The sequence below is a fragment of the Pelophylax lessonae genome (genome assembly GCF_965119305.1).
Source record: "Pelophylax lessonae genome assembly, chromosome: 3".
NCBI classification, from domain to species: domain Eukaryota; kingdom Metazoa; phylum Chordata; class Amphibia; order Anura; family Ranidae; genus Pelophylax; species Pelophylax lessonae.
Window position 1 is genome coordinate 625988442 of NC_138770.1, and position 66865 is coordinate 626055306.

Sequence of the window (66865 nt, forward strand, 5' to 3'; positions counted from 1 at the left end):
GCCAGAATATTTTTGTAGTTTTGGATATAGCAGGGATGGGTTAAAACCCCAGCCAAATTATTATTTTTTTTGCCGTCTGCATATCATTGGAGACATTTTCTTTTCTAAAGCCCCGTACACACGCACAGATTGTTGGCCAACTGATCGGCCAACATTTGTCCAGTGTTGTTTGTTGGTTGAAATGTGCTCTAGGACTTGCACTGGACTTTTGTTGGCCAACAAAAACCAACTTCAGAAGTGAAGTCATGTTCTGGTTGACTTTCAGTGTGTTTTTTCTTCTCTGAGCATGCCCAGTCTTGCTCATCTGATTTTTGTCTGCCGAAATCTGTACTGAGGAACAAATCGGCCGTTCTTTGTTGGCCAACAAAAATTTTATAGCATGCACACCAGATTTTTTCGGCTGAAAATTCGCAGTTGGTTGTCGGAAGCATCATACTAACAAGCCTACAATCGGCAGATCGGACGTTGGCCAACAATTTACCTCCAACAATCTGTGTGTGTGTACGGGGCTTCACTTCTTGTCCTAGAGATGCAAGAGGTTAGAGAGAATCTCCCAAGGTGAGAGGAACCCAACTCCCCCTCCTCCCCCTTAGAGTGTTGTCCCATTCTTTTGTTCAGGGAACAACTCTAACATTCTGGATTTTCCCTTTATTTCTCAGTGACAATGGTCACCAGTACAAATAGAGGGGTGAATCTCCCCGTTGAGAATACAATAAAAAAATCAACACTTCCTTACTGTGAAATTGCATTATATCCAGCCATCAAAAAATTGGATATGATTGGTTCATTGATGAATGCATCCCTCTGTTCATTCAATTTATTCCCACCCCCCAAAAAAGAATTAGTCTCAAAGTCTTCCTACTGGGACTGAGTTGTGAAAACAACAGGAGATAAGAGGTGTGCCTAAAGCGAACGACCACTGCCATGTTCGCCTTTAGGGGAAACATACATGGGCATGGCCATATTAGGAGCAAATGTAGGTTAATTTCTGTGGAACTGGCCAAAATTTAAATTGTGGGTGGCCCTGATGGAATCTTCGAACCCGACATTAAAGATCAAAGGCGCTGGGCGGACTATTGTCAGCCAAATAGCAGCTGCATCCAATCAGCTGGAGTCTGCAGCTACCGCGACACTGATCTGCTCTCCCCAGAGCCTATGAATGCTGGGTGGAAATTTAAGTTTGCTCTGTACTGTCGGTAGAGTTTCAACTTTTTTTCAGCCCCTGGATACGCAAATAGTTGGCCTTTGGAATTTTCATGGGTTCTCCAGTTCCCAGGGGTTCTATTTAGGGCATTTTTTCAGGGTCCCTCAACAACTGGAATCTAATAGCTGGGGGTCCCATAAAATGTTACATGTACAATTGGAGTTGTTCAATTTTAGATTTTCCCTTGGATTGCACAATTTCCAACCCTGCAGGTCTTCAGCTCTGCTAGGGCTGGACAAACCAGATATACGGCTTGCAGCATGGAAGCTTCTTCTAGAGCTAAGCAGGAATAACAGTAGGCTTCTTTATCAGACAAACCCCTTGCTGCCAGAATATACTGATGGGCATTTGTCGGAGGAACGAAGATGCAAAGTCTTAATGAACCATAAATTCCATTGCCAAGTGTTTTCAGCATTGTGCACTCTGTTGAATGAAAGGCAATATGAGATTCTGCATGTTGTTAGAAGATTGCACCATGAAGTTCACCATCCCAGATACACCTTTGGGTCATTCAGTCACATGGAAGAATTGAGAAAATCCAACAATTCTGCTCGATTTCGGTCTCTCTGAGGAAATAGAAAAAAAAAAGGCCCAGTGTTACCATCGTTCTTCTAGATGTCAAACACATGCCAGAAGACCTTGTTCTAGTATAGTACAAATTTATGGGGAGCCGTCCCATAACATACAGAACTCTTTATTTGTAGGAAAGTAACCTGCCCTGGGGGGGTCACAGGAAGTCATCGACCTCCTAGTGCCAAACCGTACCAGCATAATGCCATAATTCACCACTGCCATGTAAATATTGACTTTCATGGAAGCTGCTATTTGCATAACGATCGCTGTTTCTGGCTTCCATCTAAGGCTCCGTTTCCACTATTGCAACTGTAGTGCGACTTGACATGTGTCAAAACCCATTATTAACAAGTCAAAACCCATTATTTTCAATTAGGCCCATTCTAACTATTCTAACTAGTCACAGCGATTTGTAAAAAGGTTTTTGCACTACTTTTGGGCCGACTTCAGTGCGACTTGTCCCTCATAGAAGGAAGTCGCACTGAAGTCCCCAGAAGTAGCCGCAAACAAGTCACACTACAAAGTTGCGCTCGAAGTAGCGCGACTTTGTAGCCGCAATAGTGGAAACGTAGCCTAAAGGTGCAAATTTCTTGACTATGGACAGAAAAAAAACCCCAATGCATTCTACATCAACAAACATGATTCACAAACTGGAGTCCAAAGAAAAACACAAATGTATACCAGACCTTACTATAGCCTGAGACTGGGTAAAATGGGAATCACAATTTTGTTGCCTAGAATAATGATCACGATTCTCGGCGTAACATCTTTCACATTATACAAAAAAAATTGGGCTAACTTTACGGTTTCGTTTTTTTAAATTCATTGAAGTGTATTTTTTCCCAAAAAATTGCGTCACAGTGTGACATAAAACATTGCCCTGACCGCCATTTTATTCTCTAGGGCAGGGATCCTCAAACTACGGCCCTCCAGCTGTTGTGGAACTACAGGTCCCATGAGGCAATGTAAAACTCTGACATTCACAGACATGACAAGGCATGATGGGAATTGTAGTTCCTGAACAACTGGAGGTCCATAGTTTGAAGACCCCTGCTCTAGGGTCTCTGCAAAAAAAAAAATTATATATATTGTTTGGAGGTTCTAAGTAATTTTCTAGCAAAAAATACAGATTGTAACTTGTAAGCAACAAATGTCAGAAAAGGCTTAGTCTTTAAGTGGTTAAACTGACCTAATTTGCAGACCGAAGTTCATCCCTTTGATCCCTAAAATAATCACATGATACAATGTTTCTTTTTATCTCTCAGCGCTTAGCAATGTTGTGATAAACTGTGCTGGTGTTCTGTTGAATAGTGCATCCCATCGGATTATGCCTCTGACGATCTGCGCATGATGTCAACACTGAATGCGCAGTCACTTAAGTGACGTCATAAACAGAGTCACAGGTGGAATACTATTGTTGTTGGGCAGATTTGGGTGTTGCAGGGCGGATCTTGCAGTGCGGATTTGGGTGTGTTGCAGGGCAGATTCCGTCACTCAAGTTTCGTGCATGTGCAGAGAGTGAGGCAGAATCTGACAATTAGATACTCCCTCCGCGCTTTGCGTATCGTCGGATAATGAATCCAATGATCTGCGCATGCGCAGTGTTGACGATACGCCAGCTGATCAGCTAGAGTGACGTTACCTACTGCGCAGATCATTAGAGGCATTATCCGATGGGATGCACTATTCAACAGAACACCGGCTGCTTTCTTTTTCTGACAGCTGTGAGCAGGGAGTGGCTCTGCACTTGGTACATGAATCGTGGAAATGCCAGATTAAGATCGTGGGGGGGTTGAATCGAGATCGTGGTTTTTTTAATGATTACTTGTGCCGCTCTACCTGAGACAACAATCATTCTTTCAAATACATCTGCTTACCTTGACTTTTCGTTCCCTATGTTTTGAGACCTGGTCAGTGTGAACTTTGCTTTGATGACATGGAGTTTGTCGACAGTCAGCAATGTACAGAGCAACACATTTGCAGACCAGGGTTAAAAACCAGAAAGGAACCAATTTCTTCCCACGCTCGCTTTGATTTATTGTCTTTAGTGCTATAAGCCATAAATGAGGATTTCCAGACCATAATGCTCATATAGGCTAAGCAATGGGTTTCCAGCTCAAGTCCTCAAAGGCCACATACAAGCTGGGATTGTAATATAATCCGTGTCATTTTTGGACTTATGGTAAACCATAGCTTGCTACATTTACTTCTGTCTGCTAGAGAAATACTAAAAGTGTGTGCAGATTCTGGTCATTGAGTAGTGAAGTTGGACACCCCTGAGTTAAGCCAATATCTGACAATCAATCATTACCATGTGATTCTAGAAAACCAACTGTGGACAGCAAAGTGCATGTCTTAGAGGGCTCACGGGTGCCTTGCTTGTTCTCTGTCCTGGTCTGCACACATACTTCTCTCTACATTGTACAGTACAGACAACAGAATAGAAACAAACCATTTTTTTAAGGCATTTTCTACTGAATTTTGTGAACACAAACATTACCATAAAGTTCATTTTCTGTCTGAACTATGAACATTCTGCAGACACTTCATTAGCGAGTTATTCCGGGTGCTTTGAAAGTGATACATTGCAATAAATTAAAGGCTGCAAAGTGTCTTTACGCTGTGTGTCATGAAACACCAGGGGTGCAAAAAGTAAGCTTTGATAAGACAGGGAAAGGGAAGGAAGAAGTAGAAAAATCAGTGAGCCAATCACACAAGCAGAAAATTACATTTCTGGGGGCGTTCTGTACACCATCTGTGTAGAGAACATTGCAATGAATTTATAAGTAAATTACACAGCTGCAGATTGAAACGGAAAGATCATTTTTAATAACGTTCAATTACAATATGGCTTGTGTAGCAATTGTATATGGGCTATAGTATTTATTTATTTTTCCACGAAAGTGGAGTTGCCCTTTAAATGGAACCCTGGGCCGAATCAAAAATGACATGTATGATGCGTTTTGTTGCTAGCATTAACACAGCAGTCTTTGTTTATCTGTTGCCCAGTGATAGTTTTATTACCCATGGATCCATTTATTTTTCCACCTCCTTTAACCACCTCCCACCCGGCCATAGTACATATACGGCCGGGCGGGAGTCTCGTCCTTCTGAATGGACGTTCCGTAACGTCCTTCAGAAGGAGAGAGATCGCGCCGCCGCGGGCACGCTCAGCGGCGCGATCTCAATGTGCCTGTGTCCCTCGGACACAGAGCAACATCATTCGGCAGGAGGGCCCGGTGATTGGCCCTCCTGATCACATGACGGCTGTGTCCAATCACAGCCGTCATGTAATGTAAATAGAGCCGTTGTAACGGCTTCGATCTCTTCTCCTCCTGACAGATCCTGTCAGTGAGGAGTAGAGGAAAGGATCGGTGCTGCAGCCGGGGGGGATCAGTGAGTATTTCTGAATACTCACTGATCACAGGGGGGGGCTGTGCTGGTAATCAGAACATTGATTACCAGTGCAGTCCTGGGGGGGGGGGAGGGGTGCCACTAAGCCACCAGGGATGCCCACCCATGACCATAATGGATGCCCACTATGGCCACCAGGGATGGCAAGCAGGGCCCAGAGAGCCTGCCAGTGCCCTCCCTATCAGTGTTGCCCACCAATGCCATCTATCAGTGCTGCCCACCAGTGCCGTTATTGCCATCTATCAGTGCCGCCCACCAGTGCCCATTATTGCCCACAAGTGCTGCCTATCAGTGCCCCCATCAGTGCCCATTATTGCCCACCAGTGCTGCCTATCAGTGCCCATCAGTGCCCATTATTGCCCACCAGTGCTGCCTATCAGTGCCCCCATCAGTGCCAATCAGTGCCACCCATCAGTGCCAATCAGTGCCGATCATTGCCGCCCAACAGTGCCACCTATCAGTGCCGCCAATCAGTGCCCACCAATGCTGCATATCAGTGCTATCAAGTGCCACATATCAGTGCCCATCAGTGCTGAATATCAGTGCTACCTATCAGTGCCCATCAGTGCTGCATATCAGTGCCACCCCATCAGTGCCACCCCATCAGTGTCTCATCAGTGCCTGTCAGTGCGGCATCATCAGTGCTTATCAGTGCAGGAAAAAACATATCTATTTACAAAATTTTATAACCTAAACAAAAAAAACTTTTTTTTTTTTTTCAAACTTTTCAGTCTTTTATTTGTGCACCAAAAAAGAAAAAACCTGACGGTGATCAAATACCACCAAAAGAAAGCTCTATTTGTGGGGAAAAAATGACACAAATTTGGTTTAGGTACAGCGTTGCATGACCGCGCAATTGTCATTCAAATTGCAACAGCGCTAAAAGCTGAAAATTGGTCTGGGAAGGAAGGGGGTTTAAGTGCCCTGTATTGAGGTGGTTAAAGGACGACTTCAGGATTTTTTTTTTTTTTTAATCTGCTTGGTTAAATCCCAAGAGGTGTAGATAAGACCACCTCCTGGATTGCTACCTGTTTATTTTTACAATTTACACGTTCATTGATGGGGATAATTAGCCACTATCCTTGCGCCGTTTCAAAATGGCGGCCCAGGACCAAATTAAAGCGGTTCTAAAGTGGAACTTCATTCTCCCAATCAACATTGGTTATTTTTAATCCTCATCCTGCTAGCATTAGTAAATAGATAGGAAAGTATATAATTTACTTGTTTTATACTTTTTTTTTTCTACATTTCTTCAGTTGCTTCCTGGTTTCATGCCTAGGCAAATTATGTCATACATCCCAGGAGTCTTCAGGAGAGGAGGAGGGGTTTTCACAGCTCAGCACACTCTCCTACAGTCCCCAGGAAGACGTCCGCTGTGACAAAACGCGTCGGTATTGGCGTGCTGACGTCACCACGTGGAACCTGGAAGTCGGGCGACTGTGCATCTTGCTGGCTTTTCTTCTTATAGCGCTGTTTTTTATTCATCTACATGCGAGTTTTCTACTTTATTTTAATAAACATTGTTCTATACTTACTTCACTATGGAGGCTTTTATTTTTTATGTATGTTGATACCGCGGTGGAGACGGCTGTATTGCCTGAGTTACCCTTTGAAGGATACGATATCCAATACCGGTTTGGTATATTGCGGCGATCCGTGGTCTGTCTATATTCAGTTGGCCTGTCATCTGGATCCAATGAGGATATTATTGAAAGGCGTATTCTCTACCATTTTCTGGTAAGCGCATGAGCTTGTCTGTCTAACAGAGGCACTGCGGAGGAAGACTGAATATAGCTGTGGTGGAGGATTTCACATTTCTTTCTTCACATTTGAATATTCACTCAGCACATTTTGGACTCTTATTCTTTTGCTTTATGCACCTTTACAATTTTTTCAGCTAACACGATCAATTGTTGTGAGCACAAGAATTTGTTGCCTCTTTTGTTGCACCTTTTTTAATTTTCTCATTTTGTATTGATCACGTTTGATTCATTATTGCACTATTTAATCTGTATTATGCTTTGACATATACATCATAGTTAGCACAGCTATATTATTATTATGTATTCAGGTGTTTCCCCACTTCTAGCTGCAGCTGTATATCTATTTCTAGTGTGGTCTAGTGTGGTTATTTTTTTATATTATTTGACACTTTCCTACATGCATACTTGAGCTAAGGGCAGAAAGTAAATGCTACATGAATCATTTGCCCTGACTCAAGATGGCCACGGCCAGAAATGCTAGGGGGTGTTTTTCAAAGTGATTTCTCGCCAAAATAAAGCATGGAGACATGGATGGATGGGGGAGTTTGCTTTGAATATTAAAAATGAATTACATTTTGTTTTTGGTTTGTGGTGCTCCGATGCAGTAAAGATTCGCTTTAAGGTTTTTATTTACCTTCTCACTTTAATGCATTCTCTGCATTAAGAACCTTCTGTGTCCAGGACCTTGGGCCCCCTATATTTATCTGAGCCCAGATCTTGATCTAGCACTGTGCTTGAGCAAAGTTGCACTCTTCCCTCTCACAGGGCAGATAGATAGTAGTGGGAGCCATTGACTCCTCCTGCTGTCCATGAAATCCAATGACCAAGAATAGGGGGAAGAGGCCCAGCCCCGCTGTCTCCGTCTATAGACACAGGCAGCAGGGCTCAGGATCGTGCCTGAGCCCTACTGCCTGCGTCTATAGGAGCAGCTTCCTTTGATGGGCACTCACTGAAGGAGAGGAGCCAGGAGCACCGGAGGGGGACTCCAGAAGAAGAGTAGGCAAGTAGAACATATTTATAATTTTTTTTAAAAATTAAGATTTAGAATCACTTAAAGTCCATCTCCATTTAACACTTCAGTTACAGCAAAATTCTATTTTTTCTCTTTAGCTAAGAAGGTTAAAGCCATATCAAACAAAAGAGGACCATTGTAAGCATCCTTGTTATTGTTATATGAAGCCCAAAACCTTCCGTCAAATCAATTATCCCACATTCACATCAGTTTATTATAAAGCTGTGACGAATATACCTTAAATGGCTCCTTTCTTTTTTAAAGCTTGTTTTTTATTGTCGGAGGTCGTTGACTCAACTGGTGTGAAACCTTTGGCACAACTGACCCAGGTCCTACCCTGTTATTCAGTGGTTATTGCACTTTTAACTTTGTGATCTTTACAACCTATTAAAAGCAAGAGGCAACCTTCACCGCACTCTTCCCACCTTTGAGTCTGAATGTATGCGGTCTTATCCCCCTGCACATATTGTGTCCTTCCTTTTCAACCTTCTCCTGAGATTTTTTTCTAATAAATCTTCTTACTTTGTTCAATGGGAAAGGTAGCTAATGCCTCGTTTCCACTGAGCGGAATGGTTCGGGTCAGTTCAGTACGGTACGCTAATTTGAGTGTTTCCATTATGAAAGTGGCCCATACAACCGAACCAAACCGCACCATTCCTGGTCCTCCTTCAGATGTAGGGCCACCATAGGAAATGGTACGGTACGGTTAGGGCGGAGCTACTGGCGTCAAATGATAGATTCCACTGATTGGCGGACAGGAAAACTTCAATGCTCACGTCAAATGAAAGAGCAAAACAAACCCTTCATTTGGGTTAAACCCCGCATGGTCCCTGGTGGCCCGACTTGCAGTGGAAACGCTCACCTGAATAGACCCGGACCATTCTAACCCTTCCAAACTGTACCGACCCGAACCGTTCCGCTCAGTGGAAACGAGGCATTAGTGTTACCTTCAGGGAGGAAGAAGTCAACAAATCTTGCATTTTGACTCAAACTCTCTTTTGTGAGTAAAGCACAGGAGCGAAAAATTCTAAAGTCGTTAGGAAATGGTATCCTTTCCCCTGGATTTTACATAAAATGTTTTTTTAAATATATCTGACCGATGCTGGCAATGTCCATCTCATATAGGCACTATGCAACATATATGGTGGAACTGTCTTATCTGGCACCCATTCTGGGACAATAATGTCTTTTATATAACACTTTTGTCTCAGACACAGTGCCCCAAACCCCCCCAAGTAGCACTATTATCCATGCTGCCAGAATCTATTTCTGGGGTCAAGAAAAGGACTTTACGTTTCCTTTTAGTGGCTGCCAGGGCAGTAATTACCAGATAATGGTAGTCCCAGAGGGTATGTTCTATAACGGAAGGGATAACTGAATAACCTTACGAGAATGGAAGAAGAACTATGAGCACAGTTGAACATTCTCATTTTCAGTAAATATGGCTCCCTTGGATATCGTATGAACAATCCCAACTTTGTAACCCTACTATTTTAGAACTTTTCTACCCGGCCTTTGAACCTCCCTAAATCCCATTTCTTAAACAGTACTGGATACCTCGCAGGCAGGCCCATCCCCCCCCCCCTTATTTTTTTGTTCCCTTCTTTTTCTTGAGCCCTCGTTTTTTTATATTTAACTTTGGTTTTTGGTTTTTAATACTTTAAATACATACGTTTTAGTATTTTCCTTTCTGGTCTAGTTTTGTCTCAATTTGATCACTTGTTTCAAATATGCAATGCCATTTTCATTTTCTTAAAGCAATGTATACAAGAGCCATATTTATGTTTAGTGTATTTTTTTGTACTTATGGGCTCTACTATATACCCAAGTTCTGTCCCTTTTCATTCCTGTAAATTCTTATGATGAAAATTTTAGAAACATATACTGGAAGAAGAAAAAAACACTGGAAGAAAGAAGAACTACAAGATAACTAGGTATGATGCACATTGATGAATGTGGGGTAATTTACCTCTTTGTCCTTTTTGCTTTTCTTCACTTTCATTTTGATTTTCTTCCCTGTTATCATACTGTAGTTTTCATTCTTCTTTTTCTCTTTAAGATACTGCAAGACACACCAACAACATACACATCACCTAAAAGAACAGCAGAGTGTTTCTTGTTTTCCAGGACATGAGACTGCGGTATTGGAAGAGAAAGTAAAACATGATGAGGTGCTTAATGTTAAGCTGCTCACAATGGGATTGCCTTGAGTATTTATTAGCCTACATGGAATTGTCCTGGTAACATAACTTCTAACCCGTTGTGACCTATTTAATAGGAGTTACATAATCAGATCAGATCGCATATCGTATCACTGGAAATCTTGACAAACTGCTAGCAGCTACAATTCAGTTACCTGATTATTCTGTTATATGTCAATCTACAGCTAAAGAGTTGTCGAGGGAGTCAACAGAGCAGTTTTTAGAAAGGTTTGTACCCATGGCAAACCTGAATGAAGACATATACAGAAAGAAAGACTCCTATAAAACTCTGCCCCCACTGCTATTTGATTATTTAGGTTAAACTGAATGCTATGCAGGAATAAATTTATATATATATATATACACATACATATACATATATACATACATACATACACTAGAGCTGCACGATTAATCGTTCTGGGATCGCGATCTCGATCCACCCCCCTATGCGATCTCCATCACGAATATCGGCGATTCTGGGGGTGGGGTTATTTTACGGCCGCACCTCCGTCACGCCTCCTCTATTCAGCGCTCTGCAGATGACGCGGCAGGCTGCACCTCCATCACGCCTCCTCCATTGAGCACTCTGCAGATGACGCGGCAGGCCGCACCTCCGTCACGCCTCCTCAATTCAAGTCTGCAGATGACGCGACTGTGTCTTCCGTCCCACCTCAGCCCCGCCTGCTCTGTCCCCGGAAGTGACGAGGTCCTATTTGTTCACGGGTCCGAGAAAATTATGGCATGATGATGAGCTTTCCATGAGGTAATCAAGGACAGAGGAGGGGGGGAGAGAGGGGAAAACCCTAAAAAATAAATAATTAAATGTATATTGTAATGAATGAATTATATATATATATATATATATATATATATATATATATATATATATATATATTTCATTTCATTATAATATACATTTATTTATTTATTTTTTTTAGGGATTACATTTTCTGCACATAACACTACCTTTTCAGCATTTTTACTTGTGAATTATCAATATAATAATAATTAATGAAATTATTATTTTCATTATATTATTTATTGTATTTATATATATATATATATATATATATATATATATATATATATATATATATATATATATATATATATATAATGAAAATAATAATTTCATTAATTATTATTATATTGATAATTCACAAGTAAAAATGCTGAAAAGGTAGTGTTATGTGCAGAAAATGTAATCCCTAAAAAAAAAAAAAATAAAATAAATAAATGTATAAATATACGTGGTGCTGAGAATCATGAGTGAATCGTGATCTTTATTCCAAGCAAAAAAATCGTGATTCTCATTTTTGCCAGAATCGTGCAGCTCTAATATATACACACACACGTATTATATATATATATATATATATATATATATATATATATATATATATATATATATTATATTATATACACACACACACACACACACACACCGCTCAAAAAAGTTACAGGAACACTTTGAAAACACATCAGATCTCAATGGGAAAAATCTCATGCTGGATATTTAGTGCCTTGCAAAAGTATTCAAAGTAAATTAAAGTGTGTTTAGGGTCATTGTCCTGCTGGAAGGTGAACCTCCATCCTAGCCTCAAATCACGCACAGAGTGGTACAGGTTTTGCTCAAGAACATCCCTGCATTTACCGGTAGCACCATCCATCTTTCCCTCAACTCTGACCAGTTTCCCAGTCCTGGCTGCTGAAAAACATCCCAACAGCATGATGCTGCCACCACCATGTTTCACTGTGGGGATGCTGTTCTTTGGGTGATGTGATGTGTTGGGTTTGCTCCAGACATAGCGTTTTCTTTGATGGCCGAAAAGTTAAATTTTAGTCTCATCAGACCGGAGCGCCTTCCTCCATACAGTTTCCCACATGCATTTTCGCAAACTCAAAACGTGCCATTTTGTTTTTTGCTGAAAGTAATGGCTTTCTTCTGGCCACTCTGCCATAAAGCCCAACGCTATGGAGCGTACGGCTTATTGTCTTCCTATGTACAGATACTCCAGTCTCTGCTGTGGAACTCTGCAGCTCCTCCAGGGTTACCTTTGGTCTCTGTGCTGCCTCTCTGATTAATGCCCTCCTTGCCTGGTCCGTGAGTTTTGGTGGGTGGCCGTCTCTTGGCAGGCTTGCTGTTGTGCCACGTTCTTTCCACTTGGTTACGATAGATTTGATGGTGCGCCTGGGGCTCATCAAAGATTTGGATATTTTTTTATAACCTAACCCTGACTTGTACTTCCCAACACCATTGTCCCTTACTTGTTTGGAGAGTTCCTTGGTCTTCATGGCAGGGTTTGGTTAGTGGTGCCTCTTGCTCAGGGGTTGTAGCCTCTGGAGCCTTTCAGAAAAGATGTGTAAATGTAATGACAGATCATGTGACACTTAGATTGCACACAGGTGGACATCATTTCACCAATTATGTGACTTCTGAAGGTAATTGGTTGCACCAGAGCTTTTTATGAGCTTCATAGCAAATGGGGTGAATACATACGCACATGCCAATTTTCTGTTTTCTATTTCTAAAAAATAGTTTTATGTATGTATTTTTCTAATTGCACTTCACCAACTTAAACTATTATGTTCTGATCCATCACATACAATTCAGATAACCAAACATTGAACTTAAGGCTGTAATGTAACAAAATAGGTAAAAAGTCAAGAGGGGTGAATACTTTTTCAAGGCACTGTATACTGATATGGACTGGGTAATGTGTTAGGAATGAAAGGATGCCGCATTGTTAGATGAAAATTATCAACCTACAGAGGGCTGAATTCAAAGACACCCCAAAAATCAAAGTGAAAAAATGATGCAGCAGGCTAGTCCATTTTGCTGAAATTTCATTGCAGCAACTCAAAATGGTACTTGGTAGTTTGTATGGCCCCCCACATGCTTGTATGCATGCCTGACAATGTCGGGGCATGCTCCTAATGAGACGACGGATGGTGTCCTGGGGTATTTCCGCCTAGATCAGGACCAGAGCATCACTGAACTCCTGAACAGACTGAGGTGCAACCTAATGGCATCAGATGGACAAAAACATAATGTCCCAGAGGTGTTCTATTGGATTTAGGTCAGGCGAGCATGGGGGCCATTTAATGTTATCAATTCCTTCATTCTCTAGGAACTTGCTGCATACTTTCGCTGCATGGGGTCAGGCATTATCGTGCACCAGGAGGAACCTAGGACCCACTGCACCAGTGTAGGGTCTGACAATGGGTACAAGGATTTCATCCCGATACCTAATGGCAGTCAGGGTGCCATTGTCTAGTCTGTAGAGGTCTGTGCATCCCTCCATGGATATGCCTCCCCAGACCATCCCTGAGCCACCACCAAACCGATCATGCTGAACAATGTTACAGGCAGCATTATGGAATGCTTGTGTGTTACAGGGACCCTTAATACAATGTAATCCCATTCCCAGACACTGGTCTAAACGGATATCACTACAGGGTGGATGGATGGAGGCTGCACCTTCGATATCTGCACAGGTCTGGATTCCTCTGGTCTCTTTTTCTTCTTCTTTTTCTTCACTTTGTTGTCTTTTTCTTTTTTCTGCAGACAAAACACAATGTTAGTATCGATTGCTGAGAGTTATGCGTGGCCACAAAAATATTGAGACTGCTACACCAGGGTGTTCCTTGAATACTAGGTTTTTGCAATAGTTGTAAAGTAATAAAAGTGGGCTTCCTCAAATGGTGCACAATGAAAATTAATTGTGCAGTATAATCAAACAAATATAATAGATCCAGTGATATATGCCTAAAAAACACATCACTGCCCTTTGATCCTCCCAGTAACGCCTATAAATCTTTTATTTAATTCTGACACTTCTCCCCTACATGTAAATGTAATCATTGTTTTTGCTAGAAAATTACTCTAAACCCCCAAACATTATATGTTTTTTTTTTTTTTTTTTTTGTAGCAGAGACGCTAGGAAATAAAATGGTGGTTATTGCAACTTTATATGTCACACAATATTTGTGCAGCAATTTTTCAAATTAAATTTTTTAGTAAAAAAACTTGTTAAAATGATTATATATATATATATATATATATATATATATATATATATATATATATATATATATATATATATATATTATATTATATTATATTATATATATAAAAAAAAAAAAAAAAATAATCACAAAAAACAAACCACTGCAGTTAGCAGCCTATCCGGCTAAAAACACGGCAGTGTTTACATCTGCCAGTGCCAGAAGTAACGTCATAACGTCACGCTCGGTCTCCGAAGGTCATAGAGATGGCCAGGGACCATCTGGTCCTTGAGCAGCTATATAGTAAACTTCTGCCATGGGGCGATTTATTCTCCAGCTCGCCAATCGCACGGGCAAGCCAGCAGAAGCATCGGAGGGCGGCAGGAGTAAAATCAATCAAGCAGCTAAACAGCCACCATGATTGCTTTTACTTTGCAGGGTATTGCCGGCAGAAAAGAATATCTGAATGATGCATCATTCAGATACCTCCACTCAAAACCCAGGAGATCATATGACGTCCTGCAGGCAGGAAGTGGTTAAGCAAACAACATATCAGCATAGCCCATGTGTCCTGACATCACACCGCTGGCTCTGCCAGACACATTTCGCCTCAGAAGGTGTCAACTGGGATTGGAGATCCCAATTAAATTTTGGTTTTAAATGATAATGCACTATGAGTCCTCTCTATCACCTTTAACTCATCATTTCATCATAATCATTCAGTGAGTTGGGAGCCCTGGGGCAGTCCCAGGTGGTATACTCCCACTTCCTGCTCTAGGACTTCAGTTAGTAACAAGCAGTGTCAGAAGAATACATAACCCAACTCAACAGAGGGGCGGGTGCTGTGTCTGTCAGTGAACCTCAGAGAAAAGGATTTTACGGTAACACAAAAATCCAGTTTTCTCTTTCGTTCATTGATGGACACAGCTCCATATCTTCTTAGACCCTTGGGACGTCCCAAAGCAGTGTCAATATGAGGGGTGGGAAAAACACAGCAATACAGATAATTCTCAAAAATGGCTAAACACAGCCAACCAGGTAAACCAGGAGCTCAACCAGGAACTGGAGCTCACTACCAGAAATACACCCTGAAGAGACCGAAGAATCTGCAACCGCAACCTGCGGAAAAACCTTGCGGCCGAACGTAGCATTCAAAGATGCAAGTACACGACCACGTAGCCGCCTTGCACACCTGGACCATTGATGCCCGATGACGGAAAGCCCAGGAGGCACTAAGCGCCCTTGTAGAATGCACCTTGACTGGGAAAGGAGGAATCTGACCCTTAATAGAATAGGCCTGCACCACCATCTATCTGATCCATCTGGAAATGTGGATGTTTCAGCTTAGGACACAGACGGCAAGACAATATCCTCAGTTAAGTGAAACCCTGAGATGACCTTAGGAAGGAACTCCTGACAGGGTCACAACACCACTTTATCCCTGTGAACCACCAAGTAAGGTGACTGATAGGACAACGCAGCCAACTCCGACACCCTACAAACAGAAGTAATAGCCACCAAAAAGGCCCCCTTCTGCGACAGAGTGAGCAGAGGAAGTTCACAAATATTTTCAAAAGGTGGTTTTTGAAGCACAGACAGTACCAAATTGAGGTCCCACGGAGGTACCAGGGACCTCACCAGGGGAGCCAGGTGGAGAACTCCCTGCATGAAGGTGTGAACCAAGGAATTTGCAGCCAACGGTCGTTGGAAAAATATTGCAAAGGCGAAAATCTGGCCCTTGATGGTGCCCAGAGCCAAACTCTGATCTACACCTTGTTGTAGAAACAACAGCAGGCGGAACAAGGAAAAGGAATGGGGAGAAACCCCCCCAAGACTGACACCAAGTAATGTACACCCTCCAAACTCGATGACCAGTCTTCCTTGAAGTAGAATTTCTAGCTTTTAACAGAGTAGGAATCACCGAATCCAACAGCCCTCTGTCCTTCAGCACCTGGCTTTTAATAATTTCTCTTTCTGCAGAGGCCAGGTGTGAAACAGAGCAAACGGAACCGCCTCGATGGTGAAGACCATCAAACCCAGCACTTGCATGCAAGTTCTGAGAGATGACCAACGGTTGGTCAACAGGAGCCGAATCCCATCCTGCAACTTCAGCAGTTCGCCTCCAGAAGAAACACCCAGGCTGAGGCTGAATCTAGAGTCAGGTCCAGGTAGTCCAGTTTGGTGTGGCCTTATTCAATCTGCAGACCTGGAGTTCACCACTGGTGGAACCGTCAGCTTCTTTAAAAGAGACTGCTCAAAAGGATACCTCCAAGCAAAACGCTTAGGTATTCCAACCATGTGTTTCAGGGGTTCCCCACTGACTAGTGACAATCTTGTCGAAATTGGCAGGAAAGGGGAACACCTTAATCACCTTGGAAGGCCTACGGGTGCCAAATTGCACAGACGCAGCAGTAGTTGTGTCCTCCAATTTTAAAGTTTCCCGCACTGATACAATCAGTACCTCCACAAGTGCTTTTTCATGCGCGGCCATAGTGGAAGAGGGGGAGGGTGGGGTACAGACCTGTTTTTCTTTTTTGCAAAAAATGACCTTCTATTCTTTCTAATATGGTCTTGTGCAAATCCACTGAACAAAAAACATAAGAACAAAATAAAAGATAAAACACAAACCGTATATTCACAGAAAAGACGCAGACTGATCTTACCTTCTTCTTGTGTTTTTCTTTAATGGCATTCTTAGACTTGTGTTTTTTAACACCTAACAAAATGCAAATAGAAAATGAAACATTAGTGCAAAATCTGCACATCTAACTGATGCATGCAGGTAATCAGACATAAGGCGTGAGGAAATAACATTAAATCTAGGGTTACATATTTTTAAAAATAAATGCATTTATTTTTACAACACAAGTATGTCAATCTGTTTTAATAGCAGACACTTTTCATATACTGTGTGATAGCCCTGCGTTACCCTAATCATTTTTGATCTATATATTAATTGCAGGTGCTTGCACCGATGTGTATTCCCTCACCACCATCAAATGTTTTTTTGTGCAAATTATAATCATTGCATATATTTTATACCCCATAGAAAAACTCCAAGTAAATAACAGAAATTATAATAGCCTGCTTACTGGAAAATATATACCAAAAACTCCAGAACTACAAGAGCCCATTCACACTAGCACGACTTGTGAGGTGACTTGTGTAGCCCCAGGTCGCTTGACATAACAAAAGCCATGTTAATCAATCAGTGCCATCTTAATTGGCACTACTGAAGTCGCTCCGACTTCAGAAAAGGGTCCTGTACTACTTTGAGGCGACCTGTGATCCGACTGTCCCATAGACTTCAATGGGAGTTGCCTCCTTATCTTAATTGACACGACTTGTTATCAGACTTTCCAGGAAGAAGAAAGTGATTAGCCAGGCATTCCCCACAGACAAAGTCGCCTGTCTATTCAAAGTAGTGCACAAGTCTCTTCCCAAGTCTCTTCCCAAGTCTCTTCCCAAGTCTCTTCCCAAGTCTCTTCCCAAGTCTCTTCCCAAGTCTCTTCCCAAGTCTCTTCCCAAGTCTCTTCCCAAGTCTCTTCCCAAGTCTCTTCCCAAGTCTCTTCCCAAGTCTCTTCCCAAGTCTCTTCCCAAGTCTCTTCCCAAGTCTCTATAAAAGTAAATGATCAGCGCAATCCCCAATTGATAAAGTAAAAAACACACAAAGCTGCAAGCAATCAGTGCCAAACACAAAACACCCACAGTAATCAATAAATAATATTGCTGCGCTGAGTGAATAAACAATCGCTTGAAAGTGTCACTAAAAATTAAATAATGTGACAAAAATTAAATGTGATGCTCATAAATCAATATGACTCATACAAACGTGATATTGAAAGTCCCAATAACACAATATAAATGTGAATAAAAATGTATATAGTGACTTGATGTCAAATGACAAAGAAACAAAAAAAAGGATGTGATACAAAAGACCCAATACACAGTGCAACTTCAGTGACTAATGAATAAATCAATCTTCATCTGTGCATAAAGTGCTGCATGCTTCACTCAAAGTGCTCCAGTGAGGAATAGTGAGATTAGCAGCTCACCTCAAGTAAGTCAAAACAGGCATATAGATAAACATCAACGGTCGCCTGGTAATCTCCTCTGCCTCCACTTCCAACCAGTCTCTCAGATATGGGATTGTAAATGATGGAAGATATAAAGAAAGAGATCTAATGCGCTCTGTATTTATTAGGGGGTTATTTCTTGGTAATCGTAAAGTATTGCACTTACATTACTAGGCACTAAAGCCGTGCCAGCTCACAGCAGCATTCAGGACACTTCCTGGTACCTCCGGATCGGCGTAATGACGTGCAGGCTCCTCCCCCGTACGCGTTGCATCATCGACTTCGTCAGGGGGGTGGAGCCTAGCGTCATTAGCGGTCCTATATAGTTCTATTGTGGCCGTCATCCCGCCCCACTCCTGGCGTGGAGACCGAGCCGTCCTGCGCCATGACAGAGCGTTGCCAATACTTCTTTCCAAGAAGCCTGACCGGTCTGAGGCTAATCTTTCAGGGGAAAGCCGATCGGTGTGTGTATATATATTATATATATATATAAATAACCCCCTAATAAATACAGAGAGCATTAGATCTCTTTCTTTATATCTTCCATCATTTACAATCCCATATCTGAGAGACTGGTTGGAAGTGGAGGCAGAGGAGATTACCAGGCGACCGTTGATGTTTATCTATATGCCTGTTTTGACTTACTTGAGGTGAGCTGCTAATCTCACTATTCCTCACTGGAGCACTTTGAGTGAAGCATGCAGCACTTTATGCACAGATGAAGATTGATTTATTCATTAGTCACTGAAGTTGCACTGTGTATTGGGTCTTTTGTACCACATCCTTTTTTTGTTTCTTTGTCATTTGACATCAAGTCACTATATACATTTTTATTCACATTTATATTGTGTTATTGGGACTTTCAATATCACGTTTGTATGAGTCATATTGATTTATGAGCATCACATTTAATTCTTCCCAAGTCTCTTCCCAAGTCTCTTCCCAAGTCTCTTCCCAAGTCTCTTCCCAAGTCTCTTCCCAAGTCTCTTCCCAAGTCTCTTCCCAAGTCTCTAAACAAGTCTCTAAACAAGTCACGGGGCGACTTTCTGGTCGTGGTAGTGTGAACCGGCTCTTAACACTATTTATACATAGATTCAAACACTATTTATACATAGATTCAAAAATAAATAAAACACTTTCCCCAAAAAAACACCATGTGAAGCAGTGGCGGCTGGTGCTCAAAATTTTTTTGGGGGGGGCGCAAAAACAAAAATGTAATAGGTATTGTTTCGCACCAAAAAACGCAGTAAAAAAATTGAGTGACTTTGAAGCTGTGCCCCCTTCAATGCAATGAACACTGTGCTGTGCCCAATTCAATGCAATGAACACTGTGCTGTGCCCCCTTCAATGCAATGAACACTGTGCTGTGCCCCCGCAATGCAGAGTTCAGCGTGCATGCCCCTTTCAATTCAGAGCGCCACAGCATTGTCCCCAATCACTGCAGAGCCCCACAGCATTGTCCCCAATGATTGCAGAGCGCCACAGCATTGTCCCCAATGATTGCAGAGCGCCACAGCATTGTCCCCAATGATTGCAGAGTGCCCACAGCATTGTACCCCAATGATTGCAGAGTGCCCACAGCATTGTACCCCAATGATTGCAGAGTGCCCACAGCATTGTACCCCAATAAATGCAGAGTGCCCACAGCATTGTACCCCAATAAATGCAGAGTGCCCACAGCATTGTACCCCAATGATTGCAGAGTGCCCACAGCATTGTACCCCAATAAATGCAGAGTGCCCACAGCATTGTACCCCAATGATTGCAGAGTGCCCACAGCATTGTACCCCAATGATTGCAGAGTGCCCACAGCATTGTACCCCAATGATTGCAGAGTGCCCACAGCATTGTACCCCAATGATTGCAGAGTGCCCTCAGCATTGTACCCCAATGATTGCAGAGTGCCACAGAATTGTACCCCAATGATTGCAGAGTGCCACAGCATTGTACCCCAATGATTGCAGAGTGCCACAGCATTGTACCCAAATGATTGCAGAATGCCACAGCATTGTACCCCAATGATTGCAGAGTGCCACAGAATTGTACCCCAATGATTGCAGAGTGCCACAGCATTGTACCCCAATGATTGCAGAGTGCCCACAGCATTGTACCCCAATAAATGCAGAGTGCCCACAGCATTGTACCCCAATGATTGCAGAGTGCTCACAGCATTGTAGCCCAATAAATGCAGAGCGCTACAGCATTGTAACCCAATAAATACAGAGCGCCTCAGCATTGTACCCCAATAAATGCAGAGCGCCACAGAATTGTACCCCAATGATTGCAGAGTGCCACAGCATTGTACCCCAATGATTGCAGAGCGCCACAGCATTGTACCCCAATAAATGCAGAATGCCCACAGCATTGTACCCCAATGATTGCAGAGTGCCACAGCATTGTATCCCAATAAATGCAGAGCGCCACAGCATTGTACCCCTATAAATGCAGAGTGCCCACAGCATTGTCCCCCAATAAATGCAGAGTGCCCACAGCATTGTCCCCCAATAAATGCAGAGTGCCCACAGCATTGTCCCCCAATAAATGCAGAGTGCCCACAGCATTGCCCCCCAATAAATGCAGAGTGCCCACAGCATTGTCCCCCAATAAATGCAGAGTGCCCACAGCATTGTCCCCCAATAAATGCAGAGTGCCCACAGCATTGTACCCCAATAAATGCAGAGTGCCGACAGCATTGTCCCCCATTCAATGCAGAGTGCCCACAGCATTGTACCCCAATAAATGCAGAGTGCCATAGCAATGTACCCCAATAAATGCAGAGTGCCACAGCAATGTACCCCAATAAATGCAGAGTGCCCACAGCATTGTCCCCCAATCAATGCAGAGTGCAGCGTGCGTGCTCCCTTCAATTTAATGCACTTACCTGGCGGCGGCGGGTTCTTCTCTCCTCGATCCAGTCCGTCCTCTCGGCGGCGGCGGGAAGGAGAGCGGCTTCTCCCTCGTCCTCCGAGCGGCGGTGACGGTGAGTGACTGACTCACGCACCGGCACCGCCCCCATTGTGACGTCAGGGATCGGATGTCCTAGATGATGATTGGTCCAGGCTGGAGACTGGACCAATCACAGCCAGGATATCCGAAAGTGGGGGTGTCCAATCGCAAGGACTTGCGATCGGGTTACGCCCCCAGAAGGCTGCCAATCGGCGCCTCTTCTGGGACGTAACCCCACCCCCCCCCCCCCCCCTAGCCACCACTTCCCTTACAAAGGCCGGCGAACCCAATTTTTTTTTTTTTAAACTTTATTTGTTCGCTGTCTTTTTTTTTTCTTTTTTTTTAGGGGTAGGGGGGCGGCGCCCTGGCGCCCGCTATGCACGGGCCGCCACTGATGTGAAGTAGTGAAACACAATGCATTTATATTATAGTCCAAGTGATAGCTCTTCCAAATCTGTGCTTTACCTGTAATAAACTGAATATTTGAAAGAGTGAATCACACGTGATCTCCCATCATCCATAATATATTCTCACCTCCAACTTTCACCTATGTATCAAGATAGGTCAACATCAACTATTAACCACTTCCCGCCCAACGACATCATATGGCGTCGCAGACTTTGAGTGGGGATATCTGAATGATGGGGTGCAGCTGCAGGCATCATTCAGATATCTTGTTTTTCAGCAGGCGATTACCTTCACCCTAAAAACATTCATAGCGACTGTTTCGGTGCTTCTGCCGGCTCGCCTGTGCGATCAGCAAACCAGAGAAGAAATTCACCGCCGGCAGAAGTTTATCCTAGAGAATACTGCGGACCAGATGGTCCTCGGCAGTCTCTATGACCTTCGGAGGCTGGGCGCGACATTATGGCGTCACGTTGTTTTTGAATTTTTTTTATTCTAGGCTTTCCAGCCTAGAGGCGAGATCTGGGGACTTCTAGACCCCAGATCTCGCAGTTAAGAGGACCTGTCATGCCCCATTACTATTACAAGGATTTTTACATTCCTTTTACATTCCTTGTAATAGGAATAAAAGTGATAAAAAAAATGTAAAAGGAAAGTGTCAAAATATAAAACTTAAAAAATAAACAAAAAGAAATTAAAATAAAAAAAAAAATTAAAGTGCCCCGGTCCCCACATGCTCGCTCCATAAGCAATTCCATATGTAGGTCACCCTACATACCATATGAAAAACGGCATTGAAACCACACGTGAGGTATTGCCACGAACGTTCGAGCGAGAGCAATAATTCTAACTCAAAAAAAATTTATAAATCAAATTTTTTTTAACATTTTAGGCCAATTTGTTTTCTGCTACATATCACAAAAAAAAAAAAAAAATCACAATTAGCGTATTTTGATTGGTTTGAGCAAAAGTTATTGCATTTACTAACTACGGGAAAGATTTCTCATTTTTGTTGTTTATTTTTTTTTTTACTAGTAATGGCGGCGATCTGTGATTTTTATTTTTGCGGGACTGCGACATTGCGGCGGACAGATCGGACCCCTGACTGACATTTTAGACACTTTTGGGGGTACCAGTGACATTACTACAGTAATCAGTGCTATAAATATGCACTGTTACTGTAATAATGACACTGGCAGGGAAGGGGTTAACTGTTGGTGATCAAGGGGTTAAATGTATGCCTCATGCTTACTGACGTGTGTGGGGAGAGGGGGTTGTGTGATAGAGACGCAGGTAGCAGGTTCAGCTATGCTGAATCCTGTAATCTGTCACTGTCACATATGTGTAAACAAAGCGGGCGGATCTCCACACTCGATCCCCGACGATCGGAGAAGAGAGGCGGTGATCACCGCCTCTCCTCCCCTGGCCCGACTCCCGCTGTGTCTTAATACAGCGGGAGCGCGCCGCAGAGAGAGGGGAGAGTCTGGTGACTTAGGTCTACGTTGCCAGATCTTAACGAGCCACTTTGCCGCAGTACTGTCTATGTAGGCAATCGGCAAGTGGTTAAGTACCGAAGTTTGGCGCCATTCCACAATTGTGTATTTATTTACTCAGCGTAACATCATTTTCACATTGTGCAAAAACATTGTGCTAATTTTAGGGTTTTGTCTTTTTTTAATTCAATAAACCTTTTTTTCCCCCACAAAAAACGCACTTGAAAAATTGCTGTGCAAATACCGTGCAACATAAAACGCTACAACGACCACCATTTTATTCCATAGGGTCTCTGCTTAAAAAACATATCATGTTTGGGGGGTTCTGAGTATTTTTCTAGCAAAATAATTATAATTATGATTTTTACATGTAGGAGAGAAGTGTCAGAACTGGCCTGGGAGGGAAGTGGTTAATACGCCTCAAGATCTTTCAAAGTGAAGCTATAGAATCAAATCACCTCCCACATATTGCAGACCTTTCATGGTCTATATCCCTCTCAGGGCATTTTCCTCATGGGAAAAATATCTATGTACTATACTTTAGCCCACTAAAAGCCATGCAGTTCTATATTTAGCTCCTAATATAACATGGGCAGAGATGTCAACAATAAGGCCTCATGCACACAGGGCGTTTTTACAGCCTAACGCGCTGGCCCTCGTTTTTTTTTACAGCTTAAAAACGCCTATGCCACTTACAGCTCCTAAAAGCCTGGGTGTGCATGAGGCCATAGAATAAGGAGGGGCGTTTTTACAGCGGCTTTTAGGAGTGTCAGACTTTTTTTTTTTGCAGCGTAAAAACGCCCCTCCTTATTCTATGGCCTCATGCGCACACAGGCTTTTAGGAGCTGTAAGTGGCATAGGCGTTTTTAAGCTGTAAAAAAAAAACCGAGGGCCAGCGCGTTAGGCTGTAAAAACGCCGGACGCTGCTAAAGGCTGTTAAACGCCACATACAGCGTTAGGCCAAGTCAGACATTTTTAAGCTGTAGTAGTTGGATTTGAGGTTGGAAATCAGAAGAGAGCAGAGAAAGGCTGCTAAACACGAAAGTGGCTTAACGTGGCATTAAAATGTGCATTAACACCAATACAAAACACTTCTAAAAGCGTGTTTACAGCTGCTTTTTCCTGGTGTCAGAATGGGCTTTGCAGCTCGTTTTTTCAAACGCCCCGTGTGCATGAGGCCTATATGTCAAGCTGTATGATACAAACCACGGGGATGAGCAGCACAGTGCCTAAGTGCTTAATACTTCTGCCTGGCAGCAGGGCAGCCATCAGAAATTTTGAGGCCCCTTACACAGTTTTAGGCCTGGGCCCCCCCCCCTCCCGGCCTGGGCCCCCCAGGGCCTGACCACCAACATTCACCAGGGGCATCCTCCTCCTCCAGTCCCATGTCCTCCTGCATCCCATGTCCTCCTCCTCCAGTCCCATCTCCTCAATCCCAGGAACATAAAGGTGAATGGTTCTAGTAAATGCCGCTCCTCCTGTCCAGGAGTGAACAGCTGGAGAACAGGGGAGGGTTGGGCCTACAGCTGTTTGTGAGGGCTAGTGAGGGGCAGGACCCCCCACATAGTGCAAGTCTGCGGAGAATGGCGGAGCTTGCAATTAAATGGTATTGCAAGGACAGGTGGCAACCCTACCGTGTTTGCCTGGGCCCCCTACATGTGTATGGGCTGTACCCCCCTGATGGCAGCCCTGCCTGGCAGCATTAGGGCTGTTGGATGGATCCCAACCATGGCACTACCTGCAAGGAGTTTGCATGCTCTCCCTGTGCCTGCATGGGTTTCCTCCCACACTCCAAAGACATACTGGCTGGTAATTGGATCCTGTCTAAATTGGCCCTAATATGTGTATGTATAAATGTGAGTTAGGGACCTTAGATTGTAAGCTCCTTGAGGGCAGGGACTGATGTGAATGTACAATAAATATGTGTAAAGCAATGCATAAACTGACAGCGCTATATCAGTACCTGTAATAAATAAGTAAATAAATAGTAAGATATAGGAAGCCCTCTTGTGGTGAAAGCATAAAAACCCCATTATACATAAAGGTGAAACTCCAGGCTGTTTGGGAAAAATCCAAGTACTAAAATTCCATAACCGTTAACCTGTTAGCCCCCGTTCACATTAGGTCGCTCCGACTTCGGTGGCGACCTGTGAAGTCGCGTGCAGCGCGACTTGCACGGACTTCATAACATAATTGTCTATGCAAGTCGCCTCCAGGTCGCCCCGAAGTAGTACAGGACCCTTTTTCTAAGTCGGAGCGACTTGTGTCGCTCCTATTAGAACGGCTCCTGTACTACACAGTGGGAGCATGAGGACCGCGACTTGTCAGGCTGACAAGTCACCTGACAAGTCGGATCAATGTGAATGGACACTTAATGTAATTTTAAAAGTAATTTTCTGTTTCAATATGTTTATTGGATTTAAAAATAAACAAGAGATTAAAGAAGCAAGCTTGTAAATTGCCCACACAGGGGCTAAAAAACAGGTAAACCTCATCAATGAACGATAAAAGATCATAGTTACGCTAACCAAAGTGGCATAAGTCTGAAATTATGGGTGATACTGAGAAATAAAAACACTGCAAAAATGCCATGTCCCCAAAATCTATATGCAGTCACCGGACGGGAGGCTCTTCTCTTGCAACCCCCCCCCCCCCCCCCAAATATGTGGCGACGGGGTGAAGAGGAATAGTGAGGAACTTTAAAAGTAGGTGAGGAAAGCAGAAAAACAGAAAAAGGGTCGTAAGTAAGAGAGAGGGGGAGAGAGGGGAAGGGGGTAACTCAGGCTCAGAAGTCCCAATGGGAGAAATTAGACAAGGAGCAAACAAGGCGATTTGAGTGAGGGGAAGACATAAGAGATCCATGGTTTCCAAACCTTGAGAAATGTGGCATTTGAATCATTCACAATACTGAAAAGGAGTTCATGAAGCATCATAGCGGTCATACATGTCTTCATCCCTTGGAAGGCTGTGCATTGGGTCTTAAAAGTAATTTTCATTATATTAAGTTTAGTGTTTTAATTTAAAATATAACTTTAAATTTTACCTTTACTCAAAAGGGAAGTTCTGCTGCATCCCCCCCCCCCCCCAATCTCCACATTTGGCACTTTTTTAGGGGGGAGGGGGTGAGAGCAGGTACCTGGTTTTGACAGTTACCCGTTTCCACTTCCGGTCAGATGCTTAGCAGCGATCTGAGCAGAAAGTTCGCCACGCCCCCCCCCCCCTGCAGTCTTCTGGGACACATTACAGGTCCCAAAAAACTACAGGACCATTCACTAAGTGCAGCGCTGCTCGTGCATGCGCAGTAGGAAACTGGATGCGAAGCTGCAAGGCTTCACTGCCTGTTTCCCTTACTTGAGATGCCGTGCCTGCACCTGAAGCTGATCCTTCAATCGGCTTTGGGTGCAGGCATCTCAAGTAAGGTCATCGCTGGATCCATGGACAGGTAAGTGTCGTTCTTTTAAAGTCAGCAGCTACAGTATTTGTAGCGGCTAAGTTAAATTTTTGGGGGAGCCTGGAGCTCCTCTTCAAGCTGAATTGCATTAGAAAGTGACAGCCTAATGCAATGTACATCAGGCACACGTTTACTTGCTACAAAGAAGGAATGCCAATGCAGATTTAGCTTCCCTCAGTTCTATAATACACCAGAATAGGAGTTCAGAGTTTGTCCTTGCTGTTACCTCTACTTCTGGAGCTGCTTCTGCTGCTGGAAGATGAAGAAGAGCATGAAGAGGACGACGATGATGATGAACGTGAGGAGGAGGAGGAAGACACAGAGGATGATCTGCTCCGACTGCGTTTTCTTTTCTTCTTTTCCCCGTCTTCAGAAAAATAGGAATAGGTTATTTTTTTTTTTTTTTTTACAACTGCATTAAACATTACATGTTACAAGTTACAAACATCTTACAATTTATTATATACAGTGGGTATGGAAAGTATTCAGACCCCCTTAAATTTTTAACTCTTTGTTATATTGCAGCATTTGCTAAAATCATTTAAGTTCATTCTTCTTCCTCATGAATGTACACATAGCACCCCATACTGACAGAAAAACACAGAATTGTTGACATTGTTGCAGATTTATTAAAAAAGAAAAACTGAAATATCACATGGTCCTAAGTATTCAGACCCTTTGCTGTGACACTCATATATTTAACTCAGGTGCTTTCCATTTCTTCTGATCATCCTTGAGATGGTTCTACACCTTCATTTGAGTCCAGCTGTGTTTGATTATACTGATTGGACTTGATTAGGAAAGCCACACACCTGTCTATATAAGACCTTCCAGATCACAATGCATGTCAGAGCAAATGAGAATCATGAGGTCAAAGGAACTGCCTGAAGAGCTCAGAGACAGAATTGTGGCAAGGCACAGATCTGGCCAAGGTTACAAAAAGATTTCTGCTGCACTTAAGGTTCCTAAGAGCACAGTGGCCTCCATAATCCTCAAATGGAAGACATTTGGGACGACCAGAACCCTTCCTAGAGCTGGCCGTCCGGCCAAACTGAGCTATCGGGGGAGAAGAGCCTTGGTGAGAGAGGTAAAGAAGAACCCAAAGATCACTGTGGCTGAGCTCCAGAGATGCAGTCAGGAGATGGGAGAAAGTTGTAGAAAGTCAACCATCACTGCAGCCCTCCACCAGTCGGGGCTTTATGGCAGAGTGGCCCGACGGAAGCCTCTCCTCAGTGTAAGACACATGAAAGCCCGCATGGAGTTTGGTAAAAAACACCTGAAGGACTCCAAGATGGTGAGAAATAAGATTCTCTGGTCTGATGAGACCAAAATAGAATTTTTTGGCCTTAATTCTAAGCGGTATGTATGGAGAAAACCAGGCACTGCTCATCACCTGTCCAATACAGTCCCAACAGTGAAGCATGGTGGTGGCAGCATCATGCTGTGGGGGTGTTTTTCAGCTGCAGGGACAGGACGACTGGTTGCAATCGAGGGAAAGATGAATGCGGCCAAGTACAGGGATATCCTGGACAAAAACCTTCTCCAGAGTGCTCTGGACCTCAGACTGGGCCGAAGGTTTACCTTCCAACAAGACAATGACCCTAAGCACACAGCTAAAATAACGAAGGAGTGGCTTCACAACAACTCCGTGACTGTTCTTGAATGGCCCAGCCAGAGCCCTGACTTAAACCCAATTGAGCATCTCTGGAGAGACCTAAAAATGGCTGTCCACCAACGTTTACCATCCAACCGGACAGAACTGGAGAGGATCTGCAAGGAGGAATGGCAGAGGATCCCCAAATCCAGGTGTGAAAGACTTGTTGCATCTTTCCCAAAAAGACTCCTGGCTGTATTAGATCAAAAGGGGGCTTCTACTAAATACTGAGCAAAGGGTCTGAATACTTAGGACCATGTGATATTTCAGTTTTTCTTTTTTAATAAATCTGCAACAATGTCAACAATTCTGTGTTTTTCTGTCAGTATGGGGTGCTATGTGTACATTCATGAGGAAGAAGAATGAACTTAAATGATTTTAGCAAATGGCTGCAATATAACAAAGAGTGAAAAATTTAAGGGGGTCTGAATACTTTCCGTACCCACTGTAATCCCATTAGTTTCCCAGCTTTGCCTCCACATGGCCGTCTCTTCCGCATGCTCTATAATATGAAGGACAAGAAAAATGAATAAGACTACAAAGTCTTCTATCCATAAACTCCAGTGCTATGATCTCCTTACTGGAAATTTAGACAGATTCATAAAGCCAGTGGCTGATTCCGCCCACCCAACAGGAACTACCCAAAATGACAGGTATCACTTTCAGGTAGACTGACCCAATAATACCCAAGCTTACAAAAACTTTGATTCAAACTAGTAATTAGATGATGTCTCCATGAGTCTCTGCAGAAAAGGCTAGATGTGCAGTACCTGGAGTCTATTCACTGATCCAAGGTCTGGGGAGGGGGGACATTTGGAATCAAAGTTTTTATAGGTTTGGTTGGGCCTCTTTCACACTTATGCAACTTCTCCTGCAACTTGGGACTGCAAAGTTGCATGACAAGTCGTACCCCATGATTTCCAATGAGTACCGTTCATATCTATGCAACTTCAAAGTAGTTACTGCACTACTCTAGTTTGACTTTGATGCGACTTGAGGGCCATAGACTAAGATTACACAGGCATTGCTTCAAGTCCAGTCAAGGTCGTGTGACTTTTTAGGTCACACAAGTGTGAAAGAGGCCTACATTTATTAACAAGATCTGTGAATGGGGAAGAAACTGATGAGTCACAAGATTCTTGACCCCATTCACAGACCGTGTTATAAGCATTGTATTCAATTATAGAACTTTTATCAATGGAGCAGGAAGAAGAGGGCGTCTTCCCGGCAGACTATCTGTACTGCGCAAAGACCAGAAGCGGTTTTACACTGCAGTGTTGGACGTTTGGAGCCAGGAAGAGGATAGGTGACTCTGCAGTGATGATTCCTCCACGATCTGGCTGTCTGCAGAATGTGGGACATGCTTTAGTCAAATCTCTTTAATGATGCCATAGGGATTTTTTTTTAGCGAAGCTTTAGCTTTAAAGTGGAACTAAATGTCTCTTCTGCAATAAAATCCCCCTACCTGCCTGCTTGTCGTCTCCTCCGGCACTGCAAACTGAGCTGCGCATGTGCAGCTCAGCTAAAAGTGCCCGGATGATAGCCTCCTGCGCATGTGCAGGAAAGAGGTCATTCTCTGCCGGCCAATGAAGAGGCCCAAAGACCGGCACTCAGAAGAAGTTGTCGGGACTGCATTGTTGGGCAGGTAAGTATGGAGACTTTTTCGCTCTACCGCTTCTGCTCTGTATTATACACTAAAATAAAGCAACAATAACCTATCTTTTTTATTAGTCCTCTAAGCTCTCCACCTCTAGAAAAAGCTATCTCCATACAATGTAATACGAAAGAAGGCATCCCTTTAAATATACATACCAAAACATTGCAGCATCTTTCTCCCCTCCGCATATTTTCTAATGTAGATGTCAATTTTATTATTCTTAAACACTTCTACAAAATGAGTGCAAACTGCTATGCATTGCAAAGTTCAGCCACAATGTCACAGGGAAAAATGCAGGCAAGTTTAAAAAGTACAGCAGGCACTCTTAAAGCGGACTTCCAGGCAAAAAAAAAATTTTAAGCTAAAAATACCCCCGGGACAGTCAAGGCTAGTGCATTTAAGCAACGATAGCTTCTGAACTGTCCCCTGTTTCACTTACCTTTTAGAAGAAATACTTGAAAATGTCTTGTCCAGCGCTGCCATCTCAGGTGTGGGCAGCTGAAGCCAGAGCGTCTGTCTTCGGTGACATTGGAGTCCCAGAATTCCATATTGTCACTTCCGGTGCAGGCACGTCATCCCTGAACAGCTTTTGCGCAAGCCCAGAAGCGGTTCAGCAGGGAATGACGGGCCTGCACCGGAAGTGACGAGTGACTCCGGTGCAGGCGCATTGATTCCTGGGATTGATGACGCTCATCTCCCAGGAGTCAATGCAAGGAGAGAGTGACGTCGGTTGCCATGTCCGCAGAGGGAGGAAGAGGAAGGAAGGTAAGTATATTTTCATTAAAAACAAGGTAAGTGAAAAAAAAAAAAAAATGTTAATTATCCAATTCTTTTTCAGGTGTTTTTAAGCTAGCAGACGGTGCAAACTTCATTTTTAGGGTGGAACTCCGCTTTAAGTACCTGCACAGTCTCCGCTTTCTTGTAGAGCACCACAGGCACGGAAACCCATATTAGACTTTAGGTAGGAGGTAAAAGCTAAAAAAATAAAAGTCACTACTAGTCCTTCACAATGATATGCGGCCTCAATGCCCAATACAGATCGTAGATTTGTTAAAGAGGTATTAAACCCAAAAGCAAACATTTATTATATTTAAAGCTTACAAATTCTTAGATGTGCCGTCTGGATTCGTTTTCCTTTTTAGGCTTTCTTCTTTTTTTCGATTTTCTTTTTTGCTTTTGAGTTTAATACCACTTTAATAGCCAAATCAAAATCTGTTGCAATGCCTTTTTCTGTCCTTTTACTCATGTCTTTGTGCATAGACTTTAGTAATTCGAACACCTAAACAAGTAATAATTACCTCTGTCTTCACAAGAGGACGAGGATCTCCTCCTGGACCTATCCCCTCGGCTGTCTGTCATGCCTATAAAAACACAAAGACTATTCAAAAAGCATATGGGACGGAGCAGCTTGAAACATTACATGTATATTTAAATACAACTTTTCTTCCTTTTTTGAAAGGTATGAGATTTGTTACACTTACTTCACAGGTAACTGTGCAACTTCAGCTTTGTACATATAGCAGGTAAAATAAGTATTGAACACATCACCATTTTTCTAGGTAATATTTTATAGTAAATTAAATATATTTCTAAAAGTACTATTGGCATGAAATGTTTACAACATGTCGGTAACGACCCATGCAATCCATACATACAAAGATAACAAAACAAATAAGTTCAGAAATTAAGTTATTTGTAATAAAATGGAATGACACAGGAAAAAGTATTGAACACTAACTGAAATTAATTTAATACTTGGTACAAAATCCTTTGTTGGCGATGAGAGCTTCAAGACGCCTCCTGTATGGAGAAACTAGTCTCATGCGTTGCTCAGGTGTGATTTTGGTCCATTCTTCAAACCTTGAAGGATTCCGTGGGCCTCTTCTATGAGCTCTGATCTTCTGAAACCTCACCACATGGGTTTGCTGCTTGTTTTGTCTAGGGGCACACCACAAGGCTATACTCACCTGGAAATGGCACTCCCCCATGTACAGTGGTGGATTGTTTCTGATGTCCTCACATCCAGAGACAGTCTATGGGCGTGATGATGTCAGGAACAGTCCATTCACAAGACACTAGTCGGCGTGGCACGTACCGGTCTTGCTCTTGGAGGATTGGCAGATTAGGTAAGTATATTTCCCCTCTGCAATCCCCTAGAGAAAAATTAGTAGTTAACCCATGAAGTGCCCATTTATTGCACCGGCTCTGAAGGTCCAGCACTGTAAGCCGGGCCTTCTAAAGCGCATGCGCCGTAATTTCATCAGCTGCATGGACTCCAAATATCTCCTAAACTGTGCAAGTTTAGGGGATTTTCACAGTACCTATAGGTAAGCCTTATTATAGGCTTACTTGTAGGTACAAATGGTGTAGCAGAGTTTACTACCACTTTAGGTACTAAAGTTTGGTGCCATTCTGCAATTTTTAAGCGCGACATGTTGGGTATCTATATACTCCATGTAACATCTTTCACATTATACAAAAAAAATAATTGGGGTAAATTTGGGGAAAAAAACCCTTTCATGAATTTAAAAAAAAAAAAAAAAAAAAAAAATTCTCTTTTGACGGACATAGCTCCTGATCTTTTTAACCATTGGGTTAAACTGCCCCCTACAGGAGTAGGACACAAGGCAGAAAAATAATCTGGCTACGCCTATGGGCAGTCCCAGGGGGTATACTCCCTCTCTCTGCTATAGGCACTCAGTTTTGTTACATACAGTGTCAGAAGAATTACATCTCCACAGAGGGGAGGGTGCTGTGTCCATCAATGAACATCAGAGAAATGGATTTTATGGTAAATCAAAAATCCTATTTTCTCTTTCGTTGATGAATTTAAAAAAAAAAAAAAACTATTTATTTTTTGCCAGACACAGCTCCTGATCTTCTTAACCACTGGGACGTCCCAAAGCAGTGTTAAACATAAGGGGTGGGAACAAAGAAAAATAAATTCCCAAGGCTTACTATAGCCAACCAGGTAAACAGGAGCTCAACCAAAACAGCTGGAGCTCACCTGAAAAAAATAAATACACACTCAAAAGAGGACCAGGTCCTCTAAACAGCAGCCTGCAAAACCTCGCAGTCAAAGGAAGCATCCGCAGATGCCACAGATCCACTTTATAGAACTTTGTGAAAGTGGGCACCGATGACCAGGTGGCCGCCTTGCAAACCTGCATCACCAAAGCCTGAGGATGGAAAGCCCAGGAGGCACTGAGCGCCCCCGAGTAGAGTGCGCCTTGACAAGAAAAGGACTAAATCACCATCTGTCCAATCCATCTGGAAATGGTTGCAGAGGAAGCGGACAACCCTTTCCGAGGCCCATCTGTAAGCACAAATAGTGAGTCTGATTTCCTAAGAGACTCAGTAGCTGCCAGATACACCCTAATCGCCCGGACCACATCCAAGGCATGCAAAGCAATTTCCTTCGGATGTTCTGGCCTGGGACACAGGGAAAGCAAAACAATGTCTTGAAGGAACGGCGGACAGGGACGAAGAACCACCAGGTAAGGTGAACACAAGGGTAACGCTGCCAATTCCGACACCCTGCATGCAGAGGTGAAAACCCCCAAAAAAGCCACCTTCTGGGACAGTGTAAGCAGGGGAATCTCCCAAAGATACTCAAAAAAGGCTTAGGAGGACAGAGCACCAAATTGAGGTCCCAAGGTGGCAACAGAGACCACACTTGCGGGGTCAAGTCCCTAACTCCCTGAAGAAAAGTACACACCAAGGAGTACGTGGCCAAGGGCCGTTGAAAGAACGCTAAGGCCGACACCTGACCCTTGATAGTACTCAAGGCCAGTTTCTGCTCAACCCCCCATTGAATGAAGGTGAAGACCCGAGCCACCAAAAAAAAAAAAAAGAGCGAGGATGAACCCCAAGAGACTCACACCACGCAATGTACGTCTTCCACGTACGATGGTAGATCTTCCTACAAGTAGATTTCCTAGCTTTTAACAGCGTTGGAATCACCGACTCAGACAAATCTTTATCCAACAGCACCTGACGTTCAACAGCCAAGCCGTCAAAGCCAGCGACTGTAAAGCAGTATAGAAGATGGGTCCTTGGGACAGCAGATGCTCCCTGAGTGGAAGCTTCCAAGGAACGCCGGCGACCAGCCACACCAGATTAGTGCACCAAGCCTGGCGAGGCCAGTCCAGGGCCACTAAGATGACCGGAATCCCTTGTGCCTCGATCCTGGGTAGAAGTCTTGGCAGAAGCTTGAGAGGAGGGAAGGCATAAATCAGACAATACTGACCCCACGGGGCCACCAACACATCCGTGGCGTCTGCCAGAAGATCCCGTGACCGAGCCACAAACTTCTGCACCTTTCTGTTGAGCCAGGACACCAACAGATCCACCTCGGGGATGCCCCATCGGATACACAACTAATGAAACACCTCCAAATGAAGGGACCACTCCCCTTGGTCCCATGCCTGAGGTAATCCACCCGCCAGTTTCCCGCCCTGGGAATGTGGAGAGGGCTGGAACCGTTTTGCCACCTTAGAATGCTGGCAACCTTCAGAGCCGCCAGGACACTTCTTGTGCCCCTGTGGTGATTGATATAAGCCAGTGCCATGGCATTGTCAGATTGAATGCGCACTGGACATCCCTGAAGACAATCCGTCCAATGTTCCAGGCACAGTCTGATCGCTCGGAGTACCAAGAAATTGATCGGTTGTCTGAACTCTTCCAGTGTCCAGACCCAATGAGCAGAAATTTTGCCGAGGACGCTTCCCCAGCCGGACAGGTGACCACTATCCAATACAAGTGGAGGAAGTGTTTTGCCGAAGAACAAAGCCACCATATAAGGGACTCTCTCATTCCCTGGCTCAGCCGAATCGGATTGTCAAGAAACTGCGGATTCTTGCCCCATTTGGCCAGAATCTCCCTTGCAGGGACCTAGTATGGAACTATGTAAATGGAACCGCCTCTAAAAAAGGTAGACACCATCAGGCCCACCCGCATCCAAGTCCAGAGGCATTACCATCTGCTGGACAGCAGGAGACAAATTACTGCCTGCAGTTTCTGGAGTTTGTCCAGAGGAAGGAGTACTCTGGCTAAGGCCGAGTCCCAAGTCAGACCCAGATAGTCCAGCTTTGTGGACAGGACCAGAACAGACTTCTGAAAATTCAGAATCCAGCCGAACACCCTCAAGCTCGTATGGTGATTTCCAGGTTTTCCACCAGAGCAGTAGGAGACTTTGCTCGCAGAAGGAGGTCATTCAAGTAGCCCAGTAGCACAATCTCCCCCCATTGGCGTAACAATGCTAAGACCAGAGAAGCAGAAGCGAGACCAAAGGGTAATGCCACAAAGGGATAAAGCTCCTCTCCCACGAAGGGCTCCGATCCCTTGTCAGTCGGCCCTGAGGGACGAAAAAAAACATATGAGCCGAGAAGGAAGGCGCACGTCTACGACGAGGGTCCTTGCCCTTAGTAGCCTGCAGAAGAAAATGTACTCTTCCCCACTGTGAGACCTTTAATGAGGTCATCCAGGGTAGCACCATACAGGCGATCTCCTTAAAAGGGAAGATCAGTCAAGGCCTCTTTAGAAGTCTGGTCCGCAGACCAGCATTTTGAGCCAAAAGACACGCCGAAGGACCACTGTGGAAACAAAGAGCCAAGCCACTAGGGGAGCCGCATCCAAAGACATCACAGAAAAACTGCAACCCCTGGACCAGCTGGTCCACCAGCTCACCAAAGGCAAGGGGGAGATACTCCCCCTCCAGGTCACGGCGCAAACGCCTAGCCCATTAGGTCACAGTCTGTGACACTAGGGCAATGGTGAATATCTGTCTCAGTGCTGAACCAGCCAGAGTGTACATATTGCAGGCCACAGCCTCCGCCTTCCTGTCAGCTGGGTCCTTAAAGGCCGGGGACTCTTCAACCCGAATCATGGTTCCCTTGTTTAATCTGGAAACCAGAGGGTCCACCACTGTTGGAACAGTCCACTTCTAGCACTTTTCTAATCTCTTAGGGACTGCTTTGGTCAATTCTGTCAAAATAGGAGAGGAAAGGGAACACCTTTGCCACTCTGGATGGCTTGTGAATGCCAAAGGGAACATGCGCCTCCGTCGCAGCTGCATCCTCCATCTTTAAGGTCTCACGTACAGCTACAATCAGTGCGTCCACCGGCACCTTTTTATACGCGATTGCAGAAATGGAGGAATCCTCCACACTATCTGAGGATTCAGGGCGCGCAGTTGCAGACCCAGCAGGGTGATCCACGTCCACGACGGCAGAATCAGATTCAGGATCTGATGAGACAGATGAGGCAGGGGAAGGCAGGTGCGCTTTTTGCCAGCCCATTGTCCAAAAGCCACCTCCACCCGGGACACCAAGGACTCCAGGACCGCCATCAGTGCATCGATGGATGGATGGGACCCGCAGGGCGCCACAGCCTCAGAGAGGGGATCAGGTGGGGAGATGTGCTCCTAAGACTCCATGAGTCACCAGGGGGACCCCACAAAAAAGTAATACACTGCTAAGTGACAACCCCCACTGCTCTGGGAGCCCACCTGGTTGCCAGCCACAGAGCACCAATCGATTCTCAGTAGAGAGGGAGTGGACCCCACCAGCTTCACCACCCCACAGAAACCAGCTACCAGGGGAATCTGCTCCCACCGCTGAAATCACCAGGGCTCCACTATCATGGCCGCTGATGGGGGGCGAGATAGCCCACAGGGACCACCAGACCGATGATGGGGGTGCCTACAAGGAAGGAGGGGAACCCAGGGGTTCGACAATCCCATGGAGGGGCCCACGTCCTCCTCAAAACCCTCCGGGGGGGGGGGCAGTTACCATCCCAGGAACCAGGTGGGCACCGCTCCAGACAAAACCTCCTCTCTACTGAAATGGGGGGGCTGTAGGCAAGGAGTAACGCTGAGGCCCCGGTCATATGCAACGTTTAACCCACAGGCCAGCCCCGTCCGGTGGGGCTGTGTCACAGCCGACTTAGTGCGGAGCTGGGGTCTGCACGTGCTTGCTGGCCAGACTGGTGTGACCACTGAATCTAGATTATCCAGCCTGTCGCCCAGTCCGGCAGTTGATTGTAGATCTCACAGAAAAAAATCCAGGAGAAAAAAAAAAAATCTATCTAAAAAGAAAAAAAATGCCAGGAACAGAAATCCCAGCAAGGAACTCGGTCCTTACTAGGCAGAAAAAAAAAAAAAAAGTACCTATAGCAGAAAGAGGGTATACCCCCTGGTGGGACTGCCCATAGGCGTAGCCAGACTTTTTTTCTGCCTAGTGTCCTACTCCTGTAGGAGGCAGTTTAACCCAATGGTTAAGACAATCAGGAGCTGTGTCCGTCAATGAACGAAAGAGAATTTTTTTTTTTTTTTTTATTCATGAAAGGCTTTTTTTCTCACAAAAAAAAAAATCATGCTTGAAAAATTGCAACGCCCGCCATTTTATTCCTTGATTATAAAAATATATATAATGTTTGGGTTCGGAGTAATTTTCTAGCAAAAAACAAAGTGATGATTTTTACATGTAGGAGAAGAATGCCAGAATTGGCCCGGTATGGAAGTGGTTAAAGTGCCTCTGTCCGGCCATGCTTGCGCACAAACGAAAGCGTGCTCTAATCCCGCATGCATGCAACCAGCGATCGTCCTACAAACATCAGATCACGGGCAGTAATTGTAGCACTAGACCTCCTGTGTTAGTCTAAAGTGGTGACCTGTAATTGCTTTTAAAGCGTCACCTATGGATAGTAGAATTTACATTGTTGCACTTGCAAGGGCATGCGTGATTTTAAAGCGGGACATGTTTGGCATCTATTTACTTGGTGTAACTTCATCTTTATATTTTACAAAAAAAAAATGGGTTTATATATTGTGTTTTTTGCATTTAAATAAAAAAAAAAAAAAAAAAAAGTATTTTTTCCTAAAAAAATTGCGTTTGCGAAACCACTATGCAAATACCGTGGGACATAAAAATAGCAAAACCCATCTGCTTTAAAAAAAAAAAAAAAAAAGTATATAGTTTGGGGGTTCAAAGTATTTTTTTTTTTTAGCAAAAAAAAAAAAACATTGGATTGTTACATGTAAACTAAAAGTGCCAGAAAAGGCCTGGTCTGGAAGTGGTTAACCACTTGCTGACCGCCCAACGTACAAGTACTGCGCAAGGCGGCGGTTCTATTGCGCGAAATCACGTACATGTGCGTCATTTTATGCAACGGGTCTGGGGCGTGCATGCGCACCGCCAGTGACCAGCTCCTGCTGTGACTGGACACAGCAGGAGCCAATCCCGGTGATCAGTCCGAGAGAGGCAGAATGGCGATCTGCCTATGTAGACAAAGCAGATCACCGTTCTGTCAGAGGGGAAGATGGGGATCCTGTGTTTCTGCTGAGCAGGAAGCCGAATCTCTGCCTTCCCACAATACAAGCACCTCCCCCTGACACACAGTTAGTAAGCACTCCCAGGGAACACATTTAACTCTTTGATCGCCTCTGATGTTAAACCCCTTCCCTGCCAGTGTCATTAGTACAGTGACAGTGCATTTTTTTTTTTTAACCACTTTACTACCAGTCACGTAACCTCTACGTGATCAGACTTTGCGGGGTTATACCGGGATGATGCCTCTAGCTAGAGGCATCATCCCGGTACCGTTGTTTGAAGCCGACGGTCGGCTTTCCGTCGGTAACGATCGATGCGGCTCGGGAGCCGCTCGATCGTTACCCGGGGGGGCGGGAGGGGACGTCCCCCCCCTCCCGCCGCCTTCCGCGGCTTTGCTCGCGGCTACCGTCCCACCGGGAGCCCCGAGCACCCAGCCGGCACGTCCGCCGGCTGGATGGAGTCCCGATGAATGCCGGAAACGGCATCGATCGGGTCTCCGATGACGTAACCCGGAGGCGGCGTCCATGACGTCACGTCCGGGTTACTGTGCTGCAAAAGGCGGCAGATTTGAAAAACGGCTGTATGCAAAAATGCCGTTTTCGGCGTTTTGCATACAGGGAAGTGTAGTGGAGGGGTCTAGGGTCTTTTAGACCCTCGATCCCTCCATAAAGAGTACCTGTCACGACATATTGCTGTCACCAGGGATGTTTACATTGCTTGTGACAGCAATAAAAGTGATCAGATTTTTTTTTTTTTAAAAACCTGTAATAAAGTTTAAAAAAAAAGAAAAAATAAATAGGAAAAAAAAAAAAAAAAAAAATTTAGCCGTCCCCGTCACCTCGCGCACAAAAAAAAACGTATACGCAAGTCGAGCCGCAAATGAAATCGCTGTTCAAACCACACATGTGAGGTATCGCTGCGATCGCCAGAGCGTGGGCAATAATTAAAAAAAAAGAGCTACACTCTAACTCTAAACTGGTAACCGTTAAATAAATTTAAAGCGTCGCAGATTGAGATCTCTATTGACCGTAGTTTGTCGCCATCCCACGGGGGGGCGCAATTTTAAACCGTAACATGTTTGGTATCTATTTACTCGGCGTGACATCATCTTTCACAATATACAAAAAAAATGGGCTAACTTTACTGTTTAGTATTTTTTAAATGCAGTGAAATGTGATTTTTCAAATTTTTTCCAAAAAAATGGCGTTTTAAAGACCGCTGCGCAAATACCGCGTGACAAAAAATTTTGCAATGACCGACATTTTATTCTCCAGAGTCTTTGCTAAAAAAATATATATAATGTTTGGGGGTTCTAAGTAGTTTTCTAGGAAAAAATACTGGTTTTAACTTGTGAACAAAAAGTGTCCGAAATAGGGCTGGGGCTAAAGTGGTTAAAAAGCACTGATCACTGTATTGGTATCACTGGTCCCCAAAAAGTGTCACTTAGTGTCAGATTTGTCCGCCACAATGTCGCAGTCCTGCTAAAAATCACCATTACTAGTAAAAAAAAAAATTTTAAAAAAAGTCCATAAAAATATCCCATAGTTTGTAGATGCGATAAACTTTTGCGCAAACCAATTATTATACGCTTATTGGGATTTTTTGCCAAAAAGATGTAGCAGAATAAATATTGGCCTAAAACGATGAAGAAATTACGATTTTTTTTTTCATTTGTTATTGGATGTGATTTATAGCAGAAAGTAAAAAATAGTTTTGTTTTTTTCAAAATTGTCACTTTTTTTTGTTTATAGTGCAAAAAATAAAAACACCAGAGGTGATCAAATACCACCAAAAGAAAGCTCTATGTGAGTGGGGAAAAAAAGGACATCAATTTTATTTGGGGAAAGCGTCGCACGTCTGCGCAATTGTTACTTATAGTAACGCAGTGCTGTATCGCAAAAAATGGCCTGGTCATTAACCTCTTGCCGACCGCCGCACGACTATATACGGTGGCGGTCAGCCCCTTCTGGGCAAAGTGACGTGTATATACACGTCACTCGCCCGCTCGTTCTCGGACACTCCAGCGCGAGTGACCGTGGCTCGGATGTCCGCCGGTCACTCGCGATCGTCCGCTGCAGAGGGAGAAAGGCAGGTAGCTGATGTAAACAAAGCTGCCTGTCATTCTCCCCGGTGTAACTGCAGAGATCATACGATCCTGCTATGTAGGATCGTATGTCTCTGTGGTTACATGAAAAGCCACGCCCCTTTACAGTAAGAAGCACACCCCTAGGGACACATTTAACCCCTGCCTCTCCAATAAAGTTAACCCCTTCCCTGCCAGTGTCATTTTTACATTAACAGTGCATATGTATAGCACTGATTACTGTAGTAATGTCACTGGTACCCCCAAAAGTGTCAAAAATGCCAGTCAAGGGTCCGATCTGTCCGCCGCAATGTCGCAGTCCCGCGGAAAAAAAAAAAAAAAAAAAAAAAAAAAAAAATCGCAGATCGCCGCCATTACTCGTTAAAAAAAAAAAAACACCAAAATTGACAGAAATCTTTCCCTTAGTTAGTAAACGCAATAACTTTTGCGCAAACCAATCAAAATACGCTTTTTGCGATTTTTTTTTACCAAAAATATGTAGCAGAAAACAAATTGGCCTAAAATGATAAATTTTGATTTTTACATTTTTTTGGGGGGAATTTCATGTTAAAAAAAATGTGAAAAATATTGTTATTTTTGCAAAATTGTCGCTTTTTTTTTGTTTGTAGTGCATGATCAAAAAAAAAAAAAAAAAAAAAAAAAAAAAAAAAATCGCACAGGTGATCAAATACCACCAAAAGAAAGCTCGGTTTGTGGGAAAAAAAGGACGTCAAATTCGTTTGGGTACAGTGTCGCACGACCGCGCAATTGTCCGTTAAATTCACGCAGTGCCGAATCGCATAATAGGCCCTGGTCAGGAAGGGGGTAAAATCTTCCGGGGCTTAAGAGGTTAAAGTGTCCCCTTTTCTAGGATTCGTGGTTTCCTCCCTATTAATTCCAATACAATCATACAGGTGAGAACCCAGTAAGCCGTGACCTCTGACCTCCATAACATAACACAGGGTCCATTCTCCACCGGTCAGGATTACACCCCTAAATATTCACATCCTTACATCAACCCAGCCATGACCGGTTCTCTTTATTGACCCCCTCCGTGCTGGGGGTTGTAGTCCCACAGATAGCCTTCCCCTCCCCCTCTGATCACTGACCTATGATCTCTCAGCTCTGGACCATAACACAGCAACACTGCCCCAACATCACCGCTCAGCCCCGCTTCTCTCCGCCGCCATGGCGCCGCTCTCCTTACATCACTTCCGCCATTTACCTGGCACCCGCACGCCGCCATTTTTACTCCTGGCAGAGCGCTCTTTGAGGAGCGATACGACCGGGTTTGAGAAGGCAAAGTAGGTGTAACCACGAATATATTTCTTCATTTCGCATGCAAACGTTCACTCATAAGAACGTTTTGGTATAATAGTCCTGTTTAGCTTTAGATTTAGCCCCAAAGAAATATGGCGTCTGAGGCATTTCCGGTGTGTGGTCATCAGAGTTCGCACGTTGAAGGGCAATTGAGAGCGGCTGGCCCTGTGTGCTGCAGGGGGACAGCTGGCAGCATCAGGAGATAGTGATCGTATGAGCTTGAGGTCGGAGGTGAGTGGTGTGCGCCCCGAGGATGGATATGGGGGACGCGTGTTGGTGATTGGCAGGACAAGTGTCCCCATTATAGAGCTGAGTTCTGGAAATACACTCTATTACCAAAAGTATTGGGACACGCACATTAACTTTATTGGCAATTTAAGGGCCATACACACTATAAGATTTTCTGAAGACTTTTTCCTTTCGGATTTACCTTTTCTATGTAGTGCAAGGGCCTTCCAGATTGCATACAAATTGAAAGTGTTTAGGTCTGACCTCATATTATATGGTTTTGGTAAATCTAAAGGAAAAAGTCTTCAGAAAATCGTATAGTGTGTATGGTCCATTAGTCTGCAGGGTTCAATATTGAGTTGGCCCACCCTTTGCAGCTATACAGCTTAAAGTGGAGTTCCACCCTAAAATTATACTTACCTTCATCTTCTCGCTCCGGGTCACCTGAAAAAACAAATGGATAATCGCAATTTTTTTTTTTTTTTTTTACTTACCTGGTAGAGAAGAACATATATACTTACCTTACTTCCTTCTTCCTCCCCTCGGCGGCCACGGCCCGTCGTCACTTTCTGGATTTGCAATGATTCCTGGGAGCTGAACTTCATCGCTCCCAGGAATCAATGCGCCTGCACCGGCCCCAACGTCAGTTCCGGGGCGCGCGCGTCATCCCCTTCTAAACAGCTTCTGGGCATGCCCAGAAGCTGTGCAGGGATGACACTGAGGCACTGGAAGTGATGGCGGGGCCGGTGCAGTGCATTGTGGGACCGAAGAGGACGGAAGAGGACACAGAAGAGGATCGCGCTGGCTTCAAGCTGCCCACACCTTAGATGGCAGCGCTGGACAATACATTTTCAAGGTAAGTATTTCTCCTAAAAGGTAAGTGCAACCTGGGACAGATCAGAAGCTAGCCATTGTGGAATCTACTAGCCCTGACTGTCCCGGGGGTATTTTTATTAAAAAAAAAAGTATTACCAGGGTGGAACTCCGCTTTAAACTCTTGACTGGCCTGCACAGAGCCCTGGCCTCATTCCAATAGAACCTTTGGGATGAATTCGATCGCAGACTGAGATGGCCAGGCCTTCTCTCCAACATCAGTGCCTGACCTCACAAATGCGCTTCTGGAAGAATGGTCAAACATTCTCATAGACACTCCTAAACCTTGTGGACGGCCTTCCCAGAATAGTTGAAGCTGTTATAGCTGCAAAGGGTGGGCCAACTCAGCATTGAACCCTACAGACTAAGACTGGGATGCCATTAAAGTTCACGTGTGTGTAAAGGCAGGCGTCCCAATACTTTTGGTAATATAGTGTATATGAGAAAGGAGGCCACTGATCACTGCCTTCCCAAAATGTGACTTGCCTGGCTGTTATACTGATCCCTGGGCTTCACAGTGTTCTCAGGCACTGACCTAAAGGAAAAGATTGGTGATGAGGAATAGTAAAGCTGATGGATCCGCATGGCAGCCAGGATAATGGTATTGGTTACAATGTGTATATGTAGACGATGAGGCCTTTCCAGGAGGGGGACACAGCATGTTCTATATCTATTGCTTACATTGTCGGTTGTCTGATCGTTGTCACTGAGGGGCAATGCCTCAACTGTGCCAATACAGGCAGTCCTTGTTTGTTGAACTTCCAGGACTCTGGCCATGCTGCTGCCAAGTGAGGAGTAAAGTACAGAGCTGTCAGCCGGGGGAATTTTGACAGCAAAAAATGGAGATGTGAACATGAATATTGCGATTAATAAAATCCAACACTGTCAGCGGGACATTGTGACAAGTAAAGTATGGTGTCAGTGAATACTGCATGCGTAAAATATGGAGTCCAGCCAAGCGTTTTCTCAGAACAATGTCCATCTGCAAAATGCGGATCAGAAAAGCTTCTCCTCATACAGACCCCATCCATGTGTAAATACTGACAACCATCAAATCATATACCAGAAACACCTTCTTGCAGAATCCATTCTCTCCAGGCATGGTGTCAGGCTGGGAAACAAATTCAATAGGCTAGGTAATCCCAGAGAGGGGTGATGTCCTGCAGAGGGATCCCTGTAACCACAAGCAGTGCCCAGGTAGGGTGAGGATTACAGGGCTCACTGTGTGTGACACCATAATTATTTATTTATAAAAGACCTGACTGTAGTTACTGCACACCAACCCCCCATTCGTTGCATAATAAATATACCCTGACTTTTATAGGGGTGTGACATTATCATTATAGGTCTAGTTTTTATTTTGCACAGTGACAATCTTGTGCACTCACTGTTAGCAGCATTTAGGTTCATAAGTTCAAATCCCGATCATGCTTCCAGCCACCTAAATGTAGCTATGGCGAATCTTTAAGCGCAGGAGTGATTGCACAAATGCAAATCGACACACTGCACAGTGAAACGTGTTCAATACTGTGTGATTGTTTCAATTTTACAGATTGATGATATTTTTGTCACATAAAATACCATTGCATACATTCGAAGCATTCAAATTCTGTTCACAGTCCTGCTGATGTGGCTGTGGCAAAATGGCCTTCGCCTAGTTTCAGCATTTGCAGCCGACTAATATTTAGCTAGGTGACGGCTTGCCTGGGATTCTAACCCATGGTTTGAGTTAGGGATGCACTGAAATGAAAATTCTGGGCCGAAACCAAAAATTCAGGATGCCCTTGGCCGAAACCCGAAAACCAAAACCGAAAATGACTTTTTTCCCCAAATGATTTTAAATAAGTTATCTGACACTGACTGACTGACACTCACTGACTGACTGACACTCACTGACTGACTGACTGACACTGACTGACTGACTGACACTCACTCACTCACTGACTGACTGACACACTCACTGACTGACTGACACACTCACTGACTGACTGACACACTCACTGACTGACTGACACACTCACTGACTGACTGACTGACACTCATTGACTGACACTCACTCACTGACTGACTGACTGACTGACACTCACTGACTGACTGACTGACACTCACTGACTGACTGACACTGACTGACTGACTGACCGACACTCACTCACTGACTGACACTCACTCACTGACTGACACTCACTCACTGACTGACACTCACTCACTGACTGACACTCACTCACTGACTGACACTCACTCACTGACTGACACTCACTCACTGACTGACTGACACTCACTGACTGACACTGACTAACTCGCACGCTGCAATTAGAAGGGGATGAGCACTAGGCTGTGAATCCCTTCTACTACTGACACTTATGCAGGGCAAAAGGGGAGAAACTGTTTTTTTTTTTTTTTTTTTTTTTTACAGCACATATCAACATTACCTTCCTCCGCAGCGAACACCACGTGAAGGGAGGAGGTGGGTGGAGCATGCAGCAGTCGGCGCGGAGGAGAATGAGATCCTCCTACACTCTGCATTCTGGGTCCCTCTCCCCCGGGACATCACTGGTCTAGCAAGCTGTAAATCACAATGAAGGCATAGGCATCGGATCGCGGCGGACTGGAAAGTTAATAGCTCACTTTTTGCACGGATCAGCGGCCATACATTTTCGGCATATTTAACCCCCTATCGGCCGAAATGAGAGAGTTGCATTTTCAGCCGAAAATAACGGTGGCCGAAATTTCGGTGCATCCCTAGTTTGAGTGTTTATAGATAGGAGGGCTAACCACTAAACCATTGAGCTGAGCACAATTATATTTATAACATTAAAGCGGAGTTCCGGGCACAGAAGTCAATTTTTAACAAACATACCCCCGGGACAGTCAGGGCTAGTACATTCCACAATGGCTAGCCTCTGATCTGTCCCGGTTCGCACTTACCTTTTAGAAGAAATACTTACTTATAAAATTTCTTCCACAGCGTTTCCATCTCTCATGTGGGCAGCTGAAGCCGGCGCGGTCCTCTTCTGCGTCTTCTTCCGCGTCTTCTTGTCCCAGAATGCGCCTGCACCGGCCCCGCTCGTCACTTCCGGTGCGGCGCCGCATTCCTAAACAGCTTCTGGGCATGCCCAGAAGCTGTTTAGCAGGGGAATGCGGCGGCGCCCGGAAATGACGAGCGGAGCCGGTGCCGTCGCATTGATTCCTGGGAGCTATGACGTTTAGCTCCCAGGAATCATCGCGAGGCAGGAAGTGACGGGGTGAGCCGCGGCTCCGAGGGAGGAAGCAGTCAGAGGTGAGTATTTACGATCTTCAATAAAAAGGTGAGTAAACAAAAAAAATAAAAATAACTATCCAATTCCTTTTCAGGTGAGCTCTACCTAGCGGAGGGGCACAAAAAAAAAATCGTTTTTGTGCCCGGAACTCTGCTTTAAAGTCTGTATAAAAAAAGTCCAAAACTTCTTTAAAATTATATTCCAATCCTTTTTCTTATTGGTGACGCTCTTAACGTAGATATAGTGACTTTATTTCCTCCACCTTGTGCCACTTCTAGGTGTGCTAAACTCTCACCTTTATATCGGGGATATTGCGCCTGTGGTATATCTCCAGGGTCTCTGGGGTACTGGCTGTTGCTCCTTTCCTTTATCGATGTCCGCTATATCTCCAGATATCCAGCGCAGGTTCCTGGTATATAGGGGTCTCCTGGAGTCTTATCCGATAATTACCTTTAGGTACGATCTCCTCACACTGTCCTCCTTTCTTTTAACTCAGAAAAAATAGGGCTATCATGGTGCAGTATTATGTGTTTTTATTCCCACACATTCAGAATTACACTTACAGTTGGTTTGCTTGTATTCAGCATATACAGAGACACACGAACGCTGTGGAGATCGAGTTCCGTCCGATACGTCACTTCCGGGTATAGGGCTCCTCCTACGCGTTACGTCACGGGGTCACGTGACTTCCTGAGGAAACCCTATACCCGGAAGTGACGTATTGGACACACTTCTCACATCTATTCTTACACCTTAAAGCGCACCACTACCCCCACTATAGAATTTGTTTAACTGTTAAGTATCAGTAGTGCAGCATTAAGGACATTCCAATACCCCTGACAGCGCACGAACCACACACACCTTTTTGTTCCTCATTAATGTAAGAGTTTGGGCTCTTTCACACGGAGCGGACCGTATTGCGATCCACTCCGGGACTTTTTTTTTTTTTTTTCACGGAGCGGATGACACTTGTGTCATCCGCTCCGTATGTCCGCATATCATCCCATCCCAGTTTGCGAATGATATACGGACATAATGTAAGTCTATGGGCATTGCGGATGTCAGCGGATGACACCGCTGACATCCGATTTTGCTTCCTTTACGTTTTTTTAACGGAGGAAAAATAGGGTTCTGTTCCGTTCCAAAAAACGGAACAGAACTGAAAGGAAGAAAATCGGATGTCAGCGGATGGTATTCCGCTGACATCCGCAATCCCATTGACTTACATTATGTCCGCAAATCATCCGCAAAAAAAATAGGATGATTTGCGGACATACGGAGCGCCCGTGTGAAAGGGCCCTTAATCTCTATTAAAATATATATACATCCTTTTTTTTTTTTTTTCTGTTGGTGTTCAGAGAGAATTAAGATTTCGTTGACACCTTTCATGGTTTACCTAGGCCAACAAAAAAGTGATTGAGCCATGCATGAATCCAGCAATGTAGCAGTGTTTTTTTTTTTTTTTTTTTCTTTTAATATCTGCATTGATCCCCCCCCCCCCCCCACCCCCCTTTTTACATTTTCTCTACTTTATTCAAATGACTTGCACATGTGCAAAAGAAAATGATTAGGTATGCAATTAGATTTTCTACCACTTTTGAAGAGGTGTAAATAGTTGACACTTCTCCAACATTCATTCATAGTCTTCAAAAGTAAAACAGAATGCAATAAAACAACAATTTATAAGAACATTAATATCAACATTTGGTACATTAATGTTTTCGGCCCAAAAAAAAAACCCATGGAATTATGTAACAGCATTTTACAATAATAGTTAGAAGGGTCCTACTCAAAAGAGCTTACAATCTACAAGGGGAAGACACAAATAATTTCACTCACCTTAAGGCTGGCCATACACTATACAATTTTCTTGTTCAACTTTCCTTTAGATTTACCAAAACCATGTAATATAGGGTCAAACCTAAACACTTTCAATTTGTATGCAATCAGGCAGGCCCTTGCACTACATAATTAAAGGTAAATCTAAAGGAAATTGAATAAGAAAATTGTATATTCTATGGCCAGCCTTACATTCACATTATAAAACAGGAATAAAAATAAGACTGATAAGAACCATGACAAACATTTTAGGAAAACCCCATCAAAAGTTTAAGTGCAGGATAAGCAAAATAGACAAAATGAACACTAAATCCAAAAAGGTAGCAAACGGAAAAAAATACACCTACATTTCTGGTTAGGGTTAGCAGGAAGCTTCCTTTCCATCTAAACCATAACATTAACTAGATTAACATTAGGAATTGTAAGTCTAAAGTGAGGTTTATAATTAACTAGAAGAAGATATGGCTCCACAGAGGCTCACAGACAAACACATACATTATCAGACTTGACAAAGACACACAATTTTGAAACCATGCCCACAAAAATAACCTTTTGAGGGTCAAAATGCAAAACTATTATAGCAAACAGATCTGTCATCAAACCACAGCCTTAGTGGGGTGTGGGTCAGTCATTAATTATGCACACTTGCCTCCCCCTAAATCCCAATATCTAAAGCCCCGTACACACGCAACGAATTCCACCGACCGGTCGTCCGTCTTTTGTCCAGAGTGGTGTCCGTTGGTTGGAATGTGCCTAGACTGCACACAAATTTTCCCGCACGACAGAATTCTACTTCAGAAGTGATGTCATGTGTTGGATTGCTTTCTTTGTGTTCTTTCGTCTCTGAGCATGCCTAGTCTTGCTCATAAGATTTTTCCCCATCGAAATCTGTACTAATGAGACGAAAATCGGACGTGTTTTGACGGTCGACAAAAATTATATAGCCTGCACACCAGGATTTTTTCGGCCGAAAAGTCGGAGTCGGTTGTCGGAAGCACCATACTAACAAGCCGAAAATCGGCAGATCGGTCGTCGGACGAAAATTTCCCGGCCGAATTTCTATTTGTGTGTACGGGGCTTAACAAATGCAAGCAAAGATTCTGCCCTTTTTACAGGCAAAGCAAACCACACTAGTGCAGGCCTTTATATAAATAGATAGCACACCTACACCCATTCAGTAAAGGACTCACCCACCAGTGGAATTCTGTCTCTTCATGCCTTGAGTTCTCACACCTGTGGACCAGGAACACACGCTCTTGGCAAATGAAAGAATGCAACAGTATATGTATCTGTGCAGGGTAAACAGAAAAAATACAAATATCCCAGGCTCGGACCATGATCAGTGAGAACAAAAACAAAACTATTCGGCCCCGTTCACATACAAGCGACGCTACTTCCCGGAGCGGCCGGCATGGACTTCATAACATTGAAGTCTATGGCGGTCGCCTCCAGGTCGCCCCAAAGAAGCTCCGGACCCTTTTTCTAAGTCGGAGCGACTTGTGTCGCTCCTATTAGAATGGGTCCGCAGCTTCCCTATGGAAGGCGACCTGTGAGGCGACCAGGTCAACTTAGTGTGAACGGGGACTTCAAGTTGTAAGTTGTTGGGCATGTGGAGGATACAAAGCGGGAAATGTTAACTTTTTGAGGGCTGCCTGACACAAATTGTAGACAAAACACCTTTGTCATTCTTCATCAGCATACAACATTAAAATATGAGTGCAGGATCACACATTCATATCTGCCCACAAACGCACAGTTCTAGATTGGGTGCAAAACCACAGTTGCTTTATTTAGAAAGTCGTCTTTTCTTTGTTTTCCGTTATATGAAACCCGTCGGAAATATAATACCTTGTGAAAATGAAACTAGAACACCAGACAAGCTTCTAGCTAGCTAGAATGTTTGTGATTCGAACCAACGACCCCAGGGCTGCAAGGCAGAAGTGCTAAGCAGTTAGCCACTGTGCTGCCACGTGCATGGAGCCTCCATCTCTGTGGTGTTAAACAGTCCTAAGTCCCTGGGGTGCGAAAAGTTAATCATTGCAGATGTACCCTGAAAGTCCTGAGTGCCATTGAACCATCTCTTTCTGTGAAATACCATCTGGGTCCAAGGCTGGTTATGGCTGATTACTGTCAGCATGCTCCTATAGGACCATCTCGAATTTTGAGAGGCTACAATCGGTGCTGGTGTGCAATTCTCAAGGCTGATATTTGTCCTTCCCCCGTGGAACACATATGGCAAGATTTGCAATGGTGGTGGAACCCTCCTACACCAAAAAAGTACATTTATTTGGGCATTTACCTATAGTTGGTGAAATTACACCACTTTGATTTATTCTGCGATATTTTTTATTATTGGTGTATGAGTGTAGAATAGTGGTGTTACCCTATGAATTTTGGTAGTGACATTTTGTTTTGGATCATTGATGTTGGTACATATATTAAATTTTTGTGGTGAAAAAGCTTATCATTTGGAAATAAACAACACACAAAATTGTTACTCATTTTAAATTTGCATCAGCAATGGTATTGTGTGTGGTTTGTGAAGACAGCTGTGGGAGTTTCGGTTAAGATTTATGTGAGATGGAGAGCAATGAGTGCATTATCAACCATTTACTTATCAGATGTCAAATGGCTAAGTGTCTGAGCATGCTCAGTGTAACCAGAGATATGGCTCAAATGGCAAAAGTCCCCGGGCATACACATGGCAGCATACTATCTATCTATCTAATATCATCTGTTTCAAAAACATGAAAACATTACAGATTACTAGCGTTGTTTAAAATATAAAGGAATAAGAAGCAAAATAAGCCAACAAGGACAATTTTCTTTACAAATTCAACAGTTCATACCAAAATTAAAATGTATGTTTTTGTGTAAATAACAGTTGTACAATTTGAATCAATGGATGACACTTGCTTTTTATATCTTACGCTAATTTTTATGACCACATACGCATTTTTAACATTTGCGAATTTCTGAATTTACTGTAGCGCCTGCTTACACTTGGTGTAGGATTGTAATTATTTTTACGGTCTGGGCATGCACACATGTGCTGCTTCATAGTCGTAGGCCAAGGGAGAATTTCTCTTCTCAGACTTTCCAACAAATTTCTTTTTAGAGCCGGTTCACATTAGCGCGACTTGTCAGCCTGACAAGTCGCGGTCCATTGACCGCTACAGGACCCGTTCTAATAGGAGCAACACAAGTCGCTCCGACTTAGAAAAAGGGTCCTGTACTATTTCGGGGCGACCTCAGAGCGACTTGCATAGACTTCCATTATGTGAAGTCCCTGCAACTCGCTCCGAAGTCGTGGTGCAATGTAATGGACAAGTCGCCCCCGAAGTAGTACAGAGTCGTGTTGCCTCAGTGTGAACCGGCTCTTAAACATCAATTTTTTTAAATGTTTCAAAACAGATCTTCTCCAAACAATATACCACATCTTTAGGCTCGGTTCACACTAGGGCGACCTGTGAGGCGACCTGGTCGCCTCACAGGTCGCCTCCCATAGGGAAGCTGCGGACCCGTTCTAATAGGAGCGACACAAGTCGCTCCGACTTAGAAAAAGGGTCCGGAGCTTCTTTGGGGCGACCAGGAGGCGACCGCCATAGACTTCAATGTTATGAAGTCCGTGGCGGCCGCTCCGAGGTCGCGGCGCGCTGCTCGCACCGCGACCTCGAAGGTCGCCACCCGAAGTAGCGTCGCGGTAATGTGAACCAGCGCTTAAAAACTATTTCAGCTATGCATTCAACATTATTGCTCTAAACATTTTCCATGTGCAATAGTGGTACTTTTAGCACAACTACTAATTTGCTCGCTGAGGTGTATTGCCTATAGTGAATTTGCGTTCGCAACTATGTTCTGTACGCTATACTGAATTAAGTTTTTAGGAGAATCTTCAGCGGTTTCGCTGTAGAAACTAAAACTACGCACGTTCGCCTACTAAGGCGTTATAGTGAATTAGGCCCTTAGTCTTTAAGTGGTTAAACTGTCTTTATTTACAGACCTAAGTTCATCTCTTTGATCTAAGGGCCGGTTCACATTTGTGCGAGTGCGGCAATCGCATGTAATTCGGAGCGCACTGCTCCTTCATTACATGCGATCGGATGTGCGGATTCAAATTCAGCCATACACTTTGTATGGCTGAATTCGCACTGTATCCGCACCAAACACGCACATGACCCTTTTTTCCAGCCGCATCCGGATCGGATCGCACAGTGGTTCACACTTGTGCGATCCGATCCTGTGCGGACTGTCAGATCGCACTGCGATATGCGATCAAACTGGGGGTGTCGTTAACATTTAATTGACACCCCCTTCGTATCGCATATGGCAGTGTGAACTGCCAGATGTGCGGGTGCGATGCGGGAACAGGCTGCGAATTCGCAGCCTTCCCGCATCGCACAAGTGTGAACCGGGGCTGAAAATAGGAAATTATACATTTGTAAAACATTGTGTTTATAGTTATCTCTCAGCCTTAGCAATGTTGATAAACATTGGCAGGAGGCTCTTTTTTTTTTTTTTTTTTTTTGACAGCTGTGAGTGAGCAGAAACTAGCTCTGCTCAGTAAAAATCGAGGAAAGGCCGAATTAAGAGGGGGGGTGTTGAATCGAGATCACGATTTTTTAACGATTAATCATGAAGCTCTAAAATGCAGCCATCACATCTAAAGAATCGGTAAGCCTCAATATAATGTTTGCTTTTGGGTTTAATACCGCTTAAAGCTCAATTTGACCTCCTTTACACAGCTATTTAGCCACATACACCGGATTCCAGCTGCAAGAATCGGCGTATTCTTGCAGCTGGAATGATGGGTGAATGCAAATAGTGGCAGCTAGTTGGGCTGACAGTGGCTGTCGCTGTTCACATGTAGCTGCATGCCAAGTGTTTACCTATGGTCAGGGGGGGCATCCGAACCTGGATGCATTTCCTCATATTTTATCCCTTTAAACATACTTTAAGAAATAGTGTGCCCCTACCTGACTTTGACATGACAACATGGGGTATTATAGCTGTAAATTCCAAAGTGCAAGTTGTCAGCCCTACGTACCTTACTTTCAATGGAGCACTAAGAACACGGACCTCTCCCCTCACAACACCCCTCGCCTTATTTATAACCCCTTCCCCTCCTACTCTTCATCTCCCCTCCTACTCTTCATCTCCCCTCCTACTCTTCATCTCCCCTCCTACTCTTCATCCCCCCCTCCTACTCTTCATCCCCCCCTCCTACTCTTCATCCCCCCCTCCTACTCTTCATCCCCCCCCCTCCTACTCTTCATCCCCCCCTCCTACTCTTCATCCCCCCCTCCTACTCTTCATCCCCCCCTCCTACTCTTCATCCCCCCCTCCTACTCTTCATCCCCCCCTCCTACTCTTCATCCCCCCCCTCCTACTCTTCATCCCCCCCCTCCTACTCTTCATCCCCCCCCTCCTACTCTTCATCCCCCCCCTCCTACTCTTCATCCCCCCCCCTCCTACTCTTCATCCCCCCCTCCTACTCTTCATCCCCCCCTCCTACTCTTCATCCCCCCTCCTACTCTTCATCCCCCCTCCTACTCTTCATCCCCCCCCCTCCTACTCTTCATCCCCCCCTCCTACTCTTCATCCCCCCCTCCTACTCTTCATCCCCCCCTCCTACTCTTCATCCCCCCCTCCTACTCTTCATCCCCCCCTCCTACTCTTCATCCCCCCCTCCTACTCTTCATCCCCCCCTCCTACTCTCCATAACCGTTTTGTCCTCATCGTCTCTTCGCATTTCCATAACCTGTCCTTATCTCTTCCCCATCACCATAACCCCTCATCATCTCATTTCCTCCTCTCCATAACCCCTGCTCATCATCACCTCCACCCTTTCTTATCTCTATGACCCCACTCCCCTCCTCCTCTCCATAACCCCTGCTCATCATCACCTCCTCCCTTCCTTATCTATGTGACCCCTTTTCCTCATCATCCTCTCTTCCTCACCTCCATAACCCCTGCTCATCATCACCTCCACCCTTTCTCATCTCTATGACCCCCTTCCCCTCTGCTCCATAACCCTCTCTTCTTCATATCCATAACCCCTGCACACCATCACCTCCACCCTTTCTCATCTTGATTCCTGCCTCCTCCATAACAGCCCCTCCTCAGCTCCTTGTGCCCAGTCAGAAAACAGGAAGTGATCAGCTGACACAATTTATGGCAGGATCAACACGTATGCTTTGCTCTTATCGACAAGATATAGCAAACATATTTTGGTATATTTAGCAGACTGCAAGGAAAGCAAATTAAGTCCATTGTTATCCTTTAAATACACTTAAATTCTTTTGCCACTGGCAGCTGTAATGAGGACAGGATTGAAATCAGGCCAGCAGGGACACCTTTCCCACTTCATCACTTATTAAAAATAAACTCCACTTGACTTTGTATAAGTTATAAACTTTTTTTTTTTCTTTTTCAGGAATAACGTGACCATGTTCCTGACGAATATCCTCCTGCGGAAAGGCATAGGTGGTCGCCAATGGATTGGCAAGTACAGACGGCCTCGGGAGGTCACATGGTCCATGAAGGACAATATGATAAAGAGGCTGGAAATAGAAGCAGAGACGGAATATTGGATTAGCCGACCCTACATGACCAAAGAGCAGGAGTTCCGGCATGCCGCAGAGCGGAGGCAGAGACAGTACGAGGAGGTGAAGGCCCAAAAACGGGCCAAATTCCCCCCTCACAAATATGTGGCTGACCATTTGGATCACTTGAATACTACCAAGAAATGGACTATCCTGTAGTTGTTCTTTGCACATTGCATTCTTGTGGATATTAATAAATGTATTTCCTAAACATGGTGAATTGCTGAATGTGAAGAGCGTGACATTTGTGTGAATGTGATATATAAAGGATGGGTTTACCTTTTAGTAACATGTTATCCCTGTATTCAGGGTGTAATATGTTAGTAAAGCACCAGCACGCTCCCCCCCCCCCCCCCCCCCAACAGTCTCATTGGGACATTGGGCAGGGTATATTCTCCCTACCCCCGCTGTCACAATTTAAATACAGCAGCTCCGTACATTGCATATTAGAACAGTAGCAGCATAGAATAATTCAGCTGAGCCAATTTGTGTTGAGGAAATGATAGACGATTGAGGGGGGATATGATATCAATGTACAAATATTGTACTGGCAACCCTAGCATAAGGAACAAACTATTCAGAGAAAGGGAATACAATAAGACACGTTGCCACTCACTAAAACTAGAGGAAAGGCGGTTTAACCTTAAAATACGTAAGGGGTTCTTCACTGTGAGAGCAGTAAGGATGTGGAATTCTCTTCCACAAGCAGTGGTATCAGCAGGGAGCATTGATAGTTTCAAAAAAACGATTAGATGGGCACCTTAAAGACCACAACGTAGAGGGGTATACAATGTACGGTTAACAGCAAACACACACACATCATAGGTTGAACTGGATGGACTGGTGTCTTTTTTTCAGCCTCGCTATGTAAAAAAAAAAAAATGGTTTTCAAATTGTTTTACAAATATGTGGAAAGTGTGGCATGCATTAGCCTCCCTAGGTCAATACATTGTAGAACCATCTTTCACTGCAATTACAGCTGCAAGTCTTTTTGGGGATGTTTCTACCAGCTTTGCACATCTAGAGCTAGAGAGTGAATTTTTTGTCCATTCCTCTTTGCAAAATAGCTCAAGCTCTGTCCGATTGGATGGAGAGCGTCTATAAACAGCAATTTTCAAGTCTTTCCACAGACTCTCAATTAGATTTAGGTCTGGACTTTGACTGGGCCATTCTAACACATGACTATGTTTTGATCTAAAACCTTTCCATTGTAGCTCTGGCTGTACGTTTTAGGGTCATTGTTCTGCTGGAAGGTGAACCTCCACCCCTGTCTCAAGTCTTTTGCAGACTCTAAAAAGTTTTCTTGCCCTATTTTTGGCTCTATCCATCTTCCCATCAATTCTGACCAGCTTCCCTGTCCCAGCTGAAGAAAAGCATCCCCGCAACATGATGCTACCACCATGATGTTTCACGGTGGGGATGTTGTGTTGGTGGTCGGGGTGATGTGCAGTGTTAGTTTTTCGCCACACATAGCATTTTGCGTTTAGGCTAAAAAGTTCAATTTTGGTCTCATCTGACCAGAGCACCTTCTTTCATTTTTGCTGTGTCCCCCACAAGGCTTCTCACAAACTGCAAATGGGACTTCCTATGTCTTTCTTTTAACAATGGCTTTCTTCTTGCCACTCTTCCATAAAGGCCAGATTTGTGGAATGCACCACTAATAGTTGTCCTGTGGACAGATTCTCCCTCCTGTGGATCTCTGTAGCTCCTCCAGAGTTGCCATGGGCCTCTTGGCTGGTTCCCTGATTAATGCTGTCCTTGCCCGGGCTGTAAGTTCAGGAGGACGGCCATGTCTTGGTAAGTTTGCAGTTGTGCCATACTTTTTCCATTTTGGGATGATGGATTGAACAGTGCTCTGTGAGATATTCAAAGCTTGGGATATTTTTTTTTACCTAACCCAACTTTCCCTGACTGTCTGGTGTGCTCCTTCAGGGTGCTGTTTGTTCACCAAGGTTCTCTAACAAATCTCTGCTCTGAGATTAAATTACACACAGGTGGACTCTATTTACTAATTAGGTGACTTCTGAAGGCAAATGGTTCCACTAGATTTTAGTTGGGGGTATCAGAGTAAAGGGGGATGAATACAAATGCATGCCATGCCTTTTAAATATTTATTTGTAAAAAAAAATTGAAAACCCATTTTTCTCTATCGTTCGACAAGCGCAGCTCTGCTTAATCGTAGACCATAGGGTTATGCTCCTCCCACTAGGGACAGGCACTAGGTGTAAAAAAGGCTTGTCCACACCTTTAGGGGCTGTCCCAGCAAGCATAACCCCTCAGGCTCTGCTATACTCAAAACAGTTTTGTTCTGCCTAGTGACAGGGATAGGACCTAGTTCCCTGCTGGGATTTCGGTCTTAGCTGTAACAGGGAAAGTTTGTGATTTTTATTTTTTTTTTCTAGTTAGTTCCTGAGGATCAAGATCCAGGGGAACTACAAGCAACAGTCGGCTGTGGTTTTCGCACGGGATAATATAGATCCTTAAGGTCTCCCAGCTTGGCCATTGAGCGGGTTATAGTCCAGTGCTAGGACTCGCCACAACAGTGCCCCGATGGATGGGGACGAGCCTGCGAGTGGATCATCTCGCCGGGAAGCAGACGACTTGGAACACCCTGGGCCGCAGCCTCCCCTTGGCTAACAGCACCCCCATTCCGGGTGGGAGATGATCTGTTTCGGAGTGGCTCCCGCCTGGTACTGTGGTATGGGGAGTAAAATGTCCCCCCCCCCAAAACCCCTGGAGGTCGCGGGGTTGGCATGGGCCCCTCCTTGGAATGGTGGGACCTTAGGGGCTCCCTCCGTTCCCTGGCACCCCAGAAGCCTCACTGGCGTACCCCTTGCTTCCCCCCCTTGTGGGTAATAATGTTGCCGGTTTTCGGGACATATTTGCGAGGGATGGATCGGGGGGGGTGGGTCCTTGAATGGGGACCCTTAGTTGTCTATTGGTTTGGGGTCCCAGAGACCACATGGGGGCTGCCATTTTCCGTGAGTTCATGACCTCTGTGTTCCGATTAGTTTGTATGGGCAGCCATTTTCTGAAATTCCTTATTGAGAATGTATAGCAGCCATTTTCTTGTGGTCCGGATCCGGGACTGGCATGCAGCAAGTTTTTTTATTTTTTTTGTAAATGGAGTCCCAGGATGAAATGACTGCGGGACCCTCCGGCCCACAGTTGCAGCCAGGAATTGCGGTTTTTCTGCAAAGCCTGATGTCAAAAATGCAGTCGGTTTGTTCTGGTGCTGCTAGCCTCAAACGTTGTCCGTCCGTCCTCCCCTCCATCTGATGGATCTTCGGATTCTGACACAGATATGGTTGCCGCAGACCACCCTGAGGGGTTGGTGTCTTCACATTCAGATGGTGAAGAGGACCTGTCCTCCTCCGCTGGCGCGCAAGAACGCGCCTTGGTGAAAAATTTGATATTTTCTGTGCGGGTAAACTCTTAAAATGGCTGCAGAACCCACAGCGTCAGGTACGCAAGTGTCTTCTGGCTCCCGCAAATATTGCAAATCAAGTTAAGTATTCCCTTGTCCTGACTTGTTTCACTATTGTGGATGAACTATGGCGACGCATTAAGCACATACTGGTGGTGCTTAAGCGCTTTGCACGCCATTATCCCTTTGCGGGGGCGGTGGATACCAGGTGGGCTGTACCACCGAAGGTGGAGTCCCAGGTGGCCAGGTTGAATAAAGCGACTCTGGTGCTGGTGGAAGAGTAGCTGACCTTTTCGGATCCCGTGGATAGAAGGGTGGAATCCTTATCCCGCCATGTACATGTGGTGACGGGTCATTTGTTAAAAGCTAACTTTATGAAAGTTCTCATAGCACAGACTGCTACTGAATGGGTAAAGTTGCTAAAGAGTAACTTGAAAATGACACAGCTTCCCCCTGTGGTTCTGGATCTGTTAGACCAGTTGGTCCAAGCCCTGGTGTTCATGTGTGATACGTCCCTGGACTTGGCCTTATTGGAGGCCAGGACGTCAGCAGTGGGGGGTTGCTAGTGGGGGGTTGCTATTAGTCGCCTGATATGGCTGAAATGCTGGTCGGCTGACCAGGCTTCTAAAAAAGCTGTTGCCGATCTCCCTTTTACGGGGGAGAAGCTATTTGGAGCCTCTCTGGACACGACTTGCTGTCGCAAGGGGTGATCGTGCTGGTTCCAGCTTCGGAAAGTTTTCAGGGTTTTTATTCAAACCTGTTCACCGTGCCCAGAAAAGAAGGCAAGGTGCGCCCCATCCCTAGATCTCAAAGCCATGAACCGCTTTGTGTCCATACGGTAGTGGACATCTCTATGCTGGACACCAGCGGTTTCTTCGCTTTGCGGTAGCGGAGCAGCATTATCAATTTGTGGCGTTACTCTTTGGTCTCGCCTCCGCTCCCAGGGTGTTTACCAAGGGTCTGGCTCCGGTGTTGGCATTGCTGCGCCGGAGGGGAATTGCGGTACTGGGATACCTGGACAATCTCCTGTTGAGAGCGGTCTCTCATTCAGTTCTGTTGGAGAATCTGGAAGTCACTGTCCGAACTCTACAAGAGTTCGATTGGAACATCAATTTAAAAAAATCCGCATTGACTCCTGTCCTGAGACTGGAGTTACCTAAGCCTGACTCTGGATTCAGCCTTGGCAATGGTTTTCCTCCCCTCGGACGAATTTTGTCTGAGTTATTGTACGACTCGCCTACACGATTGTCCAGTTCAAGTTCATTCAAACAACGCCATGGCTGTGGCTTACATCATTTACCAGGGGGGTACCAGGAGTGTCCTGGCGGCCAATAAGGTGCAGAGATTCGAAGCCAGGTCTCGAGATCCTCTGGCTGACGCCACAGACGCCCTGGTGGCTTCTTGGTATCAGTATCGGCTGATTTATGCATTTCCCCCGTTGAATCTTCTGCGCAGGATAGAGGCGGAAAACATTCTGGTCATTCTGGTGGCTCCAGACTGGCCTCGTTGGTCTTGGTACACAGACCTCGTAAGATTGGCCACCGGTACCCCTTGGAGGCTTCCTCTCGAGGAAGATCTGTTGTTTCAAGGTCCGATCTTCCATCCTGCTTTACAGTCACTGGCTTTAACGGCATGGCCGTTGAAAGTCAGGTGTCAAGAGATAGGGGTCTCTCTGAGTCTGTAATCCCCACTCTCTTGAAGGCTAGGAAGTTGACTTCTCGAAAGATCTATCATCGCACGTGGAAATCGTACATTTTATGGTGTGAATCCCTGAAATTGCACCCTCGCTTGTTTTCTATCGCTGGGTTTTTGGCTTTTCTACAGAGAGGGGTTAAACAGCGGTTGGCCTTGGGGGGATCTCAATTTGGTGCTGTCTGTTCTTCAAAAGCCCCCTTTAGAGAAAATTTGCGAGATTTTGCTGCTTGCTTAGTCTCAGAAGGTTGCCTACTTGGTAGCGATCACTTCTGCCCGCAGAGTATCTGAATTGGCAGAGTTGTCTTGCCACTCACCTTATCTGGTGGTTCACAGACACAAGGTGTTACTTCGACCTAATCAGTTGTTCCTTCCTAAGGTGGTTTCTGATTTTCATTTAAATGAAGGAATTTTACTGCCTTTCCTTTGCCCTAAACCTTAGCATCCTAAGGAGTATGCTTTACATTCTTTGGATGTGGTCTGGGCTATTAGGGTTTACTTAGAGATCACTGTGTCCTTTAGAAAATCGGACGCTCTTTTTGTCCTTGCTGATGGACCTTGTAAGGGACTAGCTGCGTCTGCTGCAACCATTTCCTGATGAATCAGACAGACGGTGGTACAGGCCTATTCATTGAAGGATCAGATTCCTCCTCTTCCAGTGAAGGCGCATTCTACTAGAGCGCTGAAAGCCTCCAGGGCTTTTCGCCATTAGGCGTCAGTGCTACAAGTTTGCAAGGCGGCAACTTGGTCGTCTTTGCATACCCTTACAAAATTCTACAAGGTAGAGGTTCTTTCATCAGTGGATGCTTCTTTTGGCCGCAAGGTTTTGCAGGCTGCAGTTTGAGAGAACCCCCCCCTTTTTTTTTTTTTTTTTGGTCTCTTTGAGGGTTCGTTGTTCCGGGGGAGCTCCTGTTGTTTCTGGTTGAGCTCTGTTTTACCTGGTTGGCTACATTTGGCCATTGGGGCATTCAGGTTTTTTGCTCCTGTCTTGTTCCCACCCGTCGTTTTTACTGCTTTGGGACATCCCTATAGTCTATGATTTAAGCAGAGCTCCGTCTGTCGATGAACGATAGAGAAAACTGGATTTTTGTAAACTTACCGTAAAAACCCTTTTCTCTGAAGTTTGACAGATGCAGCACCTGTCGCTCTACTTTTGAGTTATGGGGTCTTTTTCTGTCACTGCTTGCAACACAACTGTTTGAGTATAGCAGAGCCTGAGGGGTTATGCTTGCTGGGACAGCCCCTATAGGCGTGGACAAGCCTTTTTTCCGCCTAGTACCTATCCCTAGTGGGAGGAGCATAACCCTATAGTCTATGATTAAGCAGAGCTGCGTCTGTCGATGAACTTCACAGAAAAGGATTTTACGGTAAGCTTTTACAAAAATCCAGTTATTTTACTTCCGCTTCACAATTATGTGCCACTTTGTGTTGGTCTATCACATAAAATCCCAATAAAATACATTTATGCTTTTGGTTGTAACATGACAAAATGTGAAAAATATCAAGGGGTATGAATACTTTTTCAAGGCACTGTAGGTGAGGTAGACTTTCTGTTGCCAGGACTTACCTGCTTTCTGGGTACCTGGAGTTGCTTTTTTAGGTGTTGTCAGACAAGAAAATTACACCACAAACCCTGTAACAAATGTCAAAAAAAAGTGTAACAACACTTAAAATGTTTTTCCTTGCTTTCCATCCAGGTGACACAGCATTAAAAAAAAAAAAAAAAAAAAGACGGAGGTCCTAACCTTTTCCCACTCTACTGTTTGTGTTTGAAGAGATTTCTCCTCTTCCTACCCCATACTACCAAGTATGACACAAAAAGCACCCATCAACATTAGGATAAGATTACCATCCGTCCCCATTTTCCAGGGACAGTCCCCAGTTTTCTCCCTGGGACCCAGACACAGTAAGCTTCACAGTGCATGGGCTCATCGGTTTAAAAATGGTGTTGCTAGAGCACTCTGTGCATGCTGAACTCTGCATATTCAGTCCTGACCCCTTAATTTTGTGTTACCTTATCCCTAACTCTGTAAATTAAGCCGGCCATAGATCATATCTAACCCTGCTGAACTGAGCTGAAGATTCAATCTATATATGGGTAGGCCGGTAGTACTAAAGTTGATCCATCGATTGCCTTCAGTACAACCAGCCTGTCTTATTCTTTTCATATAATCGCTGCTGGCGACTATAGCTGCCAGTAGTGATCATTGTGTTCTGCCGGCAGGGAAAGGCAACTCGTCAGCAGAACACAATAGCGCTGCGGGAGGGATCCCCCCATTACCACTGATTGTTTTTGGGAAATTGAGCGATTTTTTTTTTATTTTTTTTTCTCCTTTAACACCTGTGATTGAAGGAAAGAAAACTGTATAATCTATGGTTTGCTTTACCTAATCCTGCATTACTTAAAGTATAACTAAATATAACTAAAGGTAAAATATTTTAATTTTGTTTTGGATAGAATGGAGATGGATTATAACAACTATTTGGTTTTTATTGCTGTCTGTGTCCCCATTAGGGAGATTCCCCCTCTCTATTTGTCCTGTTTACCATTATCGTTGAAAGTTTAAAAAATCCAAAATTTTTGGTTGTCCCCAGAAAAGTAATAGAGAGGAAATCTTCCAGTGGGGACACTGGTTCTGGTTACCTGAGGGGCCCCAAAGAATTCCTTTAATTTGGGAGCAGATAACCCCCTAGGATTGGGACTATGTAGGCACTATCAAAAATCGTTTTTTTATCTTTTTTTTTTTGTATGAAGAACTGTTATTTTCTAATTAATACTTGACAAATTTTTGATAGTGCCCACATAGTCCCAATCCTAGAGGGTTTTCCTGCTTGCAATTGTACATGGGGATGATGGCAGAGTACAAATTAAGGCCAGAGCCTTTAGTCTTTTTTTTTTTTTTTTCTCTCCTTTAATTTGCAGGGCCTGACAAAGGGAGCGGAGCCCTCAAAACAGTAAGGGCCCTTTCACACGGGTGCTCCGTATGTCCGCAAATCATCCTATTTTTTTGCGGATGATTTGCGGACATAATGTAAGTCTATGGCATTGCGGATGTCAGCGGAATACCATCCGCTGACATCCGATTTTCCTCCTGTCAGTTCTGTTCCGTTTTTTGGAACAGAAAAAATCCTATTTTTGTTCCGTTCAAAAAACGGAAAGGAAGGAAAATCGGATGTCAGCGGTGTCATCCGCTGACATCCGCAATCCCCCATAGACTTACATTAGGTCCGCATATCATCCGCAAACGGATGGGATGATATGCGGACCTACGGAGCGGATGACAGAAATGTCATCCGCTCCGTGAAAAAAAAAAAAAAAAAGTCCCGCAGCGGACCTTTCACACGGAAAGCCCGTGTGAAAGAGCCCTTAAGGCACACCACTTCTCACACCTCGGGCTGAGTTGTGCTGTTTTGATGTGTATAGAGAGCAGCTGCTGCTATCACCATCATCTATAGAGTCTTGTGCTTAGGCCTCGGCATACTGATCACATGGATCCTTTTAAGACAGGCGGACTCCGGCATTGGATCCACCTCCTCATGCCTCGTACACACGCAACGATTATTGGCCAACCGATCGTCCGACTTTTGTCCAGAGTTGTGTTTTAAAATATGGGTATAGTTGCGCTAAAAAACTTAAAAGGTAAGCGATTGAACGCACAATAAAATAATTAACAAAGCAGCTACACTCAAATCATACACTGAGCATATGTATATAACAAAAAAGAAATAAAATATGTAGCGCTAAAACATTATGAACAAAGTCCATAAATAAAGTCCATTTCCACCAGTGATATTGCACGGCACCAATTTGCAGTAAAGTGAAAGGAATCCACCACCAAAAGGAGTGTTCAAAACACGCTTACCAGATAGTTATATGCATTGGGCCTTGAACTATCATAGAACTGCAACACACTCGGTGACGAATTGGACCGGACCTCTTCACAAAGATGAATCCCAGAATTGATACCTTGACAGTATACCTTAAGGGAGCCACTCAAAAGAAGGAAATAAAATCCCTCATAGTGCAGTAATTTCCATAAACTTTATTGGATGTAAAGCAAAGATATATAGCACTCACATTTGAGAAGGGTATAGTGTGCGAATCACACGCCGACCTGCGTGGTTCCAAATCGGTTAGCAAGGTAGCAGCCAATGTCCTCTATTGCATGTAGGCGTCCAGCAAGGGCGGCCCGACGCGGCGTTTCGTCACATATGACTGACGTCTTCAGGGGCGTGAACGCCCCTAAAGACGTCAGTCATATGTGACGAAACGCCGCGTCGGGCCGCCCTTGCTGGACGCCTACATGCAATAGAGGACATTGGCTGCTACCTTGCTAACCGATTTGGAACCACGCAGGTCGGCGTGTGATTCGCACACTATACCCTTCTCAAATGTGAGTGCTATATATCTTTGCTTTACATCCAATAAAGTTTATGGAAATTACTGCACTATGAGGGATTTTATTTCCTTCTTTTGAGTGGCTCCCTTAAGGTATACTGTCAAGGTATCAATTCTGGGATTCATCTTTGTGAAGAGGTCCGGTCCAATTCGTCACCGAGTGTGTTGCAGTTCTATGATAGTTCAAGGCCCAATGCATATAACTATCTGGTAAGCGTGTTTTGAACACTCCTTTTGGTGGTGGATTCCTTTCACTTTACTGCAAATTGGTGCCGTGCAATATCACTGGTGGAAATGGACTTTATTTATGGACTTTGTTCATAATGTTTTAGCGCTACATATTTTATTTCTCTTTTCAGAGTTGTGTTTTGTTGGTTGGAATGTGCCTAGACTGCACACGAATTTTCTCGGCCAACAAAAATCTACTTCTGAAGTGATTTAAAAAACAAAGGATACCTGCGAGCTACCTGTCTCTGTTAGATTCTTAAAATGTCGCAAACACTTCACTTTTCATAAAAAGTGTATAAATCTAAAATCTATAAAATGTGTTGCGCAGTTTAAAAATCTATATGTTGAATTCTCTCAATAGATTATTGCATAAGCCGGTACAACCAATGTTATCCTTGGATACCTCAGTAAAAGTATGGTGTGTAATCAGTGATTAATATCAGATGTGAAAAATATATAATCGTGGGTAAAATTAATGTAATAAGTAATTAAATAAATAGGATACTCTCAATAAATCCTCTAAAAACGTTCTTATACGTAAAAAAGTGCATGAAATAAATGTTATAATACGTGGATAAAATTAATAATAAAAGTGAAAAAATAAAATAATCTCAATAAATCCTCTAAAAGCTTTCATATACGTGAAAAGTGCATATACTGTGCAATATCCTTCAGTGCATAAAACCACAGCAATAAATCAATATTGATAAAAGCCCTTACAAATACTTCCTAAAATAACTCTTACATATAGTGTCCAATAAATAATTAATATGGTAATATAGTGTCCAAAAGATAAAAGTAAAATATCAGTCCAAAGTGAATCTTGTGCAAATAACAAAACTTTTGCTGTGCTCAAAACCACCAATAGGTGGCAGGTGCTCCCCAGACTTGTGAGTGACTGGGATGTCACAGATCCTACAAACGCTGTGAACCCCCCTTGTGAGTGGGTGCTCACCTCAGGAAAGATTAGACTAGGCACATCAATAGGGGCTCCAACATAGGGATAGCCCTTCCCAGTGATAAAATGGTCCGTTGCTCAAAGGTCTGCCCTTGTACCAAGGGTCAGGTAGACTACTCTATCCACATCCTCTTACTCCAGCATAGGGTGTCACCATATGATATGCAAGAAATAAAATCTCCAATAGTGCTTATACCTTTAAGATACTTTATTTCACACAAAAAAGAACCGATGTTAACTCACATTTATTGGTGCAACTATGCACCTTTTGCAGGCAGTAGGCAATCAAACAATCCAAGCCGTGATGATAAAATAGGAGACGCTGTGGCTGTGTATCTTCTCCTATACCGATACAGCCAGGCAGTCTCACAATCAGTGAAGCGCTCCGTCCGTTCTAGCCCCTCCCCTACGCGTGACGACACAGGGACCATTTCAAAATGTATTTTCCTTTTCTGGCTACATCTTGACATTTGCAGACAAACAGGAAGGGGGTGCAGGGTTTGTTGAAAGGAGTAACAAATCTCTGTAGAACTAAAACATGCGTTCATCCTCTCTTTCTTTGGTATGATGAAAAGAACAGTGAAATTGGACTGTTCTCAAAAGAACTCAACAAGTTGCCTCTAAATCTATTTATTTATTTTTTGCAAAAATTCTGAACTGACAAACCAAGAAGAACCTATAAAATGGTGGTATACTGCAGATGTACCTAGGACAGTACAAGACCTAAATACAGCCCTGATTATAAATCCTTTAACCACTTCCGGACCGCCCACAGTGTATTTACTTTGCTACTTTGACGTTAAATACCGGAGTTATGGCAACAGATAGCTGCCATAACCCTGGTATATATGTAAACGGCAGGCAGTCCGCTTTAGCATAAAAATGGTCCTAGCGGCGGATTCACATTTATGGGCGGGATCACTTTTATGGGATCACTTCCCGGACGGGATCACTTCCCCTGTCGTTTCCGCCGCTTATCTGAGAGATCGGCAGCGTCGGAAATGATCCAATCCTGTGTACAGATGGGCAGGAAGTCAAGCGAGGGCAAGATGGCCCCCACTCGACTCTATGCCCTTGGGGGACCAGAGCGACGCCAAACGTCACTTCCGCCCACCGGCCTTAAAGGGCCCATTTTTTTTCATGTGAAAAAAATAAAAAGTAAAATAAATAAGAAAAAAAAAAAGTAAAGTGCCCCCATCCCTCCGAGTGTATGCAAGTCTTGCCCACATATGTAAACTTATACATTAGTAGTATTGGTAGTTATATTTTTCTTTGTGATACTCTTCATGGTACTATATTGTGAGTGTGAGTCTGGCCGCCCTGTTGTTGGTCATCTATACATTGGGCCTTTTGTAATACTATGTTATCTTTAAATTTAATGTCTCCCTCTTGTGGGGATTTTTGAGTATATCTATATAGATCCGCCGCGCGGCAGCGCCATTACGTTATATGCGTGGTGGCGCTGCAGCGCGCGTGATGCGTGGGTGCGCACACGATCGTAGCCATTTTAAACTCAGATGACATGTGGGGGCAGACCACACTCACCAGCCTCTGAAGAAGCCAGCAGAGACCGGCAAAACCAGTCAGAACATGCCAGTGTCCACCTCTCTACTATGACCCATTTGACACTGGTATGTTCTGACTGGTTTCGTCGGTGGAATTACATACCCTGGAATGCATGTCCCCCTACTAACCACAGGATACCTGTCAACCACAGGACCTGATAAGCATAACATACTTTTCTTGGATTCTTTGATTACTTCTGA

The 66865-nt window shown here is 44.2% G+C and overlaps 2 protein-coding genes across 2 annotated transcripts; one reads left to right on the forward strand and one right to left on the reverse strand.

Moving 5' to 3' along the window:
- Positions 1 to 1385: 1385 nt before the first annotated feature.
- LOC309551681 (uncharacterized protein) lies at positions 1386 to 41515 on the reverse strand. Its single transcript, XM_082252357.1, has 7 exons — positions 41383 to 41515; positions 31159 to 31221; positions 26776 to 26916; positions 16842 to 16894; positions 13652 to 13732; positions 9936 to 10028; positions 1386 to 1770 (listed from the first exon to the last, which is right to left on the reverse strand). Exons 2-7 carry the CDS (start codon positions 31217 to 31219, stop codon positions 1720 to 1722), a joined length of 480 nt encoding a protein of 159 aa, XP_082108483.1. The 5' UTR covers positions 31220 to 31221; positions 41383 to 41515; the 3' UTR covers positions 1386 to 1719.
- A 12708-nt stretch (positions 41516 to 54223) lies between these two features.
- Positions 54224 to 54610, forward strand: MRPL57 (mitochondrial ribosomal protein L57). Its single transcript, XM_082250027.1, has one exon. It carries the CDS (start codon positions 54240 to 54242, stop codon positions 54552 to 54554), a length of 315 nt encoding a protein of 104 aa, XP_082106153.1. The 5' UTR covers positions 54224 to 54239; the 3' UTR covers positions 54555 to 54610.
- The last annotated feature ends 12255 nt before the right edge of the window (positions 54611 to 66865 follow it).

Coding starts and splice junctions, on each gene's coding strand:
- LOC309551681 (XM_082252357.1), bottom strand. CDS start 31,219: ATGACAGACAGCCGAGGGGATAGGTCCAGGAGGAGATCCTCGTCCTCT. Junction 26,917..31,158: donor GTCCTCTTGTGAAGACAGAG/GTAATTATTACT, acceptor ATTTTTCTGAAG/ACGGGGAAAAGAAGAAAAGA. Junction 16,895..26,775: donor AAGCAGCTCCAGAAGTAGAG/GTAACAGCAAGG, acceptor GCATTTTGTTAG/GTGTTAAAAAACACAAGTCT.
- MRPL57 (XM_082250027.1), top strand. CDS start 54,240: ATGTTCCTGACGAATATCCTCCTGCGGAAAGGCATAGGTGGTCGCCAA.